The following is a 72,089-nucleotide window of genomic DNA, read 5'->3' as shown; positions in this document are numbered from 1 at the left end:
ATCATGCAGCACACCCTGGATGTCACGTGTCATTAAACCCCCAGACACAAAGTTTAATGTGGACTGCCACAGAATCTCCTCTTCTTAACCGCTTATCTAGAGACCATACATCAAATGGATAGGATTGTCCTATTAAGAAGATTAGCTAAGCACAATCCATCTATAGCAAGTTGCATCGAACTGTAAGCCTTGCTTGCACACACTAAAAGCCCAAGCACCTTATCTGTTTACAGTCCACCTTGGACCTTCTGCACAGCTTGTATGTTCAACACATGTGACATGAACTTGTTGGCCCCACCATCGAGTGGGCTGCGCAACATATCCAAATTCCGATACACCTTCAGGAGGTTCTCCACAATTGATAGCCCAGTGAACTCAAACTGCTAGATCAATCCACCTTGGCCTCCCTCTTCCTGAACCATGCCAATTCGAGATCAGTGGGCCATGGAACCAGAGAAAGAGGGGAGAGATAAGGTAGTAGGAGGTGTGTGTGTGTGTGTGTGGGGGGGGGGGGTCTCCTCCTCTTCTTGCTCTTTTTGAGAGAGGGAGGGAGAGGAGTGGCACAGGTCGTTTTGAGACTCCTCACTTGAGCAATGCAAGGACACCTGTCATAAAACCAGGCATGTAGGGCCATCAAACAAATTCAGCTGAATGGCCACTCTTGAGGGATTTGGGACGTTAATCAGGTGGATCACCCTTCCAAATGCATAGACCATCATCTCACAGCTATGGTCCACAAATATTGTGTGCCATGTGTTGTCTGGAAAATTGGATGGTTACACTGAATGCAATTATTTTTGTCATTTTCAAAAAAGAGTGGCAGCCATGAGCTCAATTTAACTAGAAGAGGGGAAAAAAAAAAACTAGGCATAAACATGTGGTATGGAAATCTGACCCCATTTTATTTGGGTGGTAATGTCTAATTAAGCCAAAAAAAAAAGTGGCTTTTCATAAGAAGCCAAAAAAGAAAACAATCAAAATGTCAGCATTGAGTCCGTACCTCTTGCAAGTAGATCCCAAATAGGGATAGCATGGGCCAGCCTGGGCTTGGGCCCCTAAACTTAACCCAAGAGGAGGGCCCAAGCTTGAAATCTAGGCTAGTGATGAACAGCCCGGTCCAATCACCAACTGGGCCACCATTATATAATAAGAATGGACAGTTTAAAGACGCTTGAATGATTCCCATTCAGCACATATGTGACACTTGTTAGATCTAGGTCATGTTTCAATGATCCAAACCGTTTATATGATGGGACTCATCATGCATGCAAGATACCAAAAAAATTAAAATTAAAAAATAAATAATAATAATAATAATAATAATAATAATAATAATAATAATTGGACTATTTCAAACCATAGATCATTTAAATCTTTCCCTAACAGGGCCAACCCTAACCCACCCTGATCTGTAGGGCCATGACCAGGGCCAGGTCAAGGCCATGATTAGATCAGGTTAGGGGACCAGGCCCATTGCCACCCCTAAGCCCCAGACAAAAAAAAAAAAAAAAGGAGAGTACAAAAAAAAGCCAGTATTGATTTCATACCTCTTGCATGTAGGTTTGCACCCAGCTCGCCCATGCTTCCTTCCGCTCCCTGCCAATATGTAGCAAAACGGCCTTAAGCGGAATAAGCAGCTCATCTTCCGGAATGTTAGGGTCTGCTTTAATATTTGAGAGCAACCTAAAGGAATTTGTATAGTCTACTTTATCAACAGCCATGTTGTTGAGAAGCTTGCCGATCAGTTGTTTATTGTACTTTGGCAGGCCAAGTTTTCTCGTCATTATCGACTGATATTCATCCATGAATTTAACCCCGTATCTGTTAAAGGTAAAGGACAGACAATCATTATATCACTAATAGAATATTTGGTGCGTTATATGATACAGAATTTTGATTGTTCTGCACATATAGATCCAAGCCCGACTACATGCTGTCACATGTGCCATTGTAGAAAACATGTTTAAGATCCAAGCTGTACATCAGCTAAGCCACGGCCAAAAAATCAGATCAGTCCAATCAATAGGTGGACCACAATGCATGAAACAAATGAACAGCTAAAAACTGGGGAAAGCTTACTTCAGTGGTCCACATCTTGTACACTACGGCCCACCTAACTAGTGGACCTGCAAGATTTTAGGCCAGTGATACACATTGTGGTGCCTACCTGATGAAAGGCTTGGATCTCACACTGCAGTATGTAGAACAGTTTGGGTTTACAATGATGTGGAACTTGCAATCCTCTAAGGTGGAAGAGTCTTCAATACCTTTCCATAGAAAAGTTTGCCTCCTCATCACTAATCAATTCAGCAGCTTTTAGAGTTGCGGTGAACTGTGCAACATTCCATAAGCCAATATCTGGCTGGTTCGCAAAACAGTACCTTCTCCCGGGAAGGTCTGTGGTATTTGGAGTATAGCTTGGATCAAACGCATCCAAAAAGCCAAAAGGTCCATAATCAATGGTGAGACCTAACACGCTCATGTTGTCTGTGTTCAGAACACCATGAGTGAACCCAACCCCCTGCCATCTTGCAACCAACGAAGCTGTTCGCTCAGCAACCTCAACTGACCAAGCTGATACCACAACAGTTGACGCGTATAAATGTTAACAGGTTTTCTCAAGCAGATTTCTCTCTCCATGTTATGTACGCATGTGAACATGTACATTAGAGAAACCAAGTGGGACCAGTTGGCAGCAAAAGGTAGATAAAGAGAAGAACTTCACCTGCATACTTGTTGGGCATCACGTCTGCTGCCGAATAGCCTTCCTGACTGTCTGCCCTAAAAGATAAGCTCTTGCTCTTCTGCATATTCTCAAGATGAGAGAAGTGATGCCTGATGGTGTAATCTGCCAAAGCACGAACGATATGGAGGTCTTCCTTGCCTCTATAGGCATGTATTTGGAATGAACCGAAACGGAGGAAGGATTGAGCAACTCGGCAAACAATGGCCCCAGGTTCTTCTTTTGCGTTACCACTGCATGGAAACAACATGATTAGTAACAAATGAACGGATCTACACCAGCAGAGAATAAAACTAGTCTACATATGCATTTCACTAAACAAATATCCATCCAACTGGGCACAGGCGCACAGCATGTCTACAGATTTTATGCATCTCTGATACTTCATTTTTATATTGATACTTCAGTACTTCATTTTTATGCATAAAATCTGAAGTATCTGAGTATCACAACCATTTAATGCCCAATCCCATAAGATAGTGGCCTATTTTGCTCGTAGTTCAGTGATAATGGGAGAATGCCATTACCACAAGATAAACGATACTTGCACACTCAACTGCTTTAAAGTTACATGTCCAAATTATATGGATATATTGGTTATTTAGTATAGTAGCAAGGACTTGGACAGTTAGACTAGATTTTGAAAAGAAAGCCATTTCCTAAAGGTGACAAGAGATGGTTGCCTGAAAAAAACAAGGCCCAAGCATTCATTTCTTGTCAAGTAGTATCCTTCTCAAAATGAAATATGGAAAACCCCACATGTCATTATTTTTTCATCTTCTTCTTTTTTATATGAGCAATCACTAAATAACGCTCGAGAATGGAATATCCAGGAAAACCCCACATCATCTTCTTCTTTTTTATATGAGCAATCACTAAATAACACTCGAGAATGGAATATCCAGGAAAACTAGCATCTGCAAAAACCTAGCTATCAATTATCTAGATCAGTTGGGCATACTCATAAAACATGTCACGGATGACACCTTTGCCTGTCGTGACAAGACAAAGGGCACGGGTCGTTGGGATTCCCAAGCTGTGCATTGCTTCACTGCAGAGAAATTCTCGTATGCTACTGCGAAGAACTGCAAGGCCATCTGCAAATCGGCTGTAAGGTGTCTTTCCCGCACCTTTAAGCTGCAATTCCCACCTTTCACCTTGAGAATTCAGAAGTTCCCCAAGAGTTATTGCACGTCCATCACCAAGCTGACCAGCCCATGTGCCAAACTGATGTCCTCCATAGCACTGGGCATAAGGCATCCTGCCAGAAGCATTTGCCAAAGTAGGCAGGTATGGTATTAATGGAAGAAGAGGAGACACCATAAAATAAATAAAATAGCGGTTATCTAACCAGAAGGGAACCACAATGATGAACAAGATATATAGTATAGCTTACCCTTGTGGCAAAGGAGACGCCCCAGAGAATATGAGAGGAAAATCTGGCCTTTCAAACCTGAAACTCCGACATATGTTCGGTTATAAGTCATAAGCCACACCACGGTTATATGTGGTAAGAATGTTAAAGATCCACAGCACAAATAAGACACAAATGAGAAATGAACAATGTAAGAATTTAGCACAGATATAAACTGTGAGGAACTGCAGGAGGATCGTGGAGACTAGGAGGGGGACCACCCAGTACAATGAAGCAAGCTGAATCCCCTAAGGTTGATCCTAGAAGTCAGTAAATCAGTAAACTGAGGTCGTATTTAACTTGGTTATTAATTCAATGATTAGTTCTCTGTCAGTCAAATTATTCAGAGTGGTGCTACTCTTTTAGCTTTTATTTTAAAAGACTAGACCATGCTTTCTTCGCAACTAAACAGCTGACATGATATAATTCAAAAAACTTGCTCACAAGAGCAGTTGCTTATCAATGAAGTTACAGATGCATGCATGCAACATACAATCTATTGGTTCAAGATTTATTTTTGGACATCATAAGATGGGGTAGTGATTCTTATATGCAGAATTGAATACAAAATGAAGTATGAAGTACCTCCTCTGGAGTAGCTTCCAACAAATCTCTATTTATTTCCCTCATATTTGAGCATAGAAGGGATCTAATCTCAAACCGTAAGGAAATTCTCCTTCATTGCCTCTGTGCCAAAGGACTTCATTCCAAACTATATGATCCTACTGTTTTCAAACGAATGTGTTTTGTTTGTTATTGAGAATGAATCATTCGCTTTGAAAAAAGGGAAAGATAGACTTGACCCAAATGTCCTTTTCTGAGGGATTCATTAATAGTGGGAACAATAAATTCCAGGCCGTAACGTACCACAGCCCTTAATTCGATATGCTTGGAGAACCTTTGGTTAAAAGGGAAAAACTAAGGAACTAACATGCATGCCTGAATTCAATACATGTTCAGTGAAATGTGCCACGTGTGTGCTCCAATGATTCTAATCTAGTCCTTCGTCTCAAAGTGCCCAGAAACGATGATGTCTTATTTAGCCTTTGAAATCACCAAGGAACTTGATAGCTGGGCATCAGGCATTTCGTTAGCCCTAAGGTGCTAGGGATCCAATTTTTATAGTCGCTTAAAGTGTCAAAATAGTCCGTATAGCCAGGCGGTCAGGATAAAAGCATGGCTAGCATGTTGCATATCCATTATACCTGCTCAAAACTGAGACCACCATTATGCACAAGACTGTCCTGTATAGCTGCGAGATATACGATTAACCCAAAGGACTCGTACAACTGTTTAATTGAATGACAGGACTGGTTGGTGTTTAAAACAAGGCTAGCGTCCAAACGAAAGTTGGTGTTGCTTGGCACCATTGACCATTGGAGTCTACTCAAAAGGTGTTGGGATGGCATGGAGGCCAAAAGAGGGGTGGTGCAGGGCACCAGTGGCGATTAAGCCAGTACCAAGGTAGCCAAATGTTTAAAATTGGCATAGCGTAGGATGTTTATGCCAATAGGAATTGGAAGTCATGAAGCAACCAAAACACGTGGCGAAGGGCCATCACGGAGAACAGCATCAAAGGGAAAATCCAGTCTGCGACACTCTACTCTAGAGGAACTTTGAGGCTAGTGCCTATTCTATCAAGAGAGAGGGACTCCTAGAGAGAAATCCCAGGCGCAAGAGCACAAAATCAAGCTTTGGGCTCTCCTCGACTCACAGGAAGCTCAATGAGATAAGATTGATTCACAAGCTCACTAAGTTTGCTGTGTTTCTTGTGTTGTCTCTTAAAAATATATTGCAATTTGAAAAGAGGAAATCCAAAGGGTATTTACAGGCTCTATATCTTAATCTCCCAGCCAAGAAGCGGTTATTTCAAACTCAACGATTCTTAAAGCCCCCACCAATTTAAAAACATAAAATGAAAACCAAGTGAAGCTTAAAATAGAAGAGAAAAAGTATAATTTGAATTGTAAATCATAGGATTCAAATCATAGAATCGTAGGATTCATATAAAAAGGGATTCAAGGTTGGGATTCAAATCATTTCACTTAAGATTTGACTAAAATCGTATATCGTAAATCATAAAACATAGGATTTTGACAACAACGGGTAGGGCAAAGACACCAGCTCTTCGTCGAGCCCAATGATAGAGATCTTCCAACCGAACTTGTCATCGGTTCCCTCACACGGGATAACTATGTAAGAATAGCCAAAGGTTCGTGACCTTGCTAGGTGGTCATGAACTAACATAGTATTGAGATCCACGGAACACAACTCGCCCTTGGCCAATAGCTGTTGTGCCCAAACTCAAGTTCAACAAGACAATAGAGGAAACACTCTCCTTCAACATATGTTCACTTACGGTTAAGATATATTCACGTTTTAAGGCATTAATAGCATGTCCACACAAGACCCATGGTCATCATGATCTATGGACAAGATCATCAATTCAACAGTTAAGATCATCTCATTGGCTTATTAGTGCACACGACACTAACACTTATTGGTTAACAAGACATGGCATGCAAATCATTCTTATTGGATGAGAGGTTCTGTCAAAGCGAACCGCTTGAGTCGGCGTCAGCATTAAGTGGGTATGCACGTCACGCTGAGTTGAAGTTCATTCAATGCTTGGTAGATATAGTGTAGTGCTATAGTAGAGGTGATTGGTTTGAGGCTGCTAAGAGGTCAGCGTTGTTGTGCTACTACGATACCTAAGTGTTGCAAGGGCACACATGTGCTTGTTGAGCTTTCAGCTGATATGGCAAGAGCCATATGTGCTTGTTCAACTTCACCTAACATAGCAACTAGCATATGGCATTATGCGCTACTACAATACTCAAATGTTGCAGCAAGGGCACATGTGTGCTTGTTGAGCTTTCACCTAGTATGGCAAGAGCCATATGTGCTTGTTCAACTTCACCTGACATTGCAACTAGCATATGGCGTTATGCATGGCATGCCTTGTGATGGTTCAGTACTAAGTGCCGGTTGTGTTGCGTGATACGGATTTAAGTCAACGTGCAGGCATTTTTCCATGCAAATACCTATGATGCTTCCTTAAATTCTGTCTTCGAGTGTTTTATGTTCCCATGGTTCAAAATATTGATCAATACATATTTATCAGCCAATACATGTTACATATGAGAAAACTCTCAACCGCATGTGGCACAAGTAAGATAAACATGAGACTGAACAATTTTGAGGTTCATGAGTGAAAAGAGCAAGGCAATAAGTTCACTACACTCTTTTGGTCATTAACCACCTCAATGTAAGCTTCAACATCCAAGCCACACAGTTTCAGACAAGTTCAATAAGTTCCCAATGATTTTCAAAGCCTCCCTCTTCCAGTCGTCAACAATATATGTCACATTTCCTGATTCACAGAAGAATATATAAGTTATTGATGGATGGATTGCCTACTGATAACTGATAACTGATCACCTATAGTTAAGGTACCAGTACAACTTGTGGTGCCGTAAAATCTTTCCCACCAACATGCCTCCTGCATAGGACATCAGCACCACTAAGACAATAGTTCCCCACCCTGAAGATGACATGGCACATAGATCTGGTGGGTCTTTTCATCAGGTGGGTCACACTGTTTCAATCAACGGACAGCCAATGTTCGGACTCAATGCACACATCACCTACTCCCACTATTTTTGAAGCTCTATCATTGCCCATCTTGACAACACCATAATCATCTGACTTGTATGTTGCAAAGAGATCTCTTTTGGAAGTAGCATGAAATGAAGCACCTATATCAACTATCCATTCAGTATCTTGACACCCACCATGGAAACACGCAACTTCACTAGATGTGAATATCACTATTTTGTCATCAGACGCAACGGCGGTAGTATCTTTCTCTTCTTGCTTTTCCTTTCCTTTTTCTTTCTTTTTCTCCTTCTTGGAATTTCAACATTCATTCTGGTAGTGGCCCAACTTGCCACAAATAAAGCAATTGACATCCTTCATGTACTTAGATTTACCTCGCGACTTCTCTTGGTAATGAGGTTTTCTACTTTTGCTTCTTCCCCTTGCTTCAGTAGCAAGTGCTTATGAGTGAGTGGAGCCAATTAACTTTCTTCTTGTTTCTTCATTAAGTAAGCTGCTTGTAACTTGACGCATCGTAACCACACCATCCAAGGTCAAGTTGGCAACATCAGAGTTTCCCAACTGTCAGGTGAAGAGCTAGGCAATAACAATGCTTGCAGCTCATCATCCAACATCCTCTTCATGGTGACTAATTGATTCACAATGCTCTGCATCTCATTTGAGTGCTCCACAATAGAACCCCCTTATTTGTATTTTAAATTTACAAGCTTTCTAATTAAGAAATCCTTGTTCCCGGCAATTTTTCTTTCATACAATGCTTCTAATTTTTCCCATGGGGCCTTAGTGTAAGATTCATTTGACACATCATGAAAAACACTATCGTCCAACCATTGCCAAATATATCCAATGGTTTTCCTATTTAGCTTCTTCCATTCCTCATCTGTCATGTCCTTTAGTTTGGCATCATCACCTTCAATTGGTGCATATAAATCTTTGCAATATAAGATGTCCTCCATCTTGGCTTTCCAAATCGTCCAATTGGAGCCATTGAGGCTTACCATTCTATTTGTGGTGCTTGCCTCCATTTCAACACGCACGACGAACAACAAGCTCCCCCAAAAACGACCAAGCTTCCAACCAAAGCTTTGATACCACTTGTAGGGGAAACCAACCCCTTTCCCAACAAACCCTTGGAGAATATTACTGACAAATCTGGTGATTGTGGATCGAAGCCTCACTAACCCAGAGACAAACCTTTTCTTGAAATCAACAAGAGGCTTGAATCAGGGCTGCAGAGAGAGCCTAGCTCTTCTTCCTCACAAAACCCCTTTTCTCCAAAAGAGCAAAGAAAAAACCCAATCAGTTTCTGTGTATATTTCTCATCTCAAAAGCCCCTTATCTTTTGTTTTTTATATTTAGCAAAAGGGTGTAGGCAAAGGACCAAGATGCCCTCACTTAGTCCTCACACGTGGGACTCACCTCCACATGGGCAGGGAATTCCCAACACCAGATGAGGCCCATCTTCAGAAATGGACAAGATGAAGGCCTGTACTAGGAACAAAATCACTATTTCAGCAATGTTTAAATTAACCAAAGCCCGTGTTCCATCAAATCGAAAGTAAAGTAAACAATGGTGCAAAAAGGTGAGGTCACAGGGTTTTGGTTATTCACATGGAAGCTCTGGGTAAACAAGCTGAGAGAGATTCTGAAGGTTTTAGCAATTTAAATTGCTTTGTACATAGAACCAAAGGGCTAGCAACACTATCCACAAGCGAAGTCACTTACTCTTTCAGATCCAAATCAAGCAACTCAGCAACTGGTTCTGACCACGCCACAAGTTCAGGGTTCTCCACTTTAGCAGAAGGCAAGACTTTTGTATAACAAGCATGCAGCACCTGCAAACCAAAATAAAATAACACCACCAACACATCAGTCAGGCTTCTCAAGTCAGGTCATTGAGGAAAAATATTCCTAGCCACAGATCTGCATATGCACAACTATCCCGCCCATGCCTACAACAACACCCACATGCAGTTCCACGCTATTCATCATGCCAGCCCATAATGAATGTTTCGTAGCTCAAATTTTTGCCTGTCCGATCATCAAGCAGCATGTGTACACGACAGTGGACGGTTAAAAGGGGCCAACCAACAGCCTATTTTCAATGCACATGTGCACCACACCTGATCAATGGGCCAACCTGCTTCTAGGCTAGGACACATTCACCAAGGGGCCGACCTGATCGCACCAGCAAATGAACACTAGCAATCACCATCCAAGAGATGGAATTCCAAAGCAAGAACTTTGAATATAACTAAAACAGTGATCCAAGGGATGATCTATAGTGTAGACTAAAAAAGATCCAAATCGCTCTTTTGCAGCTACACGCAGTGGAAGAAAAATCCCTTCGTGTTCTAAATTGGAAAATACTCACCAATGAAGTCATAAATTAAATTAAATAAATACAATCTAAATTCTCCAACACCGAAACAGAAATAGTAAATCCTATTATATATCTCCCTCGGAAAATCTAATTGTTAAATTGGAAAAGAAATCCGTGGGTGAAAAGCAAAAACCTGCCGGGGAATCGCATCAGTCCGTGAATCTCCCGGCAACTCCCGCACGAAGGAATGATCCCAGTTTAGATCTTCAATCTTTGATCTAACGCTTCCATTGCTGAGATTCGTATCCTGCCCTCTATCGGCCGATGTCAATGGCTCCATTCCCTGAGCCCCGTCTTTCGGAGAGAAGTCAATGGAAACGGAGCTCGAAAATGCCTTTCCAGCGTTGAATGCAACTGGAGGTTGAGAGACGAAGGGAGATATCAGACTATCCGCCGGAAAAAATGGCGGTTTCCGGCGGATGGACGGAGACGATGGAGGTTTCCGGCGTATGGACGGGAAGAGATGAGGAGGGTTTGAGGAGGAGAGGATGGGAAGACGAGCAGTGGGGAGTTTTGGGAAGGGAGAATGGAGAAAGGAGAGAAGGGCGAGCATCGCTCACTGTTATGTGTACTCTGTCTCCTCCTTTTTGGATACGTGAAGAAAAATGAGCAGCTGACGATGTCAGTGAAAGGAAGTAGTCGTGAATTTTTGTAGAGGAAGATGTTCCCAGTAATCTAAACTCTTCGTGCAGCGATGTCACACGTGGGGAGTTCCAAGCCGCTCGTCAGTTTTGAAGTGAACTGCGCGAGCTCGTGCGACGGCGTGCCTGCAAGTAACCGAGCACAGCGTGGGCAGAACATGTTTGAGATCCATGTCGTTCATTTGGTGCCCTGGCTCATGTTCATTTTGGAAACCAGAAAGTGAGTTGATCGAACACTCATGTAGGCCACGCCCAAGGAAGAGTTTGATCGGAGTGCACACCAGTGGTTGTATATTAGCTCACATAGGGCGGTATGGGAGACTGACTGTAATAAGCCCGTTAAAATATGTTCTTCGGCAGAGAAGAAGAAATTTCAAGCCATTGGTGGGCCACGAATGCAAATATCACAGATAAGTAGCCCACTGACTTCTTTTTTTTTTTTGAGATTTGCCTTGCAAAATCACACAGATATAGGTTTAGGATAGCAATTCAATAGTAATAAGCAATCATAAATGAAATATAAAAATTTAACATGGAAAACCCTTTCGGAAAAAAAATCACTGTACAAAGGACTTACCTGATTCGAACAATGTCGAATTCCACCCTTGCTACATTCTTTAGAAACCTTATAGCCCTATTAAAAACCCTTGAAACCCTTTTGAAAAGCTTTAGTATTTACTTAAAAAAACTATAAGGACCCGTATTTATAGTTTAATAAACTTCACTTACGCACTTCTTTAAAACTACCTTAAATTTATGCAATTCGCATAGAATTCGCGCAGCATCTATATAACCTTTGACTGTACGAGCCTGGGCTTCGACTGGTCAAGCCTACCCCTCAACCAGTCAAAGGACCCGGAAATCTCAAATACATTATCACTGGACTTCAAGTCAAGCCAGCCCCTCAACTAGTTAAGCAACGCGGTGAAACTAAGATTTAAGACATTTGTTTTACAACATTTTTAACCGTCCATTTAAATATCCCATGTTTGGATTATTTAAATCATTTCATTGATGTGATTTTATTGTTGCAACATGAAATGCTTCTAGAGATATCTTTCTTATATGTGCGACTCTCCTTTCCTTAAAAAGAAGGAAAAAAGGCATTTTCTTTGGATTATACCAAATCCCAGCATCAAAACATACTAAAAATGTATTTTAAAATACCTCCAATTTTATATACCTCTAAATCTAAGGTTGCCAAATGCAAAAGAAAAAAAAAAATTTATTTGGATTTGAAACACATGCACGTACCACCGAATCCAATGTCATCCAAACGTGATTATTTTCAAAAAGTAAGAGTTTGATCAAGAGTGCGCTATAAGTTGTGCATGAGCTCATCCTAATTATATTACTGGTATTCTCACAAGGCACGGGATATCATGTAAAGGTCTGGAGGCCTGTTTGTTATTCCAGTTACTCTGGGAAACGAAGAAACTAAGCAAATAATGTGAGCAACATTTGACATTAATGGTGTCAATGGATTGGGTTAAGTTCGGGCCAAGTTATGTCCAAGCCTGACATTCTACAACTTAAGCCCAAATCCGGCCCATGTCAAGTTGAAATAGTCTAACCCAAGCTCTGCTCAAAATAGATATACAAGGCCCGGCCCCAACTCAATTCGAGGCCGAAGCGTTGACTAGAAGCAGAGAGAGGGGAGAGGCGAAGGGTGTGGTTGGCGGCTACAACAAGATGGTGCAGTGGTGTCGTGGTCGGCATCAAAGGAAAGAGGAAGAAAGGATATGAACTAGTGATGTGCCGGGGCTTTTGAGCAGAGTTTACTGGCGGCAGGGCCCTAACAACATCCATTCCACCGTGCAATCCATATAATTTACTAAAATATCAACTAAATCAAGGAATTAATAATTTAAATCAACAGGATGCCTATCTATATACCCATTATTTGACAAATAAATGAAATATAACTAAATAATTATTTCAAAAAATGAAATAAATGAATTGTTTCCTAGCTGACCCAGCTCGAACTCGGCTCAGCTCGGTCCTCAAGCTTGACTGGCCAACTCGGGCCAATTCGAGCCTCTACAACATTTTCTCAAACACACGGAGTGCACCTTCAATTTCTCACGAAATGTAAAGCAGCGATATCCATTTATAGGTATTTCATCAAGCACTCAGCAACAACATAAAAATCAAGATGCAAGGGTGTTTGTTTCATATACATACCTTCCTCGCCACCAATCAACACTTCATTGAGTCATTTCATCAAACATTTGTTGAGCAACGTCAATATCAAAATAACCGAGTCACCAAAGTAGTTCGATCTGAGTCGAGTCCTCAAAAAATTTTTGAGCTAAAAAATCAGCTCGACTCAGCTCAAACTCAGTTTTGAATCGAGTTGAATCGAGCTTTTTCGAGTTAAGTCAAGCGAGCTAACTGAACTAACTTAATTCGTGTACACCCCTAGCGGTGCACTCATTATACACGGGCTTGAATCATTTGTAATCTCAACTTGAATCACAAAACACTTTAATTATTATTAAAAGTGTATATATATATAATTTTAAAACCAGATAAAGAAACATCTATTTATAAAATTGGGTGGACTTAACTGAACATCCTTAAAAGGTGTAGAGGCACTTTTTCATGAAGAGTTGTGACAGTTGGATTCAAATCCAATTCCTACTATCCTTAGGATTGAAAAAACGCAACCTTTCAAAACAAAAAAGTGAAGAGATGCAACCTTTCAAATTTACGTGAAAAGACACATCTGCTCACCCGTGCATACGCATTAATCCTATAAGTAACCTATGCACCCATGTTACTGCATGTTATGTGGAAAGATAATGGCGAGGTAGCATCACCCCTGGCGTTATTTCTCAAGGCCAATCATACAACTACACTAACCAAATTGGGTCAAAAGCACGCGAGGAATTTGGTTAAATCAATCAAATGTCGCAAAGATTGGTTAGAGAAATATTATAAATTATCACATGATAGAGAAATGTAATAAATTATCACATGATCGTGAGACCTTTTTGAGGAGCCATATCACAAGATTAATAGGTCATATAATGTGTAGTGTCATCCTCACAGTTAGGTTGAGAATCGGCATCTTTATCCGCCTCTAATTGTCTCCCATAAAAAGGATCATCATGGTTACACGTTAGAGGTAACATTATTTAAAAAAAATATTTATAATATTTTCCTTTATCTTCACCTTCATGCATGAGATATCTCACCGCGTGTTCATAAAAAAATGTGTATTTGTTGATGAAGGTTGACCAAGGGCACCATAGCATTCCATACAAGCATTAGATGTCTTATGCAGCCGTTAGGCATGTGGTGTTTCGTATAACCAAATACTATTATGGACTTATCTAGAGAAGCAATTGTGTCAAATAGACCAAATACTAATATGGACTTCTCTAGAGAAGCAATGGTGTCAAATAGCCATACAGCCAGAAAGGCATCAGATCGCCAATTAGCCTGTGATATATATATCAGATAACAGATGCTCAGAAAGCCCTGAGCACTTTAGCTATGGAGTTTGAGTATTTGTAACTCCATTCACGACGATGAGTGGGGTATATATGCTATACATCCAAAAAATACACCATGCCAAGTGATTGGCATTAAAATTCAGGAACAGATTACATTCAATTTTGTGTTATGGCACAGACCTTTGATTGCATCCATGTAAAGGCACTTGATTAAAGGGTAAAACCATAGAAAGATATTTCTTCCATAGGATGACATTATTAGTCATGACCTAAAATCTTTTATTTGTATACACACTCACATGAGCACCCGAACCCATGATTTTAGTGTTGAAACACACTCATGTCTATCCCTAAGCCATGGATTCATGATCTATCATCATTTATCTTCAAAGTATTCAAATCCTCAACTAAAGAGCTTGCGGTGGCCTTAGCGTACACGAACAACTAGTCCAGCAGTGCGGTGGACTTAATGTGCACGAGATAAATGGAGAACCAGCCTCTGGCACCTGCCAAATAATGATAATGCCATCTGCCTTGAGCATATATAGATGCTATAATAGATCTGCGACCTCGCATAAAGAGTTAGGCTGTGAGAGAGGTTGGCATTAAGGTGGTGTGTCCTTTGTCATTTGATGAGGGGCTAGAGGTGAGTCTTACATTATGTTACCGATGCCATGACGGGTTAGCGCCATTGCATTATACACTTAATATGGAGCAGAGTCCTCCTAGTGGGAAAGGCGACTTCTTCAAGAAAGTGAAGCTCACATTGGTGAATGTCTGCACTTGATGTCTCTTGTAGCAGAATATCACTGTCTCTGTCTCTGTTTTGATTTGTCATTTCTTAAAATGAGTGCAAATTTATTTATAAGTTATGGGGCTTGATTTTTTCGACAGTGGAATCTCTATGCTCATCAGGACAAGTCTTGCCTCAGAGAGTTTTTGTCTTTTTTATCTTCTATCTAAGAGAGGTTGTTGTTGTGGGGTACTTTTGCCTTGGAGACATTTTTTTTCCCATATAAGCGGACTCTTAAATTCGTTTTTTGCCGCAAAAGATATGCAGATGACTTTGGTTGGTGCAAAAGTGACAACAGACAAGTGGGGGTTCGTTTCGACAAGCATGAAAATTTCGTTGTCAACCATATGGAATCTCTTTGTTAGGAACTCAACATAAGTAGCACGTGTGAACAAGATCGTAGTTGTTTGTCTGTTGGCACTCATCATTCAGAGGGCCCAGCTAAAAATCTGATTCCTCGGCTAACTGGTGGGCCACGTTGATGACTGCGAGAATGGTTCTTATCATGTACTTCCTAGGTAGTAACCGTTGTTATGGCCAAATTATAACTATTTATTTATTTATTTTAGGGTCAATTCATATTTACAGATATGTCAATGCAGTACAGCGATTGCAACGATTCATCACATGGCCAGCCATATTGGTGTCTTGGCCAGAGATTAGCAGAGCAAGGAATTGAAGGTTAAGGGAAAGTGACCAATGGTGCAGCTTGCCTATCATATAAGTGCAAGCTTAATGGAGTATGTTGATGTTGAAATCTTGTTATACGGGCTATACCTTTGTGTATCTACAAAATCAAATAAGAAGGGGGACCTAGCTGCAACAGGAGACCCTTCAATGTTAAAGTTAGACCAGACACTCTGGGTCTAGCAGAATTATGGTTTTTGCGCATACCTCCTAATATAAGTAGGGTTTGTATTTATAGTCATTTGGTGCTAGTTACGTATATGACAATGAATCTGACATAGAATCGTGCATTATGTAAGGAATCGTCCTCCTGAATACATGACATTATCCTTAGTGCGATCCTCGATGAAGATATCAAGGAGTTAATTTTCTTCATATATGAAGGAAATCTCCTGATGGTTGGCTTCCGATGAGGTTGTAGTCGACAACTAATGGCGGCCTCTAAGTAAGATTGGCCGAGGTCCTATAGATTGACCCAAACTATTGATTATGATCGGGGCCTATCCTTGATGCTGGGTCGATACTTATAATCATTTGTTGGTCGCGATAGTAACATGTAAGCTAGAGCTGAGGTCACTACTTGTGGTTGATCTCGAGCTGATCACCGAGGTCATGCTCAATTATTTAGATCGAGCTTTTATCCAGCCTCCATTCCCGAACTACCTTGCCTTATATTTTCCTTTCCAAGTTGCTATGTCACTCCAATTTTACCAACAAGAGAGTCCATTGCCTTTATGTTATCCACTACAGTACATAAAATTCAAGGGACCCACCACCCAATAATATGGATTGACGCTGCACGTAAAGTCTTCTCAAGGGCACTAAAGGTTTTTTTTTTTCTTTTGGATCCGGCAGGTATTTGTACTTTCCGTTGATTCTGGTGGGTATCACCGTATGATATATACACATTTTGAGTAAGTTTTGGGCGGAAACGGATTGGCAACTCCCCGTGCCACGGCCAATGGCCAGTAGTCGGTGCTATGTGGGCCCCACCATGATGAATGTGTTTCATCCTTGCCGTCCATCTATTTTTCTAGATTATTTTAGGATATGGGAGAAAAAATGAGGTATCCCAATCTATCTCAAGTGGACCACATTACAGGAACACAGTGTTGAATGAATGTCGACCATTAAAAACATTTTGGGGCCATAAAAGTTTTGGATCAAGCTGATCTTTGTTTTTTTTCCATTCATCTAGGTCTGTATGACCTAATCAACAGATTGGACGTCAAATAAACAGTAAATTGGGCCTTAGGAGGATTTTAATGGTGAATATCCAATCACTATTGTTTTCATGCGGTGTGGTCCACCTGAGATTTATATCCCTCTAATTTTTGGGATGAATCCTAAAATAATATGTAAAAATGGATGAACGGATTGGATGAAACACATACAGCACGGTGGAGCCCACGGATCACCGACCACCAGCCACGGGCTGGTGGCAGGGGGAATAGCCAATCCGTTTCGTTTTGGGCCATGATCCAACATGATCCGCAAAAATTGGATAGACCTAGTGAATTTTTCGCAAACAATACAGTGGGCCCCAACTAACTTACCGTCACAAGGAAGTTCCTGCGAAAGGCTTTAGCAGGAAATCGGCGTCCTAGCCGAACTGATGGACCGAGGGGACACGGCGCAAACATTATTGGCGGCCACGCACAGCTAGAGGTTATAGGGTTGTGATGTGTGGTTCGAATTACGGGCACACATGCACCTCCTGAGTGGTCACACGTGCCAGTGTGTCACTGTGTCTGATATCTAACCATGCACGTGCCGATGCTCTGGTCTTACACCAACCGTCGCACTCATGGGCGCTGAATCACAACCATTGACAGATTTCGCGAAACCATCCGCTGTCTTCGCACACGTGTGGCCCAGCATATTGATATCAAAAGCCAGATTCTCGAGCCCAACCTCGGAAACATGCGTCCCACAGGAAGTCCGGCTCGGATGTCCAACACGCCAGCCAGATCGACACGTGTCCGCACCTGCGCAGGTGCGTGTGGGTCCGACCAAAGTTCGCCTTTTAAAGCCCTAGATCAAAAATAGCCCCTGGCGGAACTCAAACGGACTAATAAATCAAAAAAGCGGGCGCTATAAAAGGCCTCTCGAGTCCGCGTTTTTCACCTCATTCTCTCTCGCTCTCGCTCCCAAGGGCTCTCTGGTCGGCTCCTCTCTCTTTCTCTGCGTCTCCGCGGCTGCGCGAGAAAAAGAAAATCCCTTTTTCGTCTCGAATTCCCGCGTTGGAATCCTCATTTCTTCTTCTCCTCAATCGCTTCTCCGTAGATGATTCGAAGAAAATCCCCTCAGGAAATCGCCGATCTGCCATTCTCAGCCAGTTGGAGCTTCCGCTTCTGAAGAAGCATTCTCTCTCCGTCTTCCTCCCAAGGCCCTTGCATTCGGTTCTAGGGTTTCAGATTCGACTCGAGATCCAGCTCAGCAAATCTGGCCATGGACTACGATCCGTCTGACAGCAGCGGTTAGTTTTTTCAATAATTTCTCAGCGGCATTTCGTGGTTTCTGACCATTTTTGGTGATTTTATGGTTAGGGCATGCGGAATTTCTTGGCATTTTTTTTACTTAAGGGAGAAATTTCGTTGCTTTGACTGTTGAGAGAGATTTTTAGCTGGTGAATGGTGGGATTAGGGTTTTGAGTTTGATCCGTTGGTAACTGGGGTTGGGTTTTTGAGCTGGAGGAATCTGTTCGGGGGAATGTATTGCATTTTAATGTTCTCTGTGGGTGTGGATTGTTGGTTTCACCCAATTGAGATGAAATCTTCTTCAAGAACAGAGAAAGGGCTAGGATTAGGGTTTTCTTAGCTGTTCCTTTCTTTTGCTTGATATGCTTTGAGAATTTGAGCAAAGAAGGTAATGGTCATGGGTGGATAGTGTTTGGATGGTTTTAGGAAGAAACATGGCTTCTTCTTTTGGTTGAAGTTGCCAGATTGAGCTCAAAAGAGAGGATCTCTAAATAATTTACAGTTGTTCTTTTAGGGATGTAATTCAGCATGTGGACTTTCATTTGGAGGGGTGGCTCACAGGAATTGTTTTTGCTATGAGACCTTTTTTTTCCCTCTGAGAAAGCATTTTCTGGATTTTCCAGAGAAATGAAAACATCCAGAATGAAAGAGTGATTTGAACTAGACATGGACACAACTGTTAGTCAAACACTTATAGATATTCACTGTATACGTTCAGTTTATATATTATAATTGCATATGTAAGGCCAGTTTGAATGAAAATTCTGGAGGCAGAAAAGGAATGTGCAGAATTTCAGTCCCCACCACATTCACATATTTGGCGGGGCCCACCATGCCAGCTTGTTGTTTCGCAGGAGGAAACTATGCAAAACAGGAATGTGCAGAATTTCAGTCCCCACCACATTTGCTAACCCTATTCTTCAAAAAAATTGTCCAAGCTGGCCCATAAGAAATATTGTACTATTTATTCAAATAATATACAAGGGAAATGTATTATGTTAGTTACAGAAGTCTATAGAGAAGAAACCCTCTCTTGTGGGCAAGAGAGTTCCTCCTCCAAGGCACTAATCCATCCTTTAATTTTTTTTCTTCTTTTTTAAATTTTAGTCTGCCATTTCTGAACTAAAACACCTAAGCATACCGTTCCACAGTATGCAAAATTAAATGATCATTGAAAGGGTATTGACAACTATGTGCGGAAAGTCCCACCAGTTGGACCATATGTGAAATTTGACGGTGTTTTGTTAGATGTTCTGCTCCCGGCTGGTGGGGAGGTATCTTTTGGGATTTTCAAGATGTTGTACAGGTGTTGTATGTATGTTTGCTATCCATTAAGGGCTCTAACAAAGCTTATGATTTTTTTAAAATATTTTTTTCTTCTTCATGTTTTGGAATTTTCAAGCTGTTTTCTTAAATACAATCTCATAGGGGAATGCTGATGGCCCTGTTCCTTGGAGACTGAGGAAAATCCAAAATTTGAATGGGCTTAGAGTAAGCAATTCAAAATATGGGTCAAATGCCAGTCTAGGTCCACCATATGCTACTCTGACACGAGAGAAATTGGAGGATTCATGAAGCAGTTGAGGGAGGTTTCTTTTGTTCATACTCATGTTCTATAACATGATCATCTTTGTGTATTGGGAGATCCATTCCACTTTAGTGATTTTCGGTTTCTGATTGTATATGTTATAATAAATTTCTTTCCATTTAATAGAAATTTCAGTTACAAGAAGAACTAATTAATCCTTGTCAAGGGGCATCATAACACAATAATGCAGAGAATTGTGCACCTATTTGTGTTTTTATTTTGCTACAAGGATGATACACATTTTCATGAGGAGAAGCCATGTCTAGTTGATTAGCCATGGGCACTTTTTAAAGGATCTTGAGCATTCTTTCTTATAATTCAGTGTTAGGAAGTTCATTCACCTACATTTAGCTGAAAGCCTAAAATATATGCTTGTTGTGCAAAGTAATAATTTAATTTCTCAGACAACACCATTTTTATTCCATAGACCATCAAGGACATGTTTATTCCCATCTAATAAATTTTGCCCAGTCAAGGAGATGCGATGCAATTGGTTAGCATATAAACAATAATGCCGCTTTAAATTACTAATTCGATAGGTCTATTAAAATGTCACCTGCATGCTCCACCTGATGCATATGCACATACATGCATTTTATTGTGTCTGCCAACTTGTTGCTACTTCATACATGGATTTTCCGCCTAGAGTTTCAGTAAAGCATTCATCTGTTGAATCTCTCTGCAAGTGGTTTCAAAAACTTATTTTCTTCCATGTGCGTGTTGTGCAGACTGATCTGTGAATATTTGAATAATCATCATTACCACCACCATCACCACCACCACCACCACCTTAATGTTTTCTTAGCAATTTGGGGTTGATTTAAAATGGTTTATGATTGGCTGCCCACTGGCCATCAATGATTTCTTTTTAACCTAGGCTCTGAAATAAGGTATTCTGTAATGGTAACGGTGGCTGTAACGGCCACCACCATTATTTTTAAGATATGGGCCGTAACGGCCATTACACTCTCTCTCTCTCTCTCTCTCTCTCTCTCTCTCTCTCTCTCTTTTATTGGAAAAAAAACCTGAAAAACCCGTGTCTGCTTCATAATGGACAGTTATAGGGCTGTTAAGGTCTTTATAAGGGGTGTAATGGCAGTTACTGATCATTTTTTCCATAACAGCTGGTATGGTTGTCATGACCTTGTAACGTGTAATGGTTGCCACTGTTACCTTTACGTAATGGCCTTTACGGCTCATAACGGCCGTTACAGCCTATAACGGCCATTACGGCACACCTTGCTCTGGAACCAACCATGACAGAGCTCACAATGATAATGCTCTCGCCAGTTTGGTCCCACCCAGAATCAATCCACAGCCCAAGTAATATACACGCATCCAGAAGTTTAAATAAGCAAAGGAGGATCATGGAGGGGCTGCTGCCAAACATACCACTGAGCACAGGGCAAACACTCATCCTCGAGTAGTTGGCTGCACAAAAAGTACATGCCTGCTAAACACTACTCAGATGCCTCATCCTTGAGGAAAATCTGGAAATTAAAAGTTCCTCCAAAAAATTCCGCGTTTGGTTGGCTAGTGGCTAAAAAGAAAGCGTTGACTATGGATAATTTGAGAAAAAGGGGAATGATTATTCCTAATATATGCCTCTGCTGCATGCAATCGGATGAATCCGTGGACCATTTGTTTGTTCATTGCCCCTTCACCTCCCAAGTTTGGTCTGCTGTTCTCAGATCCTTCAATACCTATTGGTGCTTTCCTTGCTCTGCTGAGGATCTTTTCAAAGCCTGGCTTGGCTCTAATTTAGGAATCCAAAGAAATAAGATATGGAAAATCTGTCTCATGGCGGTTTGGTGGTCGGTCTGGGAAGTTAGAAATGGGAGATGATTCAATGATATCAATATTTCGGCGGAAGCAACCGTTCAGAAAGTGCAGCAGTACATTGCAGAATGGGCCTATAAGTTTGCTTATATTAAGGATTGTATTTTTCTGTCTACCGGAGGCATCTCTTCTCGCTAACTCAGCAGGATTATCCTCCTTTGTACTCTGTTTTGTCTTAATATAAATCTTGTTACCTTTTAAAAAAAACACCACTCAGATGCCATGCCGTTACGCTCCCTACTACACCTTACCCCACCTTTTGTGCACTACCCAAAAATGGTAATTGCTGAACAGTCAAGGTCATGAGCCCACTGCTGGCATAAGCAGATAACACCATGGTACACAAAAATGGGAAAGACATGTTCCTGTAGTTGGCTGCACAATAGTGGGAGTGCACAAATACATATTAACCAGACACTACTCACATGCCAACAGTCTCCGCTATGCTGCACCTTAGCCCAATTGCTGTGCGCTACCCTCAAAGTGGAATTCGCTGAAAGATAATGTCTGGAGCATGCAACTACCTGCAGCGAAGTTTAGCTTATCAATAAATATCCAATCACAAATGTTTACTTTTGCCTGTTTAGATATTTAATGACGTTAATTTAATTATGTAGCTAATGTAAGTTAGAATCACAGTGTCTTGTCTAGTCTCTAGGGATAACATATGAGTTGTTAATGCCAGGATGGAAATGACAAGGAAATCTTGGTGTTGTTCCAAGAGTTTACAAGATTTCTTTCATCGAAGTTGCTAAAAATCCTGTTTGGGCAAGGCATAGGCATGCAAGTTGCCCCAGCGCAAAGCAAGACTTACAAATTGTGTTTGCGTGTTTTCTCTGTGTGTGTGTGTGTGTGTTGAAGATTTTGTTTTGTTTGTATGGAAACTGTAGGTTTATGTAGTGGACTGAAGTAGAACCTCTGCACCTTTAATGGGACCAAGGTGTCCCGTATCAGTATCGGTTGGCGTAACGGTGACCTCCAAAACCGTATAGGGCAATACGGGGGCATAACGGCCCGTAACAGTGCAAATTTTTTTTGGCTAAAAAAATATGGATTAAATCTGGAATATTCTAAGTATTCCAAATATGCATTCATTTATAATTTGGAACATGTTTATGGTAGCGTAACGGTCCACTCTTTGGTGAGAAGTTGTATCGGACTGTCTGATGAATTTATGAACCAGATAACCTGAATTTGACTACAAAATTCATATATTTAATTTTCTAACTATCTACTATCAATGATAGATATATTAGAATGAATGTAATATGAAAATATCTTACATTTAGGTGTTTGCAATTATTTTTGAGGGCCAAAATTCATGCGTAAATAGAAAAAAAATATAAAATGGCACCCCAAATATGTAAAATGCATATTAACATGTTCTACTATGATTAACACATCATATGGCATCATTAAAACAGCAAAAGAATCATTAAAAAATGATTTTTCGAATTTTCAAAAAAAGGGCCGAAATAAATGCGTAAATAGAAAAAAATAAAAAATATATATAAAATGGCACTCCAAATATGTAAAATGCACATTAACATGTTCTACTATGATTAACACATCATATGACATCATTAAAACAGCAAAAGAATCATTAAAAATGATTTTTTGAATTTTCAAAAAATGTGCCTAAATAAATGATTAATTATAAAAAAATATAAAAAAATATAAAATGGCACCCCAAATATGTAAAATGCATATTAACATGTTCTACTATGATTAACACATCATATGGCATCATTAAAACAGCAAAAGAATCATTAAAAAATGATTTTTCGAATTTTCAAAAAAAGGGCCAAAATAAATGCGTAAATAGAAAAAAATATAAAAAATATATAAAATGGAACCCCAAATCTGTAAAATGCACATTAACATGTTCTACTATGATTAACACATCATATGACATCATTAAAACAGCAAAAGAATCATTAAAAAATGGTTTTTTGAATTTTCAAAAAAAGGGCCAAAATAAATGCGTAAATAGAAAAAATATTAAAAAATATAAAATGGCACCCCAAATCTGTAAAATGCACATTAACATGTTCTACTATGATTAATACATCAAATGGCATGATTAAAACAGCAAAACAACCATTAAAAACTGATTTTTGAATTTTAAAAAAGGGGCCAAAATTCATGCGTAAATAGAAAAAAATATTAAAAAATTATTAAATGGCACCCCAAATCTGTAAAATGCACATTAACATGTTCTACTATGATTAACACATCATATGACATGATTAAAACAGCAAAATATATTAAAAAAAGTATAAATACCTATTTTTGACGAATTTCTGAAAAATGGCCCACCGAGCTTTGATTCAAAAAAATCTATAATATAATGTGTTTTTCTATCAAATACCTAGCTAAGGTTGGTCGAAATTAGTAGTAGAAGGAGTTAGAAACAGTTTGAAAGTAAGAGGTTTCAAAAAAACAGCAAAAACAGAGCTAAAAAAAAAAAAAAAAAAGTTAACGTTTCGTGCCCGTAACGGCCCGTTACGCCCGTATCGGTCCCGTATCGGCCGATACGGGTACAAAAAATCGAATCGGCCGTTTCGGCCCCGAAACGGGTAACGGTTCGCACCGTTACCATTACGTATCGGCCGATACGGCCGATACGTAACCGATTTGGCATACCATGAATGGGACACGGTTCACATTTAATTCCATAGAATTTACATGTAAAGCGAATAGTATGGATGTATAGCAGATTAATGAATGAAGAGACATGGGAATTATTACATTCTAAGATTGTCATGCTATTGAAGATATCACATTCTAAATAACTTCCTGGCTCACTTGCTTAATTCTCATTATAAAAACTAGATGTTCCCATGCATACAAACATAGAATCTTTTGTGCCTATGTAGACATATCACAGCATTGCCAACCCGTTTGTTTTTTAAGAGTGCCTGGAGGATTAGTTATTATCAAAACATGTTGCTTCTCATGCAATGCAATGGGCAATAAGAGCATGCAAATTTTCATGCCTAGAGTTCACTTAAAATAAGTTTCTAAGAATGACTTGCACAAAACCTGTCAAGATTTTCATGAGAGACGTTATCATGTTCTTGGCTGAATCATATGTGCTCAAACGTTTGGCACATGAGATTTTGGATTGAAGTGGCCACTATCCTGGGTTTAGTGTGTGAATATTGTAAGCTAGTGCGTATCACTGTTTATGTTTGGCCACTTATATTATTTCAATGGGCTTTGCTAACGTCCACACCTTCACGGGGATGTTCCGAGCCTTTTGAATGCCACGTTGGACTCTCAATCATTGTTTCGGACGCAGTTCATTCAATAGTACCATTGGGAGCAAGCCGTGGGGCAATAATCATGCCAATCAAATGATCGTAACCCTTTGACTAGGGTCAATTCATTACAATTGTTGTTGTTTATGAGCCATACATGGTTAGAATAATCAAACCAAAGTGCTACTTTGGAATCATAACTAATTCAAAGTGGGATCCATCTAGTAGATGTTTCAAAATGATGATTGGACCTATTTTGTTTCTTTGTTCAATCTAGATTGTCCATTTTCCATGCTATTCATGGATCTTATGATCACCTGATTAACATGATTTTTGCACCATGGACTGCTCCTAGTTGTATGAATTGAACGGTTTAGAGCCTGTTTGGAACATGGGATTAGGTGGTATGGAATTGCATTTGGTCCAATGTAAATTCCATCCAGCGTTTGGAAATGATGGGAAGGATTGGATTAATCCATGTATCATATTATCCAGTTCCAGTAGGAGATACGATGTGATTTCTAGTGGATTTCTTTCTAGTGGATTTTGAAATCCACTACATCTGTGGGTCCCATGTTGATGCATATGTTTTATCAACACTGCCCATCCATATGCACCATTTACATGTGACAACTGACAATCGAGTTGTGTTTGCATACAGGTGACCGGCATTAGTTGTGAAATCTGGTCCGTTGATGACAATTCCGTGGTCCACCAAATGTAGGTTTTACTTAATATGGTGTTTTTCCCAATGGAAGAATTTGATCCCAAACGTGGGATTGGATGGTCAAAATACCATGGTATATCCAAATATGTAATTATTGTCTAATAATGGTATTAATTCCACATATGCAATTCAATACCATTTAATCCCACATTCCAAACAAGCCCTTAGTTAACATCTGGATTACTATTGTACGCACTCTGCAATAATGTTTCCTGCTACTTGTTCTATTTTCTTGTTGTAATAAGGTGGATAACAGCTGTGTTCATGTGAAGATTACCATGGCATCTTAATAAATCAACTTCATATTGTTATTCTACTTCTTTTGCAAGTCATTTATGGATTAGTAGTTGTCCACTATAAATTTCACTTCTGTTCTTGATATTAGCCCTCTGCAATACAATTTACATCATACTTTATAGGGCATGTTCCAACACTGTCTGCACTGGTGTATCGTAACTATCTTTATAGTCTTATTTTCCGTCTCCATATTAAAGCAGCTGTTGTTACCTACTCTTTTTTACCATGTCATGCATTAGTGGTTGCTCTGCTATCGCATCCACACATATTGGGGTTAATTATTTCTGGCATTCTATGCATGAGTTCAGTTCCATGGAAACATGTGGTATGGCTATTTGTAACTCTTTGCTGCTGTACGCTAGGTTATAGTGACCAAACTAAATGTGGGTACTTCATTTTTCTAATTGTTGCGTTCCAAACACCTAATATCTTGTTAAGAAAATTGAAAACTGAATAAAAAATTCGATTGTAATGACAAATAAAATAAAATAAAATTTCCATTGAGGTTCAGAATTATGAGAGAGATATGGGACTCCAAACACAATTTTGGCACATTGAGTCGGCTATCATGAGGCCTTTTACCTTCACAAACTCAGGCTAATTGCTTGGACAGGAAATGGCATTGGCATTTCTCTGAAACCAATTTCTTCACAGATAAATTGCATGAGATTTCAGAATTATGAGAGAAAAAACACAAATTTGGCATGTTTTGTCAACTGTCATGTGCCTTTTACATTTGCAAACTCAGGCAAGTTGCCTGAATTGGACATTTCATTTGCATTTCATGAGAAGGATTGATCATTTCAGTCTGTCATCCTCAGAGAATTTGACTAGGATCAAAAGTGTCCTCTGTATTGTTGGAAATTTAGACTGCTTGAGCTCTTGTCCATGGCTTTGGGTCATCTTTTGTTCATTTCCTTTCATAATGACTTCAGGAACCGATGATGATCTTCCTCCATCACATCAGAATAGAGTTGCAAGAGGAAGCCGCATCACTGGGAATGGAAGAACTGCTATTACGGGTGCTCTTCCCTATCCTAGGATACACAATGATATGGAAACCCAGATCCACCAACTCGAGCAAGAAGCATACAGTTCAGTTCTGCGGGCCTTCAAGGCACAATCTGATGCCATTACCTGGGTATTCATCTGCAGATCATTTGCACATCACTGTCTAAATCCATTTCATTTTCTGATGAGAAGTCTAAAATTGCTATTCTATTAAATATGATTTCTTCAGGAGAAGGAAAGTTTGATAACCGAACTAAGAAAGGAGCTGAGAGTATCTGATGAGGAACACCGAGAGCTTCTCAGCAGGGTTAATGCAGATGACATCATCCGAAGGATAAGGTGTGGTGATGTTTTGTATAATATTTAACAATCATTAGCATATTCTGTTATCTTAAGTTTTATGCTGGTTATTGATTAAGCGGAAATTACACAATGCCAATAGGGAATGGAGACAAGCAGGTGGGGTCCAACCTGGCTTACTTAGTACTGCTCAAGCTGTTCATGATGCAGTACCCAGTCCTACTGTGTCAGCATCTCGTAAGAAACAAAAGACATCACAGTCAATGCATTCCATGTCCTTAGGCGCACCATCCCCCGCTTTGCACCAGCAAACAATTGCTACTTCCATGCAGCCGTCACCATCAGTTGGGAAAAGAGGAGCTGCAGTTGGAGCCAGCGGCAAGAAGCCTAAATCGGTAAGTTAGAGATTTTGAAAGAAGTTTGCCATTTCAAATTTATTAACATGCACTTGTTTTATCCATTTCCCTTTTTCTTTTACAGGGTCAAACATTGCCTGGTGCATCCTCAATGAAGTCATTACCGTACCCTTCTTCTGGTCCAACTGGAAGGAGCCAAGTTGCAAATCGGGGTTCTTCGGGTCCTATTGTGACAAGTGAGCCTGCCGAAGCAGCAACTTTTGATCCATTAATTGGGCGGAAAGTGTTGTCAAGGTGGCCTGAAGATAACAACTTCTATGAAGCTGTTATAACTGACTACAATGCTACGGAAGTATGACGGACTATTTATTGCTTATAATATCAGTTGTAGGCATGGTCTGTAGCTGCTGGCTGTGCCCTTTTCACTTTTTATTTAATAAAATTCCCAATTTTCTTCAGGACCGTCATGCTTTGGTTTATGATATGAATACAACATATGAGACATGGGAATGGGTCAATCTCAAAGAGGTAAAGCATGCTTTCTTCCCGTAGGTTTTCTTCTCTGTTATTGTAATTGTCATATTGGTTAATGAAAGTATACATCTCATTATTTTAGATCAGCGATGTAGAGAACTATTGAATCTGTTCATAATTGTGTTTTCACATGCTTATGTGTGTAGTTCTGCACTTGCATAATTTTCCGGAATGTTGGACTCCTTGCTGGACGACACGTTTGTTAATGTTTATGTAATTTTACCATACACATTCTTTTTCATCATAAAAGTTTCTCTCTAGTCACGTATGTGCCTATGCATTTATTGCATCAAGCAAATCTCATCCTAATGGAGTAGGGAAATGTAGTCAAATGAGTAGGCAATATGGTGATGCTCTTGTTGAAACATGTAAATCTGAGGCATTTCTGGAAGATTGTTAAGGATAGTCTCCGACAGAATTTTTATCAGAACTTAGAACATTCAAATGTTCCAAAGAAGTTAAAAAAGGAATTTTAATTGAAAAGGAACAATGCAAGCTTGAGGTGTTAAAAAACAACATGAAGTTAAGGTGAGTAACACGCTCATATTATGTAAAAAGGATATAGAAATTATTAGCTCTTCATTCACTGCAAGATAGTTTTGCTTTTGTGATTGCTTCTTAAACATTTTTTTTTTTGGGATTATATCGGTCTTGCTTACAAAAGATTCATTCCAAAGCAAGGTATCTTTCAAACAAATGGATGCTGGAAGAAGAGGTCTTAGATCCTTGCATATTGCATGGGCTGTGTTAATCTTGCCACCCAAGAAGATAGACTTTTTTGGAATCAGACTGTCAAAATGCAGTGAATTTGTTGTCATTGGATAGCCTACCAAGTATCAATTTCCCTTCCAAGGGACCCAATAACATGTGGCTTGGGCAGGAATTGAGCATGTTATGACTGAGATAGCGGTGCAATACATGGTTGTGATTGGATTTGGGCCTTGATTTAGTCATATGCTTCATTATGTTTTTTATTAATTAGGACCTCTTGTTTCCTATAGCTTTTTAATAGTCGAGAAGTTAGTTTTAGTTATTATTAACGAGTAAACGTTAAGTCTAGTTGAAGTCTATTTGTAGAACTTCATAATAGATTTGAGAAGTTAGTCTTAGTTATTCTTAAGAAAAAAATTTTAGGGTGAGAAGGAAAGTAGCTTGAATCCAAAGTCTGATTGACGTGGTAGAGTTTTTGAGTTGAAGATTTTGGTGAACAAGATAAAACAATCGTGAAGCTGAGTTTGAACTGTTTTTTTTATATTCATGGAACTTTAAAAAAATTAAGAAGAACATAAAGAGCATTAGGGAAAGACAGGTCACAGGCGCTTATCTCGTCTTGAATGAGAAGATTGGGCCTTCAAGCTCCTGATATGGGTAGACTATCAGCATCATTGCCTTCTCCAGATATGAGAGAAAGGAAATTGACCATACGCCTGAGCACAAGTCCAACTCTTTATTGAAGGAATCAACAACTCTCCAAGGAAATAAACAAGATTTGGCCCAAGGAAATCACATTGGATGAATCACCTTCAAAATTCACCAGGAAGAAGTTGACATTAGTGGTCACTTTGACCGCATACAAGAAGGCAGCAACTTCTGCGAAATTTGAGTTATTGATTCTAACGGGCCTAGAGAAGTCAAACCAAAGATGAGCCCAGCCATCAAAATTAATTTTGAGGCAACCACTGGGAGGAGGCTTCAACCTATGGTGTGCCGTAAAGGTCGTTACAGGGCTATAAAGGCCGTCACGTAAAGGTAACAGTGACAACCGTTACACGTTACAGGTCGTAACAGCCGTAACAACCATTATGGAAAAAAATGACCCGTAATTGCCGTTAACGGCACGTTACATTCCCTATAAAGGCCATAATAGCCCCGTAATTGTCTATTACAGGACATATATAGGTTTTTCATGCCTTTTAATCAATATTACGAGGCAGATATAGGTTTTTTGGGTTTTTTCAATAAATTAAAAAATTTAAAAGAGAGACCGTAATGTCCGTTACGGGGCCATAACAGTCGTTATGCCCCGTATCGTAAAGGTAACGGTGGTGGCCGTTACGGCCACCGTTACTGTTACGAAATACCTAGTTCAACCAAGGGTCGACAGGAGCACTCTTGCACTGGATAATGTCTTCCCGGCTAGATTCAAACAAAGAGATAGAGTACCCTCTAAATATTTTGAACACTTTGGCCCACAAGGAGAGAAACTGTAGCTAAAATAAAGTGGATGCTGCCTTTGAAGATTTGTGATTTCTTTCGCTCCAAATGGCCTAGGGAGTTGCATGAGAAACCATGTTGCAAAGCAATGTATTGTGAGATCCCCATGCCTTAGCCCACCTGCTTTCCAAGAGGCTCAATACAGACTTAGGGAAGACCCACTTGAGACTGAATTTGGAAATAACAACATCCCAAATAATTTTGCGGAATTTGCAGTGGACGAGGACATGATCAACTGATTCCTCATTACAACAACACATAACACGATGATTGGGCATAGACTCCTATGCTTCAGATTTCTTTCGAATATGCGTCATCGAACTGTCTTACCACCGATCCTTAGAAAGAGCTGATTCACACAGGCCCCTTTACTATCTGACAAAGCATAAAGCTATTCAAATAACTCACATAATGGAACTTCAACTCACCAGACATCTTCATAGAAGCACATATTACTCCTTTAGCACAGAAATGATTGGCTGACCATTTAAAAACAAAAGTCAAAGGGGTGGAATCGTGCCAAAATGACATCATTTGTGAGCGGAAATATGATTTCTGCCTGTAACCCACGTCGAGTGACTGTAATGTTGAAGTGGAAATCGGGTCACACCGCAAACCCAATCTCACCCCTTTTATTGGTTTGTAAACTCAGCTTCCTTTTTTTGTGGCTGAAAATGGGTCGTTGGCTGGTCTGGTCTGGTTTGATGGTGGTAAACCTTGTGAAATACAAGCTTGGGAGCAACACCCTCCTGATATGATCCAATTCGATGGTTTTAGAGACATTTGGGATCAGGTGCAGTGTCTTCAAGTTGTTTTAGTGGTCTAGCTTCTCTTGGATTTTATTGGACGTGTCATGTATTTTCTTCAACTTCACATAAGAGCCACCATATGGCTCTATTAGCTGTATGAGGTTTTAAAGTGTTTTTAGGGTTTGTTCTGCGGAGTTTTTTGCTCCATGGGTGGATGTATCAAGCTTGCCTATAAGAATTGACCTCGCTTCATCCTTTGCATTTGTGTTCTGTTCCTTTTTTTATTGGTGAAATTGGCGTTACCGTTCAGAGAAAATGTGGTGAGTTGTTTAACTTGGGCAAGAACATATGTTAGCATTGGACATGGATACATGTGTTGGACACATTGGCTTTTAGAAGTTAGATTTGCCATTACAACAATAAAATAGTTCATCATGCCTTTTGAAATGGAAAAAAAAAAAGTTCATCATTGTCTCATCAATCATCATCGTATCCTTGTCCTACTTGGGGTCAGGTTTATGAATCCTATTTTGCAGATCATTCCTGTCTAAGGCCCATTAAAATATTTAAAGTAAGCTCCCTCCTTACAGAACATATGTTCTGATCAAGATTGTTAATCTGGTGGGCCACCATGTGGGTAGGTGGCAGACTTGAAAGCGAGGGGATGGAACTTTTGTAACGATCCAATTTGTTCTGCAAAAGGAATGCTTAGCGAAGGGTCTGTTTTCAACTGGACAACTCATTATGAAAGGACGGTCAACAGTTGTCCAACCAGCATAACTTTTGGCCTATCGCCCATGCATGAAGTGGCTCACCAGATTAACAGTTCTGATCACCACACGTCTTTCATGCATACCATAAGGGACATGCATAGAGTTGCATGATCACTTAAAAAAAAAACTATCTATACATGGAAAGTCCAAAAAACAAAAGACAATAGCACTCAACCTAAAAAATCAATTATTTATGTAAAGTAGTTGCCAAATATATATATATATATATAAATATGTGTGTGCGCGCGCGCGCGAGTGTGTGTGTGTGTATTATGTGAGACGTGTCCGGGAGTGTGTATGAGCATATATTTACATGCATTAGCCCGACACAGTTTTAAAAAGTGTGGTGACCTTGTTACATGGGTAGCAAGGCATGAGTCTTTCGGATTGAGGTAATTAAGAGAGATTATATTGGGGAAGTAACAAAAGAAAATCATGAACCCAGTTAATTTATTGTATTGAAAGCCAGCATTACCTAATATTCCAATGGAAAGCTGTCATTATTTGTTAATTATTGCAAACCCACATGGGGTTTGGGCGAACGGCAAGCGTCGTGAGTGTGCTCCCCACAAACGCGAGTTCGATTCCCCTCGTTGGGATTACTCTATGCACGTGGTTTGCTGGTGATTTTGTGCATCCACAAGTAATAGTCTCGCCTCAAAATGGGGTGGGGACGCCCTGACATCATTAAAAAAAGTCACTGCCCCTACCGACAATTCTCTTACTGTACACCCAGCTCCTTCCATGCTGTCACGTCGGCAGAAAATCAACATAACATGATGCTACATTCAACATTACTGACTTCCATTGGAACATTGATGCAAGGTTGCTTCACTGAAGACTCGGCTTAAATTGACATGTCTTACAGAGAAACTGACCCATGGCAGTGCAGAACTTATTAGCAGAATTAAGTTTGCTTTCAGTGTTTCTTATGCATTCTCTTTGAATGTTTGGTCAGGTCTCTTGTTCTGAGCTTTGCTGAGGGTTAGGGGCCGTTTGGATAGGAGTAAATGGAGGTAAATGTGTGTAATTGGGAGTAAATGAAGGTAAATGGTGATTGAGGTGTGTTTTGATGGGAGTAAATGGAATGAAATGGGAGTAAATGTCCATGTATATGAAATCCTCTCTACAAGAGAGTATTTGGAAGTAAATGGGGTGAAATGCCCTTTTGAGCTCCTTTGGAGAGTTGCGCGTGTAAACAAAGGTGCCGCTACGCACATGTCCGCCACACGTGTCATGCTAATAATACTTCGAAATACTTTGAAATAATCTAATGATTGGCTACATCACTAAAACCACATCAAAAGAATGATCCAAACCGTACAAAGGATGGCCATATAAATGGACGGTTAAAAAAGTTGGAAGTTGCTTGTTTGTGATCCTTACATTTGTGGCTTACTTGAGGCTCGAAAGTTCCTCATTTTTGGCTAAAGTATATGTTTCAATGGGCTTATTACAATCATTCTATTAAATATCGCATATGTACACTAAGTTGGGATATTAAAGCTGATTTGGGATGTCGCATATATTCCTGTGAATATATCAAAAAATTGCATTCCAATTCCTCCCATTTACTTCCATCCAAAATGAATATTTGGATTTCAAATGCATTTCATTTACTCCCATCCAAACACAACTATGTAAGTCATTTACTCCCAATCCATTTACCTCCAATTCCATTTCCCATCTACCTCCGATTACAAGCTCTCAAGCGAGCCCTTATTTATTAATTGCTTTTAGTTTGATATATATCTTTGCAGGGAACTCATACACCATGCAGTTAAAGACCTACTTTTGATTAATTTTGATATTGTAATCTATAAATGGCAGATTCCTCCCGAAGACATCCGATGGGAAGGCGAGGATCCAGGTATCCTTCGTCGAACAGGCCGTGGTGGACCAGGGCGTGGGAATAAAAAGTCCACGGGCCGGGCCAATGCTGTTCCAGGCGCAGGGAGAGGGAGGGGGGGCACAAAGAACCAGATTAAGAAAGATTTCCTGCCATCTCAGAATGGCATTGGAAAGAAGGGCTTAGATGATATCGAGATACTTCACACAGATACTTTAATTAAAGAGGTATGAGGGAGAAACTTTGACCAGCTTGTGAAGTGCAATCATGTTGATCCCATTTCTTTTTTCTTGCTTCTTTTTTCCTGCTATGATTTCAAGCAGGTGGAAAGGGTTTTTGGTGCTAGTCATCCTGATCCTCTCGAGATGGAAAAGGCAAAGAAAGTGCTGAAAGTGAGAATTGATCCTTGTATGCCATTAATGTCTTGTACTTTCCACTGCTCAGCAAACTTGAGTATATTGGTTGTATTGGCAGGAGCATGAGCAAGCACTGATTGATGCAATTGCTAGGCTTGCAGATGCATCTGATGGTGAAAGCGGTAAATACACATGGACTCTATCTAGTAAATGCTGCATTTTTTTTTCCCAAGCACAAAATGTAGGGCTGTCAATGGCATGGGCCAGGCAAAATCATTTTTAATATGCCTGGCTTGAATAGTTCGAAATCCTGGCAGAAGCGAGCCCCAAGCCATTGATGGTCCTAATAAAATGTGGACCGGTATTCACTAACGGTAATGGTGGGTGTAGCGGCCAGCCTTATGGTTGTTATGATACAGGCCGTAATGCCCTCTGTGACGGCCATTATGGACCTGTAATGGTCAATTTTTTTAAAGGAAAAAAAATATTGGTCCTGTCTCAGTCAGTTTTTTCAATTTGGGTGTTATTGGCTCGTGTTGTGTGGTGGTCACCACTGTTTCTGTTATATAACTGCATCTACTGCTGAAACATCATCCCAACTTCTAAGCCTAATAATCTACAACAAAATATTGGAAATGATAAAATATCACTTAATCCCATCACGACTGAAGAGTTATTTGGTAAATCAACCATCACTCATCCAAACGGTATTGGAATTGCATGATCTAGTTCATTGGGAAGACTAAATAAGCCTTCTAATGAGACTACATGTTTTTCAAACATCGTTTGAGACTTGAAAAGTGGGCTGCAAGAAGTGATGGAAGGAGCTTGTTGTCCTAGCTAGACAAAATAAACATTTAAATATGAGAAACACTAATATGTGTGGCCCACTAAGGTGGGACATATCTCAAGACAATCGAAATCATGGTCCTTGAGGGTCGAAGGCGACGACCATGCATGATTCAATATGCATCTAGATCCTTGAGTCCATTGATTGCGAGGGCATTGGTAATCAAAGGTGCAATGAGTTTGGGGGGTGGGGCCAGCCTTTAGACGATCACGATTCTCCATGTTCAAAGGTGACAGCTGACAACCCATTCATGATTCCACATGAATCTAGAACGTTGGGTCCATTGATTACGAGCCCTTTGTGATCAAAGGTGAGATGAGTTTTTGGCCCATATGTTATTGCATCATTCAAACACCTCACTAAAGAACATTATTGTAGCTGCTTCTGTAGCAACAATACAATGTGCCTCTTTTCTTGAACATTGGTGATTAACCCCCCATCACTCGTGTGCTTTGGGCCTTTCCCCACCCTTCACCCATCACGTGAGCTACATTTAGCCCTTAGGCTATGATAGAATATCCTTTAGATTTGTGTTAACATGTTTTTAATTCAGGGAAACAGAAAGAGAGCTAATGTCTTTTTGAAAAATAAGAGAAGAGCCTATTTTCATTTGCTGAATGTTCGCAAGGTGCTAAATCAGGCACTAGGCATTTTCTGCTTCTTTCCACACACTAGATGATTGAACATAATGTTTTGAGAATTCTCATAATGTTTTGAGAATTCTTGAGAATGGTAGAAGAGTGTCGAGTGGTCTAGAGATCTCTGGAATGTATTAGAGTCATCAAGTGGGTTTTTATAGAGCTAGCGGCATAGAATTATCTAGAAGGTTTCTAAAGTGTTCATGGCGATTGGATGATGGTCACATCACAACATCCCAACCATCCATATAAATTAGCTAGAAGATTCTTAGGTCTGGAGGTCTTCATTTGTAAACCATCCTTATTATTAACCATCTTATGTAAATAGCTGGAAGATTCTAGGTCTTTGGAGCTGTTGAGTAATAAAAGCATTCTTCCACTCTCACTTATCTCTCTTGCATCGTAGTGGGGTTTGGTGCATGACACATTGGACCCGTTTGGTTACCATTAAAGTTCTATTTGGATAGGCTAATCTAAAAATATGTCCAACTAATGGGCTGTTTGGTTATGTAAAAGGTTCTATTGTGATAGCCTCTTTCGAACTCCGAAAAGGACACACGTCTATGGTTTGTCAACTACCATTATTATAATGGCACCAATATCAATAAAGATGTGGATAAGACCGTTAAAAAGATCAATCGTTAGTGTACAAGGCAATCCGGATGGAAAGGTGGTTTTAGCCCATTTTTCGTAAAATACAAGAATTAGTAGCTGTTTTTCTTTTTACACATGCATGACATGTGCACCATATGCTACATGAGCGACACGTATGAATACACCCCAAGTGAGACCGCCGATCTTCGTGCACCTAGCATGTATCACATGTCAATATCCATGTGTACATGCCACATGTGCCATGTGTGCTTCCTTGCATCTCAAGTAATCCGCATGTGCTAGTATTAATCTACAAGCACATCTCATTATGGCTATATGTGCCCATGTGCCAAAATGTTTAAGAGCCGTATGCTTGACTAACAGTAGTCAGTACAACAGGGTAGTCGATCCATAGAAGGATACAGTTGGACGTGTTCAAAACTGTCTATCCAAATAGAACTTTGTAAAATAAAAGAACAGAACTTTGATAGTAAAATAGCCTAGGGATTGTTACTACAAAGTTCCTCAATAAATTTGACAAATCAAATAATGGGCTTACTAACTAAAAGTACCTGAAAGTACTTTGAGGGGTGGAGTGACCAAAGTGCCCTCCCTTTCTGTTCCAAAAAGGGGTGTGGTTGAGCATTTGTGGCCAGCTTGTTTTGTGTATGATATCTAAAGCCATCCAATAGGTGCAGCCCATCAGGTTGATTTGAGGAAGCGAAAATCAGCTTGATCATATAATTATGTGGGCCACACATTAAAACCAATGCACAACGCCCAAAACCCCCAAATTCACACGTGGCCCATCTAATGATTAGATTGGCCTGATTTTTTTAATTCTTACGATCATTATGGTGCCATTCATTTTCTCTCAATTTTTTTATGGTGCCATTCATTTTTTTTGCTCTTTAAATGTCATAGACATAATACATGGGCCCCATAATCATTGACACCACTACTTTTTTGGAGAAAATATTTGATGACAACACTGGTCATTTCAACATCTATAAAGCACTCTTCGACACTTCCAATTCCTGGAGTCATTGTTTGGGAGAACTAGAATTTGTGAGTGCCGTGGTAAAAATCCCGGTAGCCTAACGAAACTTCAATGGTAACTAAACAAGCCCTGAGGCTTGTTGGAATAGTCTTGTATGGATAGACTTCTCTTTTATATTGCTTGTTGCTTGTCAAAGGCCCTGTCTTAACAAGCATATATGGATCTTGTAACTTTGGCACATAGATAGGCATGCGTGAACACGCATTGCACTGGTAGATTAATATTGACACATGTGGGTCACTTGAAGATGTGCGGTGGCACATGTGGCATATGTGATGTGCTTGAAGATGGATGGTCTCACTTGCGGCACATGGAGTGTAAAACATGTGACATGCATGTGTACAAAAAATAGTTATTAATTTGTGTATTTTATGAAAAATAGGTTAAAATCAACTTTCTATCCAAATTTCCTTGTATGAGGCAGTGGCTTTTTTTTTTTTTTCCTTTAAATATTGGAATTGGTGTCACTATTCGAATAATGGTGGTTGACAAACAATGGATAATGCTACTGTCTGAACAAGGCCCTCCAAATGGAACCTTTTTGGGTAACCAAACAACCCCTGGGTGTCTGAACTTTATAACTACGAGCGTTGCACAATCCATGCTTGGGGATGCACTTGGGCCGTGACAAGTGTGGTATTAGAGTAAGGTTACTTGCAACGCTTGTGGGACAGGAGAGGCACAAATGTCATCTCAGGTGATCAATGAGCAAGCTCGGGGGAACGGAGCTGGTCCGAACAAGCTTCGGAGGAGAAGTCTGGGGATGTAGTGGCAACTATGGATGTGTGACTTGATTGGTTGGAAAATGTTGCGGCTGATGGGCAGGATCAGTTTTAGTTGATGGATAGCAACATAGAGCGCCTCAAGAACTGGCTTGGGAACTTAAAGGGGAATAGCCGGTTGCTCTGAACACGTTGTTTGGCACTAATCATCAAGAGAGGAAAGCTTTCCAGATTGTTGGAGACCCTTTCCATGCTATAAGGGAACAGGCTAAAGAGATGAGATGTAATTGGGCCTTATGGAAAAGGGCATGGCCAACAAGAGTATGGCCATTGGGGAACATTTAAGGTGCAAGCATAGTGAAATCTCAAGCAGTTAAAGTACATGGTTAATTCACAGGAATGCCAAGGGGTTCTTGGCGCACTTGTTAGAGATTCCCAACATGCCTGAGAAGGAACTCTTCAACTTCATGGATGGGGTGCCCCATTTGGTGCGGTAAGAACTTCAATGATGGGGCATGCAGGACCGTGCACGGTCATGGCGGTAATGGAGTCATCAATTCATGAGGGGTTTTCTTATAGATCCAGATCGCCTAAAGGAGAAGGTCAAGGCAAATGTGGAAGAGAACGAGAGGACTCCTACCCCAAGTATTGACCTAACAAGCCACCAAGTGGCAGGGTGGTAAGATGGGATTGTGTCCAAACCATGGGAAGTTAGGTGCTTAATTTGCGACGGAGGAAAAAGATGAAGGGAATGAGGAGTTATACATTAGGTTGATGCAGCTCAATGCTACCAAGGGCAATCACAAAATTCAGGGGGAGATTTGAGTTGCTTGGACCAAGGAGGACTAGAAACCAAGAATCAGGTTCCTGAATGCATAGCAGGTTCAATTTGCGAGGGAAGCCAAGCCACTGGATGGGAGTTGAGGTATGTGGATAATTGGATATTCATATTGACAGGAAGCCCATGTGAGTTATGAGGAGAAATATCTAGGCAACAAGGTGGGTTGATGCAACTCTTTAATGCTTGCCATGAATGGCAAGAACAAGATTTAGGAGGTGATCTTGAGCTGTTGGGCCTAAGCCAAGGAGGGCAAGGCCCCAAGAATCAGGTTCCTAAATGCATTAAAAAAAAAAGGGTTCAATTGGTGAAGAAGGCCAAGTCTCTTGGACGAGAATTGATGTATGTGGATATCCATATTGATGGGCAGTCTACATGAGTTATGACAGACACAGATGGCCCATAACCTCATCTCAAGAGAGCAAGCGAAACAACCGGATCCGAAACCAGTGAAGGATACTTGCAAGATAAATGCTGTTAAACTCAAAAGCCAAACCCGTTCAAGTAGTGACCAAATATGTGGAGATATGTGTAGGTTGTCATGAGTAGTCTCTCTGCCATTCCACTGGAGGATTTTGAGTTCATATCAGGCATGGATTTCCTTAGCAAGGCAAAGGAAACTCCAATGCCTGTTCTTGGGATGGTGTGCATCATGGATGAGGGGTGGTACATATGGTGCAAAAAGGGAAAGTGTTGGGATGATCCGAGCCTTGCATCTGATCAACAGGCATGAAGAGGAGATGACACTGTGACAATTTGAACCAACATGGGAGATTGCTGGCAAGTGGTTGCAAGGGTGTCGATGCAGTGGGTGGGAGAGATTGTTACAGGCCAATTGTTCACGAGGGTCTAGATCAAGGTCTTAGCCATTTTCTGCTCCTTTTGTACACTAGAGGCTTGTACATAGTGTGTAGAGTTGAGTAAAGAATTGTTGTGAATGGTCAGAGTCTATAGAGATCTTTGGAATGCTCTAGAGTTCTCTAATGTAGAGAGTAGTGTAGAATCATCTACAACATCTCAAAACTGTTCCTGGCCATTGGATGATCATGGCACTATCCTGCACGACTGTTGCATGGTCTAAGCTTGGGGAAGCACTTGGGCCGCATTCTAATTGCTGGTTTAACTAGATTCTAGTGTCACCATAAAAACTAGCCATGCTTTTTAAGCACTCCCAATGCATGGAGCCAAGTCCTCAAAATAATTAATGGTCCTTTCTTCTGATTATCTTGAGATCGTTCAGATTCTAATTTGCCAAAAAGGGCTTGATTCCTTACGGACTGAAAGACTGTTATATGGCCTTTTCCCTGCTGATATGGTCCAATGTCCATGTCAATAGTATTTCTATTTCATTGAAACAAGGAACACTTCACTTTATAAATACCATGTACAGTGATGGACATAGTTACAGGCTATGCCTGATTCCTTACCAGACTGGAAGACATTGTTATATCATCTTTTCCCTGCTGGACCGATCCAGTCTAGATCAATAGTATTTCTATTTCATGTAGATGAGCACACTTCAGTTATAGATACCGACATACCAATGGTAACGGTGGCCATAACGGCTACCACCATTACCGTTATGATAGAGGCTTTTTTTTGTTGTTGTTGATAAAACTGTTACGGGGCTGTTACAGGCCTTTACTACATGCTTTTTCTGTAACGGTTGTTACAGCCATTTCGACCCCGTAACACGTAACGGTTATGACTGTTACTGTAATGGAAGTTACATAACCTATTTTGAATACATACTATGGCAATAGCTGATAAGCAGCACAGTGGTGGGCCATCAGCATGCTAATGTTAGCATATCAACACATTACAAGTTTAATATTTTATTTATCTATTGAGGAAAAGGTTGCCGTGAATGTCTTCTCTATTGGTTGGTTTTGCGAAAATGCAATTTTAATTTCAGTTGCAGTCATAGTGACAGATCTTGTCCTAGGCAATTTATTGGCCGGGAAATTTCTTGGGAGATTCTTAACATTTGGAGGGTTTTCTCAAAACATTATTGGGAAAATCTCTCTGAAATAAAAATACTTACTGTAAACTACTAAAGAAATTTATTAAAAATATATTTATATAACAAATCTCTCTCTCTCTCTCTCTCTCTCTCTCTCTCTCTCTCTCTCCACACACACATGAGATTTTCAAAACCCCGGTGATTTTGTCACTGGTGGCAGTAACCCCCTGTAGGTTTCATTGAAGCTACAGAAAGGAACAGTTCAGCTATTCTATGAATTGGTCGTAATGCTGGTTCTTTTTCATTGAGCAGAAGAGTTCTCACACGGGCGGTCCATGGACCGGGGGTGGAGGAATCGGCAGTACGGCGACAACATGGCCGGAGTAGGTAGAGGAGATGGCTCTGATGGTGATCAAATTGCTGGGGAGGGCAGAGTCGCTTCCGATGACCAGCAAGACGGTGATGATGGTGATGATGACATCTGATTTATGGTACTTGCATCCATCGTTCATTGATCCACCGGAAAAATCATGCCTGTAAAATGCCATGCCCTAATTTATATCATGAAACACATGAAAAAATAACAGCTTCCTTGAAAGGTGGAGAGAATGTTTCGGATGGGCCAGTTGATGTTGTCCATCCTTATCCATCCAGTAAAATTCACTGGGAAAAGCTTGGGATGCCTCTGTAAAATTATTGAGCAGTGAATAACCTGTAACCATGTAAAGAGTCTTGAAAATGGCTACCCTTTTTTGGTGTTGCAGGTCCCCATCCGTTGAGTAAATGATATGAGTTCCCGCGGTACTATTTTTATTTGTATTTTTATTTTTCGTTCCCATTCTCTTCGTTTGATGGTTACTTGCTTGGTATGGGATGGGTTGCACGTGACTAAACTTGGGTTTCCATTTCTGACAAGTGGGGCCAATTGTGTGGTAATCCAGACCGTTGGTCCGTTGCCTCCCTCTTTGGTGGACCTTTCAGAAGAATAAAAATCACCTGGAGTGGAAGATTCTGTGTACAATCCTCTAGACATTTTCAGCTAATGTGGACTTTTTGTATCTTTCTTTTTGTCTGTTTATAAGCCAGAAGCATGTCCTATTGAGGAGAATTGTGGGCATGGTGCATACAAATCGGGACACGGATCCCATGGATTTCATCTCGAATGGATGGACCATAAAAAGCTTTAGGAAAGAAATGCATACCTGCCGTTAGCCAAACGCCTGATATGCACGTGAGGTAGTAGTATCAAACTCTTGCAGTTTGACCCCAAAGGGGTTGTTTCGATGCCTGTAAATGGTTTGAGTGGTAAATCATTAATAGCACGTCCTGTTTGGCAATGATTTACAGGTAAAATAATTCTAGCCCGTAAATTGTTCTACTCCTATAAATGGAGAGTAAATCTTTACATTTTATAGCCATTAGGCTGTAAAAGGAGCCTATAAATGAAATCACAGCTTTTTGCCTCTAAATCGAATGGGCCTGAAAGCTGTGAAGGCATTTTTCAGCATCCAAACACACTGAACCATTTACCTCTAAATCTTTTTACATTAGCCCCATTTACATGCATATAAACGACCCCTAAGGGTGTATTTGGTTTCAACAAATTTAATGGAAAATTATGATATTTTGCACCCAATTCGACCGATAAATCGTGAAATATCATGATATTAGGTGCAACCAACTGCGCCCTATGGCACTATTAGGAATGCAGGTGGACTTGCTTGTGTATCTCTTCCAATGAGAGTGTGATGATGGCCCGGCACATACTCGTGCGCAGGTGCCTTTTGCAGATGGGAGACTTAACGGTACAGCCAGTCGTTGCAGCTACTCGTCTTTCCATCTCCTTTCAAAGGGGCCCTTAGCTGAAAACGGTCAGTCTTTGGCAGTATGAGCCCTTTCGAGGTGTCCAAGGATCATGTACGGACTTCTCTTCCAGGGGCTTGGATTCGGTAATGACCCCTCCAGTACCAATTTCCAGCTCCTCTGTGGGCCCCACTTGATCTATGTTTTATCCGTGCTGAAGAGCTGTGGGCAGGTGTATGTGTTTTATCCATGCCGTCCATCCACGCAGTGGGGATAGAACATCCACGCCCACCATTAAAAGCTTCTCGAGGGCCGCAGAAGTTTTGGACCAAGCTGATATCTGTGTTTTCCCTTCATCCACCATGTTACATGACATGATACAAAGTTATGTTGGTCCCCTCATGAGGCAGGCTACATGTATGTTGAAAGTGGATCATTGTGGCATATAGCAATCGAGCTTAGCTAAGCGCGCGTGCCTGTGCAATAAAGCTCATGCACAGGCCACACGTGCTAGCGTGATCTAATTCATCATGACGTTGGTCCCACTATGTACATGCTCTCCGAGAAATAAAATCTGGTCCAATCAGTATATGGGCCCCAATATTGGAAACACGTGGATGGGTTAGAAAACTTCATCCAAGTTCTTTCAGAGCCATACATTTGTTTTGCAAACTGTGGTCACCTGACCAGAAGATCAATCTGATTGTTGGGCCAGGGCATCTGACCAGTAGATCAATCCATTTTCATAGATGGATTGGATCTCAGACCTACGCCATGCATATATTGGAAGCTGCTGGCTATTTTCAAAACTTCTATGCACGTGTGGTCCATTTGCCAAGTTGATTGGCATGAATTTTTTGGGCCAGGTCATTTAAACAGTGGGTTCCGCCAGATGAACGGTTCAGATATCCCAACCGTTCCAGGGCACGTAGAAATGGGCTATCCCAAACTTTTTCTAGAGAGTACGCGCTACGTAATTCTGGGCCCAAAAAAGAAGCAAATAACGTACTTCCCAAAACCTCCAAACACCAAGAACCTTTTGGCTTTTCCATCCCAAATCTACTGAGAAAGCCACCTGAGGGCCCGTTTAGATGAACCTTCAAAACAGATGTTTGTAAATGAAACACTCGTTCGGATTGAAACGGGAGGTTTCGCAGTCCGTTGGAAACTCACCGGAATTGTCGGTTTCAAGACCACATGAAGAAATAGGCGCCAAAAAGCTCACTCGCGTCGTTTGTTTTTTTTTTTTGTTTTTTTTACCGCGGAATTTGCATACAACGAGCCCTGAAGCTCTTTAGCTAGCACTTCACTCATACGCACGTGCGCAAAGGGGTTCAAGCTTGCTTTTTTCCTTCCACTCGAGGAAAACCATTCGGACATTATAGCACATATTCTCTCAAAAGCCCCTTAGGAGATAAGTGAGCCTCCAAACGGGCCCTAAGTGTGATTAGTGTTTGGATGCAAAATCGAATTGAATCATACAAACTCAACTAACAAAGGAAAAAAAAATATATTTGAAATAGCAGCACTCAAATTGCACTCTCACTCCTGCCGAGTCCAACTTGCAACTTGAAAGTAATGTAGCTGCAATGCGGAAAAAATGTCTCTTAACCGAATAACAAGAAAAACAACAGCAAATTTTGGTTATTTCCTCATTGAACTAAAATTATTGCACTTGAATTCTGTGCTGCATCCAAATGCACAGCCTAAATCTGCTCTACCAGAGCCAAACCACAGCAGCAACTCAATCATCTGTCACTGAGAGCTTTCTGACTTGACTTGAAACTCGGACGAGTCAACTTGGTGAGATTTCGAGCCAAGTCGATAAGAAACTTGCTCTTCAGTGTGACTCGGAGTTTGAGAACAACTTGTTGAGTGAACTTGCTGGCTCGGTCTACTCTGTTGGGATTTGTGCTGCGGAATCACACAGATGGATGTAGGATAGCAATCAGTTGACGCCAAGCAATCACAAGAGAACACAAAGATTTAACGTGGAAAAACCTTTCGGGAAAAAACCACGGCACAAAGCGACAAAGATCCACTATGAAAACATAAATTACAAAGAGAAAGGACTTACCCGATTCGAACAACCTCGAATCTCACCCTTGCTACACCCTTTGAAACCCTAGAAAATCTTTAGAATACTTTAGAAGTCCTTAACATACCCTAGAATAGCCCTAAGGACCCTATTTATAGTTTAAGAAACTCCTTTTTCGCACCGACTTTGGAATAGTCCGGAAACCGCCTCAAATTTATGTAGTACCGGCGCAGTCTGCGTAACCTTCGACTAGTCGAAGGGACCTTCGACTAGTCAAGCGAGTCCCTCGACCAGTCGAGGATCTCGGACTCCAAGATTGGAGACATCTGTTTAACAACATACTCGACACAACTCATGATGACTCAAGCCAAGTCAGTCGGCCATCCAACTTTTTTCAGAAAACTTGAAAAGCCGTGAGATTCAACCCCTCGCCCTTTAACAAGTGCATCACACTTGATGTTAAGTTATGATATTTTAATCTCTTTTACTATGTTAAATGTTTATTACCACCACTAAGTCACGGGAAGACTCAATTGAGCCTTCGAGTCAACCCGACTCGGCTGGCTATAAACATTGCTTTATAAAGGCTTCTAGATACGTAATCAGAGATCTTTGCTGCACTCAAGAACTAGGGTCTGTTTGGGTGTGAGGTGGAACACCAAAGCATTCCTGACGCACTGTTTATTGCAAGGAGATAAATATGCTGTGTTTGCTAACCCTAAATATTCTAATGTTGTAGTTTTGGAGGAGCTTACCTTGAATTCTAAAGTAAGGCACACTGCTGTTTGGGAATTAAATGCTATATTTGGAGAAGATAAATATGGAGTACTGTCTGACTCATCTGACTCAACTTGGACTTGGTCGGACCTAATCCGGTCAGAACTGAAAATAGATCCCGAGTTTTGATTCAACTCAGGACCGAATGGCACCACTTCCATTTAGGAAATGTGCAACATGGAGAGATTCAGGTCCCACAGTGCAGGGCATTCCTAATCCTTTGACTCATGTCCTACAAATAGACGATTAAAAACAGAACAGAAATACAGATACTGTCGACATTCAACTGAAAAATGTTCAGAAATGGGTGAAAGAACTAACACAGAAACATGAAATATACCATACCAGGATATATTTTTTTTTAAAAAAAAAACAGTTGTAATCCTGATCACAGCAAGAACTGGAACACAAGAGTTTCAACATGAGGTCATGGGTTCAAGCACCCATTGTGGTGTGAGTGCGCAGGCGTGTGCAAAAAAAAAAAGAAAAAAAGACGAAACCACCACAGAAAATTCGAAAGCAAAAGCAGCTTGATCAGATCCTATGTGGAAGTATTATTATGTTCTGTGCACTCAAAGAACAGCAGAATTGTTAAAAGCTCATCAGTATCAGTTCGAATCTACGTGCAAGGACATCGTGTGAAAGATCAATTGCAGTAAGGGTTTTAACCAAATGATGCAAGAACTGATAGATGATGGGAGCATGGACAAGACTGTAATGGATGAATGAGAACCCATAACCATCATGATCTCCCTTTCAGCGAAACCACCATCTTCCAATCTGCTTCAAACGTCCTCATCTTGTCACCAGCCCCAGGCTTCTCGAGAATTTCTTGATAGGGGCCTTTGCTACTGCTTGTGGGTCAGCAGCTGCTTTCTCAACTAGTCCTGTGTGGCATCACCTCCTCTCCCTTCTCCACACTATAGATCATCAACTGCAAAACATTGAGATCACAATGAAGAGCAAGGGTACATTTAATGTCCAGAGTCAGAGCCCTCAAGGCCAACAAGGAAATAAAAAGGAACATTTTAATCTTAATCACTAATTTTGGGAAGAAAAAAGGTGGAAAATGCTAGCCCACTTAATGTGGGTTCCATTTTCCACAACCCAAAACTCTAGGTATGCTTCCTCGAAACTACAGTTAGGTGACCCACTAAAACGCAACGGAAGAACCGTTACAAGTGAAATAAGGACCGGATCATAGAATTCCACAAAAGCAGGGTATTTTTACAGTACAGAAATCGATAGTATTCTAGTTGCATCTGTGACAGGTGGTTAAGCTGATTTAGAGGTGCAAGGCTCTCTATGTGAGTTCACAAGTAATATGGCGAACGTTTTTGGGCCTACCTTCCAATCCTTGTAATCAAACCTGAAGATGAAATGATGGTAAGAGACCTCCCCACTTGCAATGGCTGATGCAGTAGGAGCATTTCTTGGAACTGGGAGATGACATAACAAATATGCAATTTTTGTCAAAAGCAGGATCTGAAGGGAATTTTGGTATAGGAATAGCTACTACAAAAGGACTCAGTTATTCTAGAAATCTTACAGACAAGATGTGTCCCATGGTCATTGATAACTATTTCAGCTCGTCCGTCTTTGACAAGGAATGAAAGAGCAAAAATATTCTCTACTGTTTGTGAAAATGATACTCTGTTTAGAACAAGCTTGTCCAATTGGATGCACTTCTGCCTTTTCAGTATGTTGAACATTGTCAGCACATTCTGGTCGGTTTCTATTTTGTTATTGCAGGCAGTATCTTCCACCTACAGGTAGACTGAAAGTAAAAGAACTGCACTGATCTCTCTAGATAAGAATGAAATATTATATATTCAGAAAGGTCAAGTTTCCAGCATTAATATATGGGGCCATTTAGCTCCACACACACAGCTACATGTGTGAACCTGGCCCATACATACGACATCTGAGTTATGTAACAGGTATGCAGCACATGTTAGATCATATAGCCCAAGCTAAGGCCAGTCAACTATCAGGTAGGCCACACATGAATGGAAATTGGATAGTAAAAAAAACAAATGTGCCCCTCTCATTCATGCAGCCTACTGGACAGCTGACCATCCTTAATTTTTCACCACATGTTCTACAGTGTTTCCCACCTGATAGATGGCTCAGATGTAATACACACGTGCCAGGTTGGATGTCTAGCCACATGCAGAGGCGCGTGACCAACAAAACGTGCAAATAGTCTGCTGTCCGAATTAATATTTCAAAATTTCTGATGAGATAAATACTACACAACAAAATTAGCAGACATGATATGCAGCAATGTGAATCATTAATCAAAATGCGGCAGTTTGCTAGTCTAAAGACTGGTTCAACCTCAGTCATAGCAGGCATGTCGTAGTGAATGATTAATTGTAAGGGAAAATTTTACAAGACATAACACTGAAATTGTACACAATCACCTCTTCGGGATGATAGACATCTGCAGGCTTTGCACGTTTCCTTCGAGTAAAAGCCTTTCTTTGAGTTGGTTTTGTGTCCATTGGTCCAATCCTGAACAAAATTAGGAATGTGCCAGAATTCATAATCTTTTATAAAACAGATTAAACGTTGCTTAGATGAGAAGTTGAAGAAGGTTTACATAGTGCACATTCCCTGTGCTTTTATAAAGATATGAGATGCATTGAGGCCCATGCTCATCCAGGATAAATCTTTGCTGTTTGTGGGACCCCTTTTTTCTTCATACTGCTCTATGAGACACAAAATAAAATCTGATAGAAGAACACCCATGGGGTTCTGAGAGGATTTGAGAGATGAAAACAAGGAATTTGCAATGTCGAGAAGGGCCTCTGCATCAGCAACTTGCTCGCTAGGTTTCTGAACTGAAAAATTAAGGGAAAATATGAATAACACTCATAGGCACCATGGAACATGCCAGAGAAACCCTGGAGCATTAGATCACCTAGTTGATGCAGGCTCTCGACTTGGCTAATCAGGGAATTGAACTCACGAGTCTCTGATCTTGCTATTTCTCCTTCTAGTTTGATATTAAAAAAAAAAAAAAAACTCAACGGATGAATCAGTCAGTATGTATGATCCAGAAAAATGTTCTGGTAGCAAAACATTGCAAAAGGAGAAAAGTACCCATGATTGAATCCTTGAAAACAAGATAGTGTGATCTAAGACTAAGTGGGTCTTTTGTACTTTGGTGGCTACTTGCAGTTTTGCTACCATGCTCAAGCTCTTGTGGAGGAAGTATAGGATCCTTCGTAGTTGCTCTGTCCAGGTTTAGAGCCTCATTCTGGCTATCATTTTTCTCATCAACGATCTGGCCTGCCATGTTCTCCTGCAACATCTTACTTTGATGCCTGCAATGAGTAATTAGAAGAAAATTAAAGAACATAAAGAGTGGAGTCTGTCTCAATTTAACCTAGTAAAAAACTGAAAGCAATTATCAAGTATGTTAAACCAATCAGTGCACGCATTTCTCATCTCTCAAGCAAATATTGTGGGCTCGAAAATGGCCAGCATGCCCCTTGAGTTCATTATAAAATTTGTCTGTCTTATGGTGTAACACCCAACTTTTGTGAATAAAAACTCAAATTTCACCTGACTCGTGCCTTGGTGTTATTTTAAATCTTTGTTTGGGTAGACAATGGATGTAGTCAGACAGTTTTTCTTCCTGTATTAGAGCTTTTTGAAGAATGTATGGGATGGTGACTCAGAAACAGCCTGAACTTACAAGCACCAGTTATCCATCACCCTTGTCGATGGGCAAACATTCATCATCTTCTCAACATTTAGAAACATCATAGCATGATGTGAGCCAAATCTCTTAGAAGCCATAGATACATGAATAATATATGGATTCTAATGTACAAAACCCTCAAAAGGAGATCAAAATAGCAAGGTTATGACAAGATCAAGCCAAACAGTCTTTTTTAACTGATTTTCAACAGGTGCATTCATTTGAAGTCAACAATCTGGCCTTAAAATCAGCACTTAGCCCACTTCAATTTCAAAGTGCATAGACAATTGCATGCTAAAAAGGCATTCTATGTTGAACCTGCTGCTTCAATATTGCAGTCTTCATGTGGATGTGAAATGAATCACAGAGCATGTGCTCACTCTTAAACATGAAATTTATGAAAATTTCTAGATAGAGAAGATAAGAAGAAAGAACAAGAACAAGATACGAGTTGTACATGACAAAAAAAAAAACAGGCACATGAGAAACATGCGACTACTGTGCCAATAATCGATAAGAAGAAGAAGGTAAATAAATAAAATAAATAAAATAAAAATTGCAAAACAAAGAAGCTACTGTACAAACCAAGTTCTGAAACATATGCACAAGAAACATGGAAGCTAGTCCATGTGGAATCAATAGAAATAAAATCATAAATCAGTAAGGAAAAATATCAATCAAGTCATACAGCATGATACTTCCACGCAGAATCAAAAGAAAATCACGTACAAATCATATCAGATCCTTATCTTTCATTTCTAAATTTCTCAAATCCCACAAAGACAGTCATATCTCAATTTCTAGATAGTTCACGTGAAATTAACAGTGATGCAAATAAAAGAAGAAAAATCTTCATCAATCGATACAAAAATTCTCAAATTCTATTCTAATCGATCGAACCAAAAAAGATGTGAATTACCTCAAACAGATGTAAAGATTACCTGAACATTGAATTTCTAGGGTTCTTTTTGTTTCTGAAACTTGAATGTCTGCCTAATATTTTCGGAAATCATCTGAAATATGTTGAAAAGCTCAAACCAGAAAAGGAAAATGGCGATCTCAGTTATGGATGCATATAAACAAAATCGACAGCAATGTGATAAGAAGAAAACAGAGAAAGGAAGGAGACGGCACGAATTCATCAAGGAATCGAAGATCTTACCTCCTTTGAGATGCGATTGTCATGGAATCGAAGATCTCGCTGAGAGTTATTTCAAATGGCGAGATATTTCTCTGTGAAAGGCGTTTAAATAGTTGTTAGTAAAGGGCGCGAATCTTTCCTGTTTTCTTTGTACAACCGGAAGTATGGGAAGTTGTCGTACAACCAGATCATTACTGCTTATATTAGCCCTACTTGAGAAATCCGTGCCATCAAAGTAGTAGGAGCCACCATGAAGATCATCTGCATAAAAAACCTTTTCATTGATCTCATCAGGTGGGGCACACCATTGAAATTTGAAAGCAACGGACAACTATGGTATGGCCCACGTGATGGGGGGAATTTTCATGAAAGGAGATAGCAGCACTTGCGCGAAATACCTGGCTAGTGACGAGCTACGATCAGTTGTCGTTTCTATTAATCTCGGCGAGAGATCCTGAGTCGACTCGCGCGAATAGATATTGAGATGAGATTTGTTCACACATGCAAACTTGTAACACAAGCAAGGCATCGGGGCCATTCATCAGGTATAAGCCGTAACGTGAGCCACATTTGTAGGTTCTGAGTAGACTTTCTAACCGTCCATTTTTTCCTCGGAATTGTTGCCTACTTAACGAGTGGACCAACCTGATTTCAGGCCATGGAATGTTTAAGTTGGTATGTTCGTGATGTATGGCCAGGATATCTCACATGTTGGCCATGTTCACCTATGTGTTCCTGTATTCTGCTCTCCTTCGTTTAACAATCCTGACCACTGATTCGTGGGCATTTGCTCGTTAAAGGATGATTGCTGGATTATTATTATTATTTTTCACTCTTAACCGTCCAATAAATGTCCACCAAATCAAGTGACCTAATCGTTTGTTCACGAGGCATCTAAATTGGTGACCAGAATTTGTAAAGTTTATATGGAATTAATTGCATGCAACGTATGCAGTTTCTAAGTATATTTCAAGTGCCTGCGTATCAACTCTTCCAGAGTATCATAGTTTTCCTCTCACTACGCAGGTGCTGAAATTGGACCACTCGAATTTTAAGTGTATCGGCGGGCCCATCTCATTTTTTGGGCCCGAGGTGTTTATAATTTACACTACCTGATCAATGCTCCAGATATCTGACACGTGCGCCATCCAAGGATGAGAAGATTCGGTAACGTCGGGGGAACACCCGGTTCGGTCAGGCCGTGACCGTTTGGCCATCTGGATGCCTGTGTTGTATATCCACGCTTCCACCCGTTTTTACAGCTCATTTTAGGGCATGGGCCTAAAAAAAAAATGCAGGTTCAAATCTTGTGGGCCAGAAAAGTTTTCAGGTTGGATGGAAAATAAATATCACAGTGGGCCATAGGAAACTTTTAATTGTGGCCATTCAATCACCATTGTTTCCTATGATGTGGTCCACCTGAGATTTGGATCTGCTTCATTTTGGGGATTATGAAATAAATGATATGTCAAAACGGATGGACGGTGTGGATATACAACATATTGGAAAGGTTTACTCATTAGGTGGGCCACCCGTGTCTAATAAAAATAGACGGGGAATTAAACTGACGAACGGTATATGTGCAAAGTTAATCGTGGCTTAACTGAATCGTGCACCAACCTGATTTTAAGGTCGTGACATTCTAACAGTGATCCGCACGCGATAGCTGGATCAGATCTCACACGATGACAACACGTGGGCACGTGGTCCGACGATCGCATTCTCAATATCTACCGCCGCGAAGCGCTTTCTCAGATACAACGTTGTATGTTAACTTAACACACAACGTTTTATTTTTCTGCTTACGTGTCACTTCATCGGGACATCGTATCCATTAAAATCATAGAAAATACTATGAACATCATTGAAATTGAAATTTTAATAATCCAATCACCGGGTGGGCCACAAAATTCCATTGGATCAGATCATCGGCTGTGCAGTATTTCAACGGTGCAGCCGCCTGATGAATGGAAAGGAATGTTCTGATTTTTGTCCAAGGTGATCTTTTTTATGCTTCCAACTTTTTCACGTGTCAGATTTCGTGAAATTATGACACGTCAGCGTGTAACAAAACGATGTGTTTAGTTAAAATACAACATTGTGTATGATCATTTCTTAAAGAGAAATTTCCATTTGTAAATTTTATTTTTAAATGAGCAGTTTTTCTAAACATTTAATAGTTTACTTTTCATTTCTAAATTTGAGTTTTTTTTTTTCAGAAGAAAATATCATTGCTATCTCACAAATCTTCCTTCCTGAAATCGTCTTAAATCGTCTCATCTCTCTTTGTATTTCTTCTTAAAATTCTCCTCTTTGTATTTCTTTCTCAAATAATCTCCATTTTCTTCATGGAATCTCCAATTCATTTTCTTCACTAGTTTAAAATCCAATAAGCCAACTTTATAGATATAATAGGAGAAATTTTCCTTTGTAAACTCTAAAATCCTAAACTATGATTACTAGTACTTGGTCAATTTTCACACAATACTCCGACAATTTCCACTAGTAAATGATTTTGCACCATGCACTCAGTCATTTTCCAGTGCTTGGTCAATTTTTATCAACCAAATGGATACGGTCAATGGTGAACATTCACAATCAACCCTATAACATCCAAAGAATCACACTCGACCTTAGAAGAATTGAGCAGCAGGTCCACATTCAACTGTGAAAATGCATAGTTGACCTCGAAATGTCTAGTCACAATCGACAGTGAAAATCCATGTACTCAGTAAACATATGAGCTCAAAAAAGGCTAAATACTTGGTGGTGAATATTTACCGGAATTTATAACGGACAAAAACCGTCTCAACACAGGTAGATTTTTCAGCTTCTTGCTAACCTTCCAACATTCGAAAACCGTCGAAACATACGTAACTGATATTTCACTCGATGAATTTACGACGGTCAAAAACTATCTCAACATCATAAATTTACAACGGTCTAAAACCATCTCAAAAACTATACGTCAAAAAGCTTTCGGCTGCATCACGAATAGCCTAAATTGCTAAATACTTGAATATTTACCGGAATTTACAATTGTCAAAAACCGTCTCAACACAAGTAGATTTTTCAGGTTCTTGCTAACCTTCCAACTTTCGAAAACCGTCGAAACATTGTAACTGATATTTCGCTCAATGAATTTACGATGGTCAAAAACTATCTCAACATCGTAATTTACGACGGTCTAAAACCACCTCAAAAACTATACGTCAAAAAGCTTTAGGTTGCATAACGAATAAACTAAATTGATAAATTTATGACGGTCAAAAACAATCTCAATAGGCACGATGACTTTTAGATGGTCAAAAACCATCTCAAGAATTTTTCAATTACCGTCAAGCTGCGTAATTGGTATTTCTCGATGAAATTACGACGGTTGGCAACTAAGCCAACAACGTACATTTAGGACGGTCAAAAACCGTCTCAACATCTGTACGCCCAAGCTTTCAGCAATAAAGTGCCTTATTAAATTTAGGATGGTGCAAACTGTCTCAACACCTGCACACATTGACATTTCACATCTACCAAATTCACTTGCATGTTGAAATTAAGACGGTCATAAATCGTCTCAAAATAGGTAAAATGTCAAATAAAATCTACGGCGGTTGATAGCCGTCGAAAAATGCATAATTAATAATTTGATAACCATGACGGTGAAAAACCCTCAATATCTGAAATTTACAGCAGTCGAAAAACGTCATAACCTACGTAACTGATACTTCAATAAATGAAATTACGACAGTCGGCAATCAACTCAACATCATAAATTAGGACGGTCGGAAATTGTCTAAACAACTGTACAGTCTTTGGCAGCATATTTACTACCTGTCGATAAATTTTTGACGGTCGAAACCCGAATAAATGCACTGAGATGGTTTCTGACAGCTGTCATATCACCGAGTACATAAAAATTAACCCAGCACAGGTGAGAATACACCGATTTCAAGTCTTAAGACGGCTCTTGGCCGTCTTAAATTCACCAAGCAGGGTAAATTCACCTATTGGTTGAATTTACAACGGGGCAAAACCGTCTCTACACTAGTAGAATTTTCATCATTAACTCTACGACTATCTTAAACCGTCTCAAGATTAAAAGTGAGGTTTCAATCGTTGAATTTATGCCAGTTAAGAACCGTCTCAATCACTTGGTTATATTCCTGTTTGAACTCGGTAAAATTTACGACGGCCGGTAACCATCTCAATTTCTGCACATGCTGTATTTTCACTTTCGTTGTCAATTTCCATGCACTCGTGAATTTACGATGGCAAAGTACCGTCTTTAGATCTGCACGGTGCATTTTCACCTGCATTGGGTCAATTTTCATGTACTCGGTGAAATGACGACTGTCAGAAGCCATCTTAACACCTGTATTGTCAAATTTTCACTTGATCAATTTTTCAGGACTCGATTTTACGACAGTTGAAAACCATCCCAACACTTGTACATGGTGAATTTTCACTTGTGCAGTTGATTTTCAAGTACTCATGAATTTATGCCAGTTAAAAATTGTCTTAGCATCCGTACCTAGTGAATTTATGGCCATCGATAACTGTTCCAACACCTGTACTTTGTCAATTTTCACCTATACTAGGTGAATTTTCTCAACACTTTGTACTAGATCAATTTTCACATACTCGGTGAATATATGACAGTTGAAAATCGCCTCAACCTGTATCATGAATTTTCACCGTCAATTTTAACACAATGAACTTCTGACTGTCGAAAACTATCTCAACACTTGTTCTCGGTGAATTGACTTGTATTCAGTTAATTTTCACGGTGTAAATTTATGATGGTCATAAATCATCTAAAAACCTGTACTCAAAAGTGTATTTTCACCCGCTCAGGGTCAATTTTCAAGTACTTGGTTAATTTACGACGGTCGAAAACCGTCTCAACACCAAATTTTCACATGCTTGGTGACTTTACGACGGATAAAAACCGTCTCAACACCTAAGTGAATTTTCATGCTGTAAATTTACAACGGTCAGAAACCATCTCAACACCTACACTAGTAAATTTTCACCTATTTCACTTGGGGCCCGTTTGTTAAATCTGAAGTCTAAAGCCTAAATCTGAAATTTGAATCTAAAGTCTGAATCTGAAGTTGGAAAATTAAGTATTGAGTCTAGAACAACCTGTTAGTTAACTAATGTTTGAAATGCGTGAAATATGTTAATATAACACATTAGCTCGTCGTTATAGTAAACGGTCGTGATTGAATCCCTACCATTAAAAACTTCATGGATTCCACCAAAATTTTATTTGCCATCCAACCTATTAATAAGGTCAAAGGGACCTAAATGAAGAGACCACACGAATATCATCTTAATCCAAAGCTTTTATGGCCCACAAGAAATTTTTATTTGTCATTTACTACAATTTCGTGTACTATGGTCCATCTGAGATTTGGATTTGCTTCATTTTTTGGATCATGCCTAGGAATGAGCTTTCGATATGAATGGACAACATGGATGTAGTCGCAAACATTACAGTGGGCCCCACAATATGGAATCTCACTCACCTAAGTGGATCCGGAGTATCGACAATGTTAGTAGCCCTTAGCTATTGGATGGTGTTGTGTGGCCCACATCATAATGTATATGTTTTATCCATGCCGTCCATCCATTTTTCTATATCGTTTTAGGGAATGATCCCAAAAATGAGGAAGGTCCAAAAATCTCATGTGGAGTGGTGATTGAATGCCCACCATTAAAAGCTTCTTAGGGACCTCAAAAGTTTTGGATGAAGTTGATATTTGTGTTTTCCCTTCATCCAAGTTTGTGTGACCTAATGAACACATTGGATGGTAAATAAACATTACAGTGAGCCCTAAAAAGTTTTTAATGATGGGTGTTCAATCACCATTGTTTTCTTATGGTGTCGTCCACTTTAGATTTGGATGTCTTAAGTTTGGGCTCATGCTATAAAATGATTTGGAAAAATAGAAGGATAGCGTGGATAAAACACATACATCATGGTCAGCTATTAGACAGTGTCACTGGGCAATCCGCAAGGGAGCCAATGAGGTGACTTTATGCTGTGTTGACGTCAACAAGTTTAGTGGCCCCACCATGATGTATGTGTTATATGCAAACTGTGTCCATTTGGTGAGAACGGTTTAAGGCTTGAGCCCAAAAATGAGATAGATCCAAAGCTCCAGTGGACCACACCTCACAAAGCAATGGGGATTGAACATCTACCATCGAAACCTTCTTGGAGTCACAAAAGTTTTGGACCCATTTGATATTTGGTTTTTCCCTTCATCCAGGTCTGTATGACCTTACGAACAATTGGTTGGTTTTTCCCTTCATCCAGGTCTGTATGACCTTATGAACAATTTGGATGGAAAATAAACATCATGGTGGACCCTATGAATTTTCAATGGTGGGAATCATTTTCCCCATTACTTACTCAATGCCAACTGTTTACTCTTGTGTGGCCCACTTGACTGTTGGATACACCTAATTTTTGATTTCTCGTCCTAAATTGATCTCTCAAAACGGATGGACGGGGTGGATTTCTCAAAAACATCTCGGTGGGCCCCACCTAACATCCTTGCGTAGGAACTTCCTTTGGCAGGAAATCCGCGTCCACTTGTGGCACACCACATAATCCGCTTCCCACTGTAAATCCAGGCGGGATTCGGTCCTGCCCCGTGGGTAGCTAGAGACAGACAGTCCTGTTTAGGGCTATGTGGGGTCCACTGTGATGTATATGTTTTATCCATACTGTCCATCTGTTCTTCCATATCATTTTAGGGAATAATACCAAAAGTTAGGTGTAACGTCTCAGAAAAATCCGTACAAAGACTCGAGTACCACCTCAGGTAGAAATCACATAAGACCAAATCCTTTAGAAATTAGGCGAGGATTGACTAGTGTTAAACTAAAGTACTTGTGAAATTAGTATTAATCACTTTAAATATGATCTGTAAGACCCAAACCATGCAGTATCATTGACGCTACATTACCCTGAAATGTAGAATCTATCCTTAAACCCGGTTGCTCTTGGGAGCACACCGAAACTCCATATCGGACCTGGACCGCACGTTGAAAGTCTGATAACCGTAAAACTATACAATTATGACCGCATTACTGGACTTGACAACCCCCTCAGAAATCAAGTCTAAATTACGTCTAGAAATGCACAACTTGAGCCCGGAGCAAAGTGTGTGAGAAACGTGAATATCTTTAGAAATGAAATCCGAATTTAAGTAATCTGAGTCGTGTCGCTTGCGGGCCAAATATAAGGATTCAGACCGTCAGAATCTGACCCAAATATACCCTCAGATCAGGAAAAATGTCCCATACATGGCCATGTACTTGTAGTCCTGATCAAGTGACCATGACCGTTGAACTGAAACTGGTCCGCCACGGCTGATCTGTAAACCCAATCGGAACGAAAACTCAGCCTGACCTAGATCCAATGTCAAGGAGCTAAGTCCGACCGCATGTGAAAAATGGGCCACCAGAAGTGCTCCGATGGGCTGAAACAGACACCCTTTGGATATAACATAAGTATATCTTGGCCCTGAGGCCATTCCCATCAGTTCTGGGCCTATATAAGGGCCTTAAACTCTCTTTCTCATATTCCATACGAATTCTAAAACCCTAAGAAAGAGAGTAGAGGAAAAGGAAAGGAAAGAGAGAAAGTGGGAGAGTGAGTTGGAGATTCTTCCTGGGATTCGATCTCATTGCTCCTCGGGTTTAACTACCGCTTCTACATCGCTATTCCGGCGATTCCGACTCCATACTTAGGTAAGAAAACCTAACCCTAACCTGTGATAGGGTTTCAAACGTTGTAAGTGATGGAATAGCTAACCTATTTCATACTATAGGTTGCCAATCCACCGTTGACAAAGGCTAAGTGTCTAAAACGAATTTGTTACGCGTTTACCGGTGAAAGGTGTGGACTATAAATGTTTAGGTTATGGTTTTCAAGGCTTTCAATGTCAGTTAATGATTTATGAATAACTTGAATTGCTATCACATGCTTAGACACGTTGTTTCCGCACTTTACACATATATATGAAATATGTTGAATATAGTATATTCTTGTGTTTGTTGATATGATTGCATGAGTATGGAATTTGGATTCGCGCTTGCCATGATTATCCGTCGTGGATATATGGTTGTTGCATATGTGACAATTCCGTGGTGAAAGGTTTTGTCCTAAACACCTGTCATAACCAACATACATCATGTATGTTAAGGCACGTAGACTAAGTGTTTGTTGAAATGTCTGAATGAATATGAAATTATGATTATTACTTGTTATGATGGATGTTGGTAATATATGATCGTTGTATGTGTTGCAACTCCTATGTGAAAGGCTTTGTTATAATATACCTCTTAAGTAAATTAATCTATGTATATGGTATGTGTAGTGTAAGTGTTTGATAAAATGCCTGTAAGAGGAAATGCTTGTTTAAATGTTTGAAATGAGAGTGTTGAGATAGGATTCTCAATCTCATTCTCTATAACTATAGTTTCCTTTATGTAACCTATCTTCCTACTATGTGATTTATGGAAGTAATGCCTAGGTAAAATAACATGTGTACTATGTGTTTCATGAAATGTTAAATGCTTGAAATGGTTGAACTGTTATGTAATGTTGCTATGCATATCATATGTGATGTATAAACTGCAACTGAGTGTGATTGGGACTATGACTTAGTCCAGGCAATCGGTAACAGATCTCGATTAGGTGGCTGAGGTCGTTTTCGCCACACAAGAAGCGTTCGATGAACCCGAGTCGTACTTTGGTTGTCGGCAGTGGTTAGGCCACACGGAGTGCTTACGCCCTTCATGTCGATTAACTCGAGGTGTGCTCGTACTAGTCGAGCTCGTCAAGTAACCCGATTGACCCGATGTATGTTCACCATGTATGGACGCTACTGCTTAAATCTAAGGTACGAAACTCACTAGTGAAAATCCCTTTAACCTTGGTACCTCGATCCGCCAAGACTCATGAGCTGGGCTTGGTGGTATGGGACACCGTGGTCGAGCTGTCGGCTTACGCTGGGGTGACGAGCCTCCCCGTAGTGTCCAGTGAGTAACACAGCCTCGAGAGCCGAATACGGTGGTATGGGACATTGTATTCAAGCTGTCGGCCTACACTGATAAAGTGATGAGCCCTTTGTAGTGACCTCGAGCGTACGCTAAGACTGCGTAGAGGCGACGAGCCTTTCCGTAGCAACAAGAGTACAAACTAGGCCTACACTAATAAGGTGACGAGCCCTTTATAGAGACCTAAAACTGTATCATCGTATGAGATTTACTAGGACTGATGACCCTAGAATGGATCATTGTTTGGGAATTGATATAAGGGAGGTGCCTTAGCTTCCCAATCCTGCTGTATGAAACGGACTAATAAGAACTTGGTAATCATGTTCATGCATCGCACTGCATGTACCGTTTGGCGTTGGGCAGAGCACTGAGGAAGTGACTGACATGCCGACCGTTAGATGAAGATCGCAGAGGGAGTGCAGGCGAGGGCATGCATCATTTATACATACCATCCTTGTATTAATCAGAGTACTTAGGGATGTTTGATTGTATTGTTTTATCATTACTACTTGACTGAATTGAGAACATGTTAACCTTTGCTTTATTGTTCCACTGAGTTGATCACTCACTCCTACGTTACGGGACGGTGTTTTAAACACCAACCAGACTCTATCTTAGTTACAGATGAAGACCCGACTGATGAGGCAAAGACGGACTTCGCAGACGATGAGGATGCTTTCTCATATATGTAGTATTCAGGCGGGTTCATATAGACCGTTCTGATCGGTGAGGCTTCAGGGTTATACTTGTAGTGGACTATTACATTTTTGTCATTTTGTATTTTGAAACAATACATGTAATTATTGACCTGGTAATGCATACGTACTTTGGGGACCTATATTGATTTATAACGCTATACATATTTGAGTCAGTCTTCTGCTTACGTATTACAACTATCCCTGGATTATGTTTTGCTGATTTGATTTAATCTTATTCATGTTTTATGTACTAATACACACAACATTTAATCATCATTAAATATGTTGCATAAGTGATGCATTGGAATTCGGGAGTTGGACTTCTACTCGACCCCCGATTTTCAGGGCGTTACAATAGGCAGATCTAAGGCTCATGTAGGCAACACTACAGGAAACAGTAAGAATTGGGTACCCACAGTTGAAAACTTCTTAAGGCCACAGAAGGCTCTGATCAAGCTCATTTTTGTGTTTTCTCTTCATCCAGGTCTGTGTGACCTTATGAAGAGGTTAGATAGCAAATAACCTCCTTAGGAAGGTTTTAACTGAAGTTGTTCCATTCCCACTACTTTTTGTAAGGTCGGGGAACTCCCTGTTCGGTCAGGCCGTGACCGTGTCGCCATCTCGATGCCTGTGTTGTATATCCAAGCTGTCCATCTGTTTTTCCAGCTCATTTTAGGGCATGGGCCAAAAAAAAATGCAGGTTCAAATCTTGCGGGCCAGAAAATTTTCCAGGTTGGATGGAAAATAAATATCACAGTAATCAATCACCATTTTTTCCTATGATGTGGTCCACCTGAGATTTGGATCTGCTTCATTTTCGGGCTTATGAACTAAAATGATATGTCAAAACGGATGGACGGTGTGGATATACAACACATTGGAAAGGTTTACTCATTAGGTGGGCCACCCGTGTCTAATAAAAATATACGGGGAATTAAACTGACGAACGGTATATGTGCAAAGTTAATCGTGGCTTAACTGAATCGTGCACCAACCTGATTTTAAGGTCGTGACATTCTAACAGTGATCCGCACGCGATAGCTGGATCAGATCTCACACGATGACAACACGTGGGCACGTGGTCCGACGATCGCATTCTCAATATCTACCGCCGCGAAGCGCTTTCTCAGATGAAACGTTGTATGTTAACTTAACACACAACGTTTTATTTTTCTGCTTACGTGTCACTTCATCGGGACATCGTATCCATTAAAATTATAGAAAATACTATGAACATCATTGAAATTGAAATTTTAATAATCCAATCACCGGGTGGGCCACAAAATTCCATTGGATCAGATCATCGGCTGTGCAGTGATTTCAACGGCGCAGCCGCCTGATGAATGGAATGGAATGTTCTGATTTTTTTTCCAAGGTGATCTTTTTTATGCTCCCAACTTTTTCACGTGTCAGATTTCGTGAAATAATGACACGTCAGCGTGTAACAAAACGATGTGTTTAGTTAAAATACAACATTGTGTATGATCATTTCTTAAAGAGAAATTTCCATTTGTAAATTTTATTTTTAAATGAGCAGTTTTTCTAAACATTTAATAGTTTACTTTTCATTTCTAAATTTGAGTTTTTTTTTTTCAGAAGAAAATATCATTGCTATCTCACAAATCTTCCTTCCTGAAATCGTCTTAAATCGTCTCCTCTCCTTTGTATTTCTTCTTAAAATTCTCCTCTTTGTATTTCTTTCTCAAATAATCTCCATTTTCTTCATGGAATCTCCAATTCATTTTCTTCACTAGTTTAAAATCCAATAAGCCAACTTATATAGATATAATAGGAGAAAATTTCCTTTATAAACTCTAAAATCCTAAGCTATGATGACAAGTACTTCGTCAATTTTCATACAATACTCCGTTAATTTCCACTAGTAGTCAATGATTTTGCACCATGTACTCGGTCATTTTCCAGTGCTTAGTCAATTTTCAAGTAGTTCTTGGTCAACTTTTATCAACCAAATAGATACGGTCAATGGTGAAAATTCACAATTGACCCTATAACGCCCAAAGAATCACACCCAACCTTGGAAGAATTGAGCAGCAGGTCCACATTCGACCATGAAAATGCATGGTTGACCCTGAAATGTCTGGTCACATTTGACAGTGAAAATCCACGTAGTCAGTAAACATGAGGGCAAAAAAGGCTGAATATGTGGTGAAAAGTCACCTGAAATTACGACGGTCGAAAACCGTCTCAACACAGGTAGATTTTCAGGTTCTTGCTGACCTTCCAACATTCGATAACTGTCGAAACATACGCAACTGATATTTCGCTCGATGAATTTACGACGGTCAAAACATTGTAAATTTACGACGGTCTAAAACCATCTCAACAACTATACGTCAAAAAGCTTTCGGCTGCATAATGAATTGCCTAAATCGATAAATTTACGACGGTCAAAACAGTCTCAAGGATTTTTCAATTACTGCCTAGCTGCGTAATCGGTACCTCACTCGATGAAATTACGACGGTCGGTAACCAGCACAACAACGTACATTTAGGACGGTCGAAAGCCGTCTCAACATCTGTACGCCCAAGCTTTCAACATCATAATTGTGCCTTAATCGATAAATTTAAGACGGTCCAAACTGTCTCAACACCTGCACACGCTGACATTTCACATCCAGCTAATTTTCACGTGCACGTTGAATATAAGACGGTCAAAAATCACCTCAACACAGGTAAAATGTGGGTACAAATAAAATCTACGACAGTTGATAGATGTTGAAAAATGCGTAATTGATAATTCGATGAGCATGAAGGTGGAAAACCCTCACAATATCGGAAGTTTATGACTGTCCAAAAACGTCATAACCTGCGTAACTGGTCCTTCAATCGATGAAATTACGACAGTCGGCAATGAACTCAACATAATAAATTAGGACGGTCGGAAACTGTCTCAAAAACTGTACAGTCTTCGGCAGCATATTTATTGCCTGTCGAGAAATTTACGACGGTCGAAACCCGAATAAATGCACCGAGACGGTTTCTGACCGCCATCATATCACCGAGTACATGAAAATTGACCCAATGTAGATGAGAATACACCGAGTTCAGGCCTTAAGACGGTTCTTAGCCGTCTTAAATTCACCGGGTAGTGGCCCTGCGACTAATGGGTTGAATTTACGACGGGGCAGAACCGTCTCTACATTAGTAGACATTTCATCGTTAATTCTACGACTGTCTTAAACCGTCTCAAGATTAACAGTGGGGTTTCAATTGTTGAATTTACGCCAGTTAAGAACCGTCTCAATCACTGTACTCGGTCATTTTCCTGCTAGAACTAGGTAAAATTTACGACGGCCGGTAACCATCTCAATTTCTGCACTTGCTGTATTTCACTTTCATTGTCAATTTCAACGTACTCGGTGAATTTACGACGGTTAAGTGCTGTCTTCAGATCTGCACTTGGTGTATTTTCACCTGCAGTGGGTCAATTTTCATGTACTCTGTGAAATGACGACTGTCAGAAGCCGTCTCAACAACGGAATTTATTATGGTCAAAAATCGTCTAAAAGCCTGTACTCAAAAAAGTGTTTTCACCCACTTGGGGTCAATTTTCAATTACTTGGTTAATTTACGACAGTCGAAAAACCGTCTCAACACCAAATTTTCACATACTTGGTGATTTTATGATGGATGAAAACCGTCTCAACACCTATTAGTGAATTTTCATGCTCTGTGAATTTACGACGGCCGAAAACCATCTCAAAATCTACACTTGTTTCACCTATTTCACTTGGGGCGCATTTATTAAGTCTGAAGTCTAAAGTCTAAAGTCTGAAGCCTGAATCTGAAATCTGAATCTAAAGTTTGAATCTGAAGTTGAAAAATTGAGTATCAAGTCTAGAACAGCCTATTAGTTAACTAATGTCTCAAATGTGTGAAATATGTTAATTTGACACATTAGCCTGTCTTTACAGTAAACGGTCGTGATTGAATCCCGGCCATTAAAAACTTCATGGTTTCCACCAAAATTTTATTTGCCATCCAACCTATTGATAAGGTCAAAGGGACCTAAATGAAGAGACACACAAATATCATCTTAATTCAAAGCTTTTGTGGCCCACAAGAAATTTTTAATTGTCATTTACCGCAATTTCGTTTACTATGGTCCATCTGAGATTTGGATTTGCTTCATTTTTTGGATCATGCCTAAGAATAAGCTTTCGATATGAATGGACAACATGGACGTAGTCACAAACATTACAGTGGGCCCCACGGTCAGGAATCCCGCTCACCTAAGTGGATCCGGAGTATCGACAATGTAAGTAGCCCTTGGCTATTGGATAGTGTTGTGTGGCCCACATCATAATGTATATGTTTTATCCATGCCTCCATCCATTTTTCCATATCATTTTAGGGAATAATCCCAAAAATGAGGAAGGTCCAAAAATCTCGTGTGGAGTGGTGATTGAACGCCCACCATTAAAAGCTTCTTAGGGACCTCAAAAGTTTTGGATGAAGTTGATATTTGTGTTTTCCCTTCATCCAGGTTTGTGTGACCTAATGAACACATTGGATGGTAAATAAACATTACAGTGAGCCCTAAAAAGTTTTTAATGCTTATGGTGTGGTCCACTTTAGATTTGGATATGTCTTAATTTTGGGCTCATGCTATAAAATGATTTGGAAAAATAGAAGGACAACGTGGATAAAACACATACATCATGGTGGGGCCCTGTCCAATAGCTTCTCCCTAGTGCTGCGTCACTGGGCAATCCACTAGGGAGCCAATGAGGTGACCTTATGCTGTGTTGACATCAACAAGTTTAGTGGGCCCCACCATGATGTATGTGCTATATGCAAACTGTCGGTCCATTTGGTGAGAACGGTTTAAGGCCTGGGCCCAAAATTGAGATAGATCCAAAGCTCCAGTGGATCACACCTCATAAAGCAATGGGGACTGAACATCTACCATTGAAACCTTTTTGGGGTCACAAAGTTTTGGACCCATCGGATATTTGGTTTTTCCCTTCATCCAGGTATGTATGACCTTATGAACAAATTGTTGGTTTTTCCCTTCATCCAGGTCTGTATGACCTTGTGAACAATTTGGATGGAAAATAAACGTCACGGTGGACCCTATGAATATTTCAATGGTGGGAATCATTTTCCCCACTGCTTACTCGATGCCAACTGTTTACTCTCGTGTGGCCCACTTGACTGTTGGATGCACCTAATTTTCGGTCTCTCGTCCTAAATTGATCTCTCAAAACCGACGGACGGGGTGGATTTCTCAAAAACATGTCGGTGGGCCCCACCTAACATCCTTGCGCAGGAACTTCCTTTGGCAGGAAATCCGCGTCCGCTTGTGGCACACCACACAATCCGCTTCCCACCGCAAATCCGGGTGGGATTCGGTACTGCCCCGTGGGTAGCTAGAGACGGAGTCCTGTTTAGGGCTATGTGGGGTCCACCGTGATGTATATGTTTTATCTATACCGTCCATCCATTCTTCCATATCATTTTAAGGAATAATACCAAAAGATAGGCAGATCTAACGCTCATGTAGGCAACACTACAGGAAACAAAACAGTAGGAATTGGGTACCTACGGTACAAAACCTCTTAAGGCCACAGAGGGCTCTGATCAAGCTCATTTTTGTGTTTTCTCTTCATCCAGGTCTGTGTAACCTTATGAAGAGCTTAGACGGCAAATAACCTCATTGGTGGACCTTCGGAAGGTTTTAACGGTAGTTGTTCCATTCCCACTACTTTTTGTATTGTGGTTGACTCGAACTTTGGATGTGCATATTTTTTAGGATCATAGTTAAATCATGGTGGGCTAGAAAAGTGCCACGTTAAAATTTGGGTTACTTAATACGTAAACAAGAAAATATTTGTTTACCCATGGCAATATTAGATTAAAAAAATATATTTGCGGAGCACTTCCTTTACCGAAAAAATTCAGCGTAAAATAATGGAGCAATTTCCTTCTACTATATTTACAAACACCGCTTGACATCGATCGCTCTCCGGATTCCGTATTTAGTGAAAGTTTTCAGTGTTAACAAACACGCCCCAAGCGAATTTCAGACAATCGAAAATCATCTCAACACCTGTACCAGGTGAATTTTCACCTACACTCCGTCAATTTTCACATACTTCGTGAATTTATGATGATTGATAACCATCTCAACACCTTTACTAGGTTAAAATTTTCACCTATACTCGGGTGAAATTTCACCCGTACTGGATGGATCCAGGGATCTAGTTTTAAGACTCGAACTACAACCTTAGAAAAATGTGCAGATACTGAAGAATGAAAAGCCCAATAAGTTATATTTGATCTACACTATAGCATATTCAAATAGGGTTTCTAATGACTAGACTAAACTAATAGAAAACTTAGTTTGCTTTAAAATACATCATCTTTACCGTCTTCACAGCTTTCCACAAAAGACGAAACATACCAATGACTATTTCAGGTCCACACTTGGCTAACCAGTATGATATTCAGTACAAGTTTCGTGATTCACAACTAGAAAAAATAAGTATCTAATAAAAGAGTATTAATCTGAAACTTGAGTATTGGATCGATGGGAAATGGATATGGTAAAGAACAAACAACATTATGAGTGCACTTGTAATACTCTGTTTCATTTAAATGGTGGGTTCCACCGTTAACCCACCGTTACATATGATGTGGCCCACATGAGCTTTGGATGGCCCTCATTTTTTGGCTCATACCCTAACCTTATCGGGTAAAACTGATAAACGGTGTGGATTTATCACATCATAACTGTGGGGCCCACTCTTCAAAAAAAAAAAACAAAAACAAGTGATGACGCACCTCACCCTCAAACTAGCCCTCTCCTCCACGTCTCCCTCTCTTTCTCACTTCTCCGCAGTACGGTTGCGAATGTGAACCCATCCACCATGCATGATATCATCATGGTGGGACCCACTAATCAATCAAAACCGTCCAATGGACTCCCAACCCACTAACTCACCTGACATTATTTTTATACCCCATTTTCTTATGCTATTTAGAGAAAACGAGAGAGAAAATCACAAAAGAAAGATTGTGAGTAGAAAAAAGAGAGATCAGGAGAAGGGAGAGTATCCATGAGGGTTCAACATGAGTTCATGACTCATCGAGTCAATCCCCAATGATGCGTTGTCGGTTTTTTCAGTATTCCTTACAACTATTCTAGAGAGAGAGATCCTAAGTGGAAGTAGCGTACATCAAACCGTTCCATCAAATTGACGAATCTAATTAGCATCGCTTCAGATTATTTTTCCATAGCAGATAGGTGATCATTCTCCATTGAAAAATTCATAACTAATTGCCTTATATAATCTAGACATTGAATTTTTTTATTTTTTTTTGAACCAATGCAAATATTATTTTTTTTCCATTTAATATTATATAGTGGTGATAATGAATATTCATTATGTGAATATTGACATTATATCTGTCATATTTTCTTGTAAGTTAAATGCATCTTATGTAAACAATTATTTGTTTTATGCAATGATTTTTACGGATGCTCTGCCCAAGGTCATTCTCGAAATGATCAGCACGATACGGGTGCTCTACCCAGGGTCATTCCCAAAAGGATCGGCATGAGTGCTCTGCCCTGGGTGATTCCCTAAAAGGATCAGTATATACAGATGCACTGCCCTGGGCTTTTGTCCCTAAAAGGTTATATCTGTGCTCTACCGAGAGTCATATCCTGGAAGAATCAACACCGGTGCTCTGTCGTGGGTCATCCCCTAAAAGGATCAGCACACACAAGTATTTTGCCTACTCCAAATCTTAGCATCTTTAGAAAAGCTATGTTAAACAATTTATTCATTCTATATTCATGAATGTCAAATTATTTATTATGATTTTACATCCAATGTTCGTCTTATTTTGATTAATATGTCGAAATTAAATTTGGTAATATTTGTGAGATTTTCAACTCGGGATTGATATGACCCTATTGAGTTGTCAATTCATTATGTTTTAACCGTTTCAGGTTATAAATATTTTGAAGATGCAGGGTACTACTATTAGTAGTGGAGCATGAAATGTGGTTAGATGCACGTGGCATGTCATTCTATATAGAATAAATTTTATTTTATTTTAGAACTCTGAGTGTAGTAATGTTTGGGCTTGATTTTCTTACTTCAAGTTAAGTTAAATAATTATGCATCGATGTAATAACAGATTATGTAATTAAATATTTTAATTTGTGTTTGGATTTTAAAGTGTTGGACTATGGTGTGAAAAAAAGAAAATGAAATGCATATGAAATTGTCATACTTTATTTGTATATATTTTATTTTATTTTATTTAGGTCACGGGTCTGGAATTCGGGTCCTGGACACCTTATTCGGGTACCTGAATTTTGGGGTGTGATAGCACTTATCTAAGTTGCAACATGTGTGGTCCATGAATCACTTGAGTATGTAACCTCACATAAAGACTTACATCCTAACTAAGAGTATGTTTCTTTGTTCATGAAAGATGTTGCCCATAGATAATTGTTCTCAATTTCAATACCAAAGACCAAGTTAAATTACGTTGCTTAACCGGGCATGTACTGGGCCTAGACTATTTGAATACACCTGGTATGTTTAGGCCCAACACTTTTAGCTCAAATTTTGGGCTTGGAACCTCTCCTGGCTCAATAAATGTGAATCATAACATATAAATATAGGTCAAGTAAATGTCCACTACCATGCAATCACAATTTCACATTAGGTTATAACACGCTTGTAGTTATACTCATAATTCATGATTATTTGAATCTTTCTCATGAAACCTAACAAAACTAACCTTCGAATATATATCTTGAGGCTCAAGTGAAACCTACAACCATCATGAGCATGTGATTAATGTTTTTTTTACTAAAATATAAATACAAAAATAAGTAAATAAATAATCTATTTGGAATCAAATTAACCAAGACACCTCAAATACTCACATGAAAAAATAAATAATCCATGGTTGACCATGAAAATCCACGGTTGACCGTGAATTTGACTGAGTATTAGGTGAATTTCATGGAGTGTTCAGTGAATTTGACCAAGTACGGTCAACTGTGATAATGCATGGTCGACCCTGAGGTGTCGAGTGTGAAAATCCAAGGTCGACCATGTAAGCTTATAAGGAAACCAAAATGTCAAGTCCATAGTCGATCATGAAAACCCATGATCGACCATGAAATGGACAGCAAGTCACGATTGAACTAGGTGAATTTGACTGAATGTTAGGTAAGTTTCATTGAATACTAGCCGTTCCAATGAAACACAAGTTCAAGAAGAAGAATGTAGTGAAGTGAAACACAATTTCAAAATACAGCTCTGAAAAAGATTGCAAAAAACCCTTCTGAACAAATTTTGGAAGATTTCAAATTTATCAATGCAACCAGTTTGAAGAAGATGATAGATGTAAAATAATAATAACTGAAGATTCAACTGCAGATTTCAAGAAAAAAAAAAAGAAGAAGAAAATATGGGTTACAGGTATAAGGAAAATAACCCAAAAGCAAGGTATTTTTGCCTTTTAAAAAAAAGTTATTCCGTACCACCCATATTTATAAATGAAAAGTAAAGGGTTGGAAATTTAGAGATACTGATCAGTTAAAATTGAAATTTACTGAGAAAAATTTATACTTCTCAAGGGAGAAATGCCCCAGTGCACTAGAGCACTATCTAAGTTACAGCTCCTGATTGCACTGGGACACTCAAATAGTCCGTTCCATTGATCTAGACTGTTCATTAGGTCAAAAACACATTTATTGGGCTACCAAGATAAAAATTATACCAATCTGAAAAATATTAACTACTTAATCAATGGACTTAAAACTGAACGTTAAAGATCATTGATACAAAATAAGTCCACTAAACAATTTGATCCATCTATTTTTAGGGAACATAAAGTAGTGCTTATGATTCTAAAGAATCACTTTTTAAGTCAATCGTAACCATTCGATCTATAGCTTGGAAAAGGATGGCTAGGGTAATTTGTGAACGGTTCAGACCATTCATCGAGTGTAATTTTTTCATAGTAGATCAATAAAATCGTTATGAAATTAATGGACAGTTCAGATCAATCAATTATATTTTAAAAATGAATGGATCCATCTAGGAGCACTGGTGCATTCCTTTTATCGTAATTTCAGTTTTTTTTTTTTTTTTCTTTTCTTTTCTTTTTAAACGCGCGCCAGTTAAAAGGCGGGAAAAACAGAAATCAGATTTCTTCCCGGCCGCCCTGTCCTTTCATCCCCTCTCTCTCTCACTAGTCTTTTTGCATTTCAAGCGGTTTCAGAGGAGCTCGTGAGATACAGAGATGGCTAGGATCGGGAAACACGAGCCGGGAACGAGTCGAAGACGAGACGACACTGGAGCAGACGCGGAACGAGGCGAGTCGACTCGGCATGGCGCGACGGAGCGGCGAGTTCTCCGATCGCAGTACTCAACCGTGAAGAGTCTGATCTACGGTGAGGATCTGAAATTCCTTGGTTTCAACAGTCTAGATGGAGCTGGTTCCTTTTCCCTCCTTTATATTTTTTCTTTCTTTTTAAAAAATTTTCTGCAGATGAAAGAGAGGATATTTCTCGTTTGGATTCTGATAGATTCGAATTGGTTATCGGCGAAGTGGAAAATCTGCATCAGTTAGGTATGAATCTGGAAAAATCCCAATTTTTGCTTCTTCTTCTTCTTCGTTTCGATTTTCTGCGGATATCCTTTTTTCAGGAATTTGGTAAAATCGGTGATGATGATGATAAATGCATAAAAGTAGGGTTAAAGACCTTAGAAATCTCTTGTTTGTAGGAAAATGACTGTTTTACCCTTCGGACTGCAGTTGCTCTTTTTCTTTTTCTTTTTTCCGGATGGAAGATGAGACGTTTTTCTTCTTTCCAATTCCTTTTTGTTTTCCATCTTTGCACGACATACACGGTTTTTCAGTTCTGACAAGTGGGGCTCGTTTTAGGTAATCCAGACTGTTGGTCTGTTGGGTCCCACCGTGGATGGACTATGCATCAAGAGTCTCCTTGATTGGACAATATTAACCTTTCATTTTTGGCCTACAGCTAGACTGTTGCGAAGGAAATACAACATTAGTCTGCACTCAACTGAAATGTTGCTAATACTGGTTGCTGGGATATTCCAATCTGGAATTTTCCTGGGTCATGATCCGTAGTGGGACCAAACAGGCCAACGGTCTGGAGTACTGAACCATGCCCACTATCCAAAAATGTGGGTAGTGTATCATGTAATTCCTCTAATAACATGTGATTGTCTGTAAATCTGTTTGTTTTATTATTATTATTATTATTATTCTGATTATTATCCATCTTTGTTTTATATTGCCTATGGGAAATGGTTTGATTGGACATGAGTTGCCCAGTGGTCCCAACCATTTATTTTGGTGGGTCTCATTGTGGATTAGCCACAGAAGCTGCTCTGATTAGACAATCCTAACCATATCAGAGTTTTCCCCCCCTCTTATTAGTTGAATATATGCTGCTTTTAAAAAAAATAAAATTAAATCATCCATTTTCAGCCCATAAACTGGATTATTAGGATTATCCAATTGGTGTGTGCTTTTGGGTAATGGTACATTTGGTTGCACCAAATATCATGAAATTTCTTCATTAATCAGTGTAATTTGGTGTCAATTTCATGAGTTTGGTGCAGCCAAACGCCCACTAAGCTAATTCAATTCGAATCCAGATCCTCCGCTTGCCACAAACAGGTTTTTCCTGTTTTCCTGCATTGTGATCGGTCCACATCATCACTGATGCTGTCAGCACTGCTGCTTTAAATGTAGTTTGTGATGATGTAGCCCAATCATATTGCAACAAACAGGTTTTTCCTGTTTGTGGCAAGCAGAGGATCCGGATTCAATTCAGTAGCATTCCACTAGATAAGCACTCAGGGTCATGTCTTGCCCAATGACTGATGCCAATCACTGCCAGTGTCATTTAATTTTAATGAGATTGGTCTCATAACATCATTCACATTAGTCATTTGGGACAGCTCTATACTAGAAACGAAGTGTTTCCTATTGTTTTCAGTTCAGAAGCCTCGAGAACAGGTCGCGGATGCAGAGACTTTACTAGACATTGCAACCACGCTGGTAACATCAGT

General features: G+C 39.8%; 4 protein-coding genes across 12 annotated transcripts in view; 2 read left to right on the top strand and 2 right to left on the bottom strand.

Moving 5' to 3' along the window:
• Window positions 1-10,806, bottom strand: part of LOC131222395 (uncharacterized) — a 14,685-nt gene extending 3,879 nt beyond the window's left edge. For 2 of the 4 annotated variants that reach the window (XM_058217444.1, XM_058217443.1), the window contains exons 1-7: window positions 10,292-10,804; window positions 9,501-9,610; window positions 4,140-4,196; window positions 3,705-4,004; window positions 2,726-2,976; window positions 2,268-2,574; window positions 1,548-1,821 (exon numbers count right to left, since the gene is read on the bottom strand). In XM_058217444.1, coding sequence (XP_058073427.1) covers window positions 1,548-1,821; window positions 2,268-2,574; window positions 2,726-2,976; window positions 3,705-4,004; window positions 4,140-4,196; window positions 9,501-9,610; window positions 10,292-10,711 — 1,719 coding nt within the window. In that variant the 5' untranslated portion in view covers window positions 10,712-10,804. Of the gene's footprint in view, window positions 1-1,547; window positions 1,822-2,267; window positions 2,575-2,725; window positions 2,977-3,704; window positions 4,005-4,139; window positions 4,197-9,500; window positions 9,611-10,291 lie in introns of all 4 variants that reach the window. The other 2 variants (XM_058217446.1, XM_058217445.1) reach the window with 2 other exon arrangements.
• Window positions 10,807-17,858: 7,052 nt separating this feature from the next.
• Window positions 17,859-41,560, top strand: LOC131222394 (protein EMSY-LIKE 3-like). The gene is made up of 10 exons (XM_058217442.1): window positions 17,859-18,219; window positions 26,870-27,075; window positions 27,175-27,284; window positions 27,388-27,640; window positions 27,726-27,953; window positions 28,061-28,129; window positions 33,702-33,947; window positions 34,044-34,112; window positions 34,195-34,258; window positions 41,054-41,560. Exons 1-10 carry the CDS (start codon window positions 18,192-18,194, stop codon window positions 41,224-41,226), a joined length of 1,446 nt encoding a protein of 481 aa, XP_058073425.1. The 5' UTR covers window positions 17,859-18,191; the 3' UTR covers window positions 41,227-41,560.
• Window positions 41,561-45,889: 4,329 nt separating this feature from the next.
• On the bottom strand, window positions 45,890-50,285 carry LOC131222392 (non-structural maintenance of chromosomes element 4 homolog A-like). Of its 6 annotated transcripts, none has more exons than XM_058217437.1 (8): window positions 50,234-50,285; window positions 50,013-50,084; window positions 48,468-48,691; window positions 48,286-48,360; window positions 47,965-48,205; window positions 47,786-47,876; window positions 46,909-47,125; window positions 45,890-46,798 (listed from the first exon to the last, which is right to left on the bottom strand). In XM_058217437.1, exons 2-8 carry the CDS (start codon window positions 50,018-50,020, stop codon window positions 46,635-46,637), a joined length of 1,020 nt encoding a protein of 339 aa, XP_058073420.1. In that variant the 5' UTR covers window positions 50,021-50,084; window positions 50,234-50,285; the 3' UTR covers window positions 45,890-46,634. The 6 variants fall into 6 exon arrangements, with proteins under 6 accessions (XP_058073420.1, XP_058073422.1, XP_058073421.1 ...); XM_058217439.1 differs by having other exon boundaries at window positions 49,991-50,084; window positions 50,234-50,283; XM_058217438.1 differs by lacking the exon at window positions 50,234-50,285 and having other exon boundaries at window positions 45,890-46,293; window positions 46,707-46,798; window positions 50,013-50,205.
• Window positions 50,286-70,193: 19,908 nt separating this feature from the next.
• Window positions 70,194-72,089, top strand: part of LOC131222391 (non-structural maintenance of chromosomes element 4 homolog A-like) — a 5,078-nt gene continuing 3,182 nt past the window's right edge. The window contains exons 1-3 of the mRNA XM_058217435.1: window positions 70,194-70,435; window positions 70,534-70,614; window positions 72,017-72,089. The exon at window positions 72,017-72,089 is cut by the window's right edge and continues 177 nt beyond it. Coding sequence (XP_058073418.1) covers window positions 70,285-70,435; window positions 70,534-70,614; window positions 72,017-72,089 — 305 coding nt within the window. The 5' untranslated portion in view covers window positions 70,194-70,284. The remainder of the gene's footprint in view (window positions 70,436-70,533; window positions 70,615-72,016) is intronic.

This window comes from Magnolia sinica, chromosome 13 (assembly GCF_029962835.1).
Source record: "Magnolia sinica isolate HGM2019 chromosome 13, MsV1, whole genome shotgun sequence".
Lineage (NCBI taxonomy): Eukaryota > Viridiplantae > Streptophyta > Magnoliopsida > Magnoliales > Magnoliaceae > Magnolia > Magnolia sinica.
Note: the sequence above shows the minus strand (reverse complement) of the source record. Positions and strands in the feature narration are given on the sequence as shown.

Coding starts and splice junctions, on each gene's coding strand:
- LOC131222394 (XM_058217442.1), top strand. CDS start 18,192: ATGGACTACGATCCGTCTGACAGCAGCG. Junction 27,076..27,174: donor AATCTGATGCCATTACCTGG/GTATTCATCTGC, acceptor TGATTTCTTCAG/GAGAAGGAAAGTTTGATAAC. Junction 27,285..27,387: donor GACATCATCCGAAGGATAAG/GTGTGGTGATGT, acceptor CAATGCCAATAG/GGAATGGAGACAAGCAGGTG.
- LOC131222392 (XM_058217437.1), bottom strand. Junction 48,361..48,467: donor TTTCAAGGATTCAATCATGG/GTACTTTTCTCC, acceptor ATATCAAACTAG/AAGGAGAAATAGCAAGATCA. Junction 46,799..46,908: donor CCATGGGACACATCTTGTCT/GTAAGATTTCTA, acceptor GTCATCTCCCAG/TTCCAAGAAATGCTCCTACT.